This window comes from Papaver somniferum, chromosome 8, assembly GCF_003573695.1.
Source record: "Papaver somniferum cultivar HN1 chromosome 8, ASM357369v1, whole genome shotgun sequence".
Classification (NCBI taxonomy): Eukaryota; Viridiplantae; Streptophyta; class Magnoliopsida; order Ranunculales; family Papaveraceae; genus Papaver; species Papaver somniferum.
The window spans coordinates 74,243,657-74,315,745 of record NC_039365.1 but is presented as its reverse complement, the minus strand read 5'-3'; the positions used below and the strand labels follow the sequence as shown (position 1 = coordinate 74,315,745).

The following is a 72,089-nucleotide window of genomic DNA, read 5'->3' as shown; positions in this document are numbered from 1 at the left end:
TCTTCATGTTCATCAGCAGCAGCAGAAACCGAGTTTGGGAAAACTCGAATTTCTTCTTCTCTGGCTCTCCTCATCCCCCCAGACTCTCGACAACCTTTCTTTGACCTACAAGGACTCTATTTAAACCCGAATCATGCATCGAATCTCCTCAATAACTCCACAAATCCTCGGCAGTGAAAGAAAATATTTTCGGATATTTTCTTTCCTGTTTTAGCTTTTCACGCGTTTTCTCTGGTCCAGCACGCTCCAATTCGACTTATTCGCGCCTTAACACTCTTCCAACGCCAGCAGAACTCCCCCATGCACACAAGAACTTCAATTTTGCTCGTGTTACAGTCCACGTGATCTGTTTTGGGTGTGTGAATCATACCGAAAATTCCAGCCAAATTTGATCGATCATGTCACCCATACTATGTTCCTTAACCTATATCACATCTCTATACCAAATTTCAGCCATTGAATCGACCCATAACCCCTTCATTTTGACGATTGAAATTCTGCCAGAACTGTTTAGAAATTTCCCGCCAAAATCGTTTCAAATGGGGAAGAAACTGGTATCCCCCTATCCAGAGTAGGGGTGCGAATAACAGCTGCCTTGGGGGTGACCTGGGGGTGCCCCTTAGTAATTAGGTTACCCCTTATCCAAAAGCGAGAGTCCGAATAACACTTGTCCCCCGGGTGCCAAAATCAACTTTTCGAGCCGAATTTTCCAAAAATGTTTATTTCCTAAAAATACATAAAAACACAATATTAGTACAAAAATAGAGTTCCAACAATACGGACATTGAGGACAAATTAGACACAAAAATGTGTCTATCAAATACCCCCAAACTTATTATTTGCTAGTCCTCGAGCAAAACTAATAAAAAAATAAAAAAAAATAAAACCGAGTTAATCTCGGGAGGGTTTACCAGAGGTGTGCCCACAAAACCATTACTCCAGACCCTAGATTATCTATGCAGAACCTTGGAAGGCACTAAAGAATCTCCTTGGTTGGCATACTTATTGACTATAGGAGGAAGTACCCTGATGCGAAATTCCAATTGTTGTACACGAGTTTGCACTCAAGCATACTAAAATTCATATAAAGTGACAGAGCTCTACTCAGATAGTTGCACTATGGACATCATATTCGGAGTCAAACTAATATGGATAGAAAAAGGAGATGGAAATAGAAAAATGTAGATGGTTTTGATGTTAACCAAATGATCGATGTTTCACATATCTGTCTGAAGGCTACTGCCAGAATGAACCTATCCTAATGGACTGAGATACAGGTCTGACTAATATCAGCACAACTGGCATATACAAGGGAACCAGTGGTTAATAACTTAAATCTAGATCAACAAACTGGAAAATACAAGGGAACCAGCAGTTGACTACACGGAACAATAACCATTTCTTTTTTAACTTAACGGCATGAATAGATCTTTTTGATCCAAGCGCATGCTCCTTGTCAGCAGATTACACGATAGTGATAGACGCATTTATGTGTCTAATATAACCCAATTGTATATTGTGTTAGTACCCATTTTTGTACTTATTATGGTGTTTTATTTATTTGTAGGTGTTTTTGGAAAAATAAGGTTTTGCGGCAAAATTGGTTAAAAATGTGGCGTTTGGAGCTCCGTTGACAGTATACCGGAAGTAGCCCAGAAGTACCCCGGAAAAGTCCGAAAACATCCAAGAAAAATTACTAAAGGCACCCAAGATTTGGTTATTTCCACCCCCAAGAATTTTATTTCAACCCCACTTGATATTCACACCCCATCAGAGGATAGGGGGCATTCCTTCTCAAAATTCAAAAATGGATTTTTGGCGGGAAGACTTGTTACAGCACTAACAGATTTGGTGATCGAATTTTGGACGTGATTTTTGGAGATTCAATTGCTGTATTTGCTACTAATGGGCTATAATTGAGTAAACAAGTCTGTTACGATCGATTGGACCCAACCAAATGGAATGACCGGGAGAATGGATCAAAGTCCAACCAGGACACGTACTCTCTGTTTAACTTTCAAAGCTATTTTCAAGAGATTCTGGGAGAGTTTTGCGCTGAAGTAAACTATACTTGGTCCTGTTCAAGTCTTGATAAGAGTTTGGTGGAAAATTTATAGCTAACAAACGCGTACAGGGAGATCACAAGAGAGATATTTTCTCAACAGCGCAGAGAATGGAGAAAAAAAGAAGAAGTCGGATCCACTCGAGATTTTTGGGGGTTTGATAGCTATATAAGTGTTGGTTCGAGTCATAAGAAGGGTTGGAAACCCTTAGGAGAGAGTTTAGAGTCGAGGAGAGCCGAGGAGAAGCGATTACAGAGAGTTACAGTGCTGCTGCTGCTGCTGTTCGAGGAGGAAGAAGAAGAGGAAGAACAGACCTGCTAAGGCAGTCGTTCTTCAATAGTCTTAAAACCAGAAACGTGTGTCGTAGTTCAACAGCGTTATATATGTATCGTTTATAAACGACAGTACTCATCTTTGTAACAGTGACGCTGTAACGTTTATACAGCGTTGCAAACTTCTCTTTATCACCATATTCATCAATAAAAACACCTATTAAGCAATTTTGAGCAAGTTTTTGATATGAGGAGCTAAACCCCTTAGCCAAGGCGACGGAGGAAGCCATTGGTCCTTATTTATGGTATAATTCTAACTTTATTATTTATTTGCAATATTATTACATGATTATTTGCATGGAATTTTTATTGGAAAATTGATTTTTATTGAATAATTGTGATTCATTTTGATGGATCATGCTTAGTTTAAGACTCTTGATGTTTGATGCTTGGTGTTTACATTTATTACTTCAAAAATCTACAAAAGGCATAATATTAGAATCACTCTAAAAGAAAAATTGCATGAATATTAATTATTAGAATTTATCAAATAATGGGTCAATGGTGGAATCCAAGTCTTGGTGTTTTTCCCTAAAGTTTTCAAACAAAATTTATTTGCCTGTTTAAATTTAAATCTAAGAAATTATTTCCTTCACAAGTCTGAAAAGAACCCAGTTTTTACCACAACTACAACATCATTTGAAAATCCATCAAATTTTTGGCGCCGCCGACGCGGATTTGTGTTTAGGTAGCAATTTTTTTTTTTAGATTTATTTTTTATTTATCATTTTTATTATTTTTATTTGTTCCTTTTTACGTTTCTTTTTGTGTCTTTGATTTACAGGTTCGAAGTGGAATACTAAGGACTTGGGAACAAAAAGCTTAAAGCTAAAAGCTAAAAGAGAAGAAAAAAAAAGACATAATTTTTTTTTATTATTATTTTTTTTGTATATAGCTTTTATTTATTTTTTTTTAGAATTTGTAAATAGGCTTTATTTTTCATAATTTTTGTAATTTTTGGACTTTTTATTTGGACTTTATTCTGGACTTTTGGACATTTTTTTTTATTTTTTTTCAACCCTACGGAAGGGTATCCTTAAATAAAAACTGTTTGCAGGGAAGGAAGATGATTACGATATCGTCTCGGCCCCTCGGGTTCGCACACGGCATAGGAGTCGTGGCCCGAGTCGACTTCAACGGTTCATCCCCCGTCTGGTACGGGAGGTAAGTCCAATCGAAACACTCGCGAATCCCCTGCAAGCGAGTTACTGTACTCCTTAAGGTGCTAATTGTTTGAGGACGAACCGGTCTGTCTTTATTTTCCTAGTAAAGGGCAAGGCCTGGCCTAAACAAGATAAGGGTTCGGATTTCATCACCGTTCTCTTCTTGCCCGCCTTAGGAAAACAAAACCTAACGCGAACGTAAGCTTTAAAAATCTGATTAGAAAGAGACCTATAGGGTATCGACCTTGTTAGGAAAATTTTTCGAAGGATATTGGTTACCTTTTAAGCAATCTCGAAGTTCATAATGGTTTCTGTGAGTTGAATGCGTGACTGCGCTGCCTTGTGATAGCGGTGAGGCCTTGGGTATCAAAGCTCCACTGAGCTTCCCTCGCCTCAATTCAACTTACTTTAACTCGGATTGATTCCAGAGGGGTTTACTTAAACTGTAACGAATTCCCCTTCGAGAGATAGAAGTTGGTCTAGAAACAATCTAAGTGGAGCCATCATGCTTTTTGTTTGCTAGAAATCTTTAGGTTTGCTTTGGTGGAGTCGAGTCGGCCTTGTTTGTGATTGTATAGAATCCTTCTGTAGTTTATATTTCTTCGGTGATGAATCCTTTTGAGGAGACGCCACCTGCGATGACGTTGCAAGAATATATGTCTAGAAATTCTCGTTATCAAGAGACGTCTTCGGAAATGACTCTTGGTGAATATATGCGTGGGAAGCGATATATGGGTCCTCCAACTTTTATTGAGGAATCAACTCTAACGATCTATGAGAAATATTATAAACATAGACCATGTAGTTGGGAACAAAGCTTGAGAATTCGTGAATATAAAAAATTATATTGTGATGATGATGAGGAGGAGGATGGTGATGATGATTATAATGATATTTCTAGTTCAAATCCAAATAATTTTAATAATTATTTACCTATTCAAAAGGACGAGGATTTGACTAGAAATACCCACGTTTTAGACGATGATTACGAAACTGATGATGGTTTAGAGGAACCAGTTTATCTTGAGAGTACTGTTTTCGAGTCAAACGATTTAGAAACAATAGTCTTAGATGAACTCGTACAGATTAGCGGGGATGAACCTGACTTAGAAAAATCAATCGCCCACTTTCAGGAATCTGATGACCTAGAAATTAGGGAGATTATGACCAGTCTACCTAGAGACGCCGAAAACTCTAAGTTTGGGGGTGATTATCATTCTCCATGTTCTTTAACTCTTACAAAAATCCCTCACGTGGGACTTGACTTCAATGCCTCAACCATCTTACAAGACTATCTTCGTACTCGTTTTCCCGAACTTAATAATATTCAACACGAGTCTCAACTGTTAGAAACCCATCCTCTGGTTGATGAGGTTAGCCCAGGAAATAATACCAAGATTGACTTTGTTTTCCCACCAAAAACTTTTCTACCAATTGTGGGAACTTTTGATTTTAAGATGTGTCAGTTATTAAGTTTTGAGACTAAACCTAATAACTTTAGGATATTAGGGTCGACACATTTTCTTAAGGAAGACCATCTCTTTCATTGTGGTCAGCTGTGTGAGTCAAATATGATTGACTTAGAGGATCCCCAGTTATTCAGGTTGTTGTTATGTGCTTATAAGTTCTTAGTTGAGTTTTTCCATACTCTAATACCTGAACCGGATCTTAGCTTTGAGGAAATCCAACCGATGAAAACCTTTTATTTAGACCCTTTAATAGAGCCTGAACCTGAACCACAACTATATGTAGTTGTCTTAAGCAAGGGTATGTTCGGTATCTTCTTGGTCTGTTGCAGTTTCCTCTTCTTGTGGGTAACACTTTTTGATCCAGATGAGCCACAGTTATTCCGGCTACTACTATATGATTCTACGTGGTGACTAATACCTTTCCTACGTCTGGCTGAAGACTTTAAACTTAGCACTTCTTGGGAGGTAACCCAATATTCTTGCGACACGGTAATATCTTTCCTTATCTCTTTTTCTTTAAGTGGTAACAGTTTCTCCTTGTTCATGCTTTTAATTTTATCTTTAGAACATTGAGGACGATGTTAGATTTAAGTTTGGGGGTATGGGAGAAACATTTTAGTCGCATTTTTGAAACTTCTAGCGTCACATGGTATCCGGTTAGCTAAGTTTACATACTGTTTCTCACCGAAAAGATAGAAATTGGAATGCTACAGATAACAACTTATTGAGACATTAGAGAAAAAGACATTGAGATCCTTGAAATTCAGGAGAGAACTTGTTCTTTTTAGAGGGTAACCGTGATGGACCTAACCATACATGATGGAAAGGCAAGTAGGTCAGGAAATGCCAGAAAGACAAAGCAACCTCACAATGTAGTCTTAGTTACTGGATTGCGACTCTCTCTCAGTAGAAACTTATCATCATCAACAAGCGGAGCGACATCAAAATCTATGAAGAAAGTGAAGACGTTTTAGGTTTAGAAGCAAAAATAGAAGAGAATAATTCAAAAATCAAAGTTGAAGTTATAAGAGCAAATGATATAAGTTGTTAGAATCCATGATACCATGACATCACAAGTTGCGAAGATCCAAGTTTTGAAAGTCCTTCTCTCATGGCCATGTAAATTTTTGTCTTGTATTTTTTTTCTATTTTAGCCAAAAAAACAAATGAAAAAAAATGAAAGAATGAAAAAAAAAAAATGAAAAATGAAAGAATGAAAAAAAAAATGAAACATCATTACGTTCTTTTTGTTCAATAACGCCATAGGGAAGAAGAAATTTATAAGTCAAGCAAGAAATTGAAGAGAAAAGTTAATTGTCAAGGTTCTATGAGGTTCGAGAGTTTATCATCAACAGTTGAATACCGAAGAAGGCGTTGTTTCTACTGGGCACTGTGAGAGAGTCGAAGAAAGATGCATTTTGGTTGCTTTGTTAGTCTGCTTTCAATCTGACACAAGATCTTTCTAGCACTGGTTTAACTCATCACACGTAATTAGTCCAACTATATAGCAGATGTCCCTCTCATTTTTATCTCTCTCTTAATCTTATCCAGCTGTAAAGCAGCGGACACATCTTACAATGTTTATCTAGCTGTATAGCGGATATCTCTTTATCTAGCAGTCGTGTGGATGTGTCTCCCCTTTTCTTCAGTTAGATTTAGAGCTGACACCTTTAATTTCTCTGGCATTCTAGTTACTTGGAGATAGGTTGAGAATATGTATGTCCTCATAGCTCTTTGGATACTTGTGACCAATTAGGAGTACAGGTTTTGTGGGTATATCTCTGGTAAGCCCTCCCGAGACTATTACTCGGCCACTAGGGCCACCTAGGGGTTTAAAGGCTTACTGCATACGCTAAATGCAATCGACGATGCCTGCGACAGTGAGTTAGGATTTTATTTTGTAGTTTTGATTTGCTCGGGACTAGCAAATAATAAGTTTGGGGGTATTTGATAGACGCATTTATGTGTCTAATATATCCCAATTGTATATTGTGTTAGTACCCATTTTTGTACTTATTATGGTGTTTTATTTATTTGTAGGTGTTTTTGGAAAAATAAGGTTTTGCGGCAAAATTGGTTAAAAATGTGGCGTTTGGAGCTCCGTTGACAGTATACCGGAAGTAGCCCAGAAGTACCCCGGAAAAGTCCGAAAACATCCAAGAAAAATTACTAAAGGCACCCAAGATTTGGTTATTTCCACCCCAAGAATTTTATTTCAACCCCACTTGCTATTCGCACCCCATCAGAGGATAGGGGGCATCCCTTCTCAAAATTCAAAAATGGATTTTTGGCGGGAAGACTTGTTACATCACTGGCAGATTTGGTGATTGAATTTTGGACGTGATTTTTGGAGATTCAATTGCTGTATTTGCTACTAATGGGCTATAATTGAGTAAACAAGTCTGTTACGATCGATTGGACCCAACCAATTGGGATGGAATGACCGGGAGAATGGATCAAAGTCCAACCAGGACACGTACTCTCTGTTTAACTTTCAAAGCTATTTTCAAGAGATTCTGGGAGAGTTTTGCGCTGAAGTAAACTATACTTGGTCCTGTTCAAGTCTTGATAAGAGTTTGGTGGCAAATTTATAGCTAACAAACGCGTACAGGGAGATCACAAGAGAGATATTTTCTCAACAGCGCAGAGAAGGGAGAAAAAAAGAAGAAGTCGGATCCACTCGATATTTTTGGGGGTTTGATAGCTATATAAGTGTTGGTTCGAGTCATAAGAAGGGTTGGAAACCCTTAGGAGAGAGTTTAGAGTCGAGGAGAGCCGAGGAGAAGCGATTACAGAGAGTTACAGTGCTGCTGCTGCTGCTGTTCGAGGAGGAAGAAGAAGAGGAAGAACAGACCTGCTAAGGCAGTCGTTCTTCAACAGTCTTAAAACCAGAAACGTGTGTCGTAGTTCAACAGCGTTATATATGTATCGTTTATAAACGACAGTACTCATCTTTGTAACAGTGACGCTGTAACGTTTATACAGCGTTGCAAACTTCTCTTTATCACCATATTCATCAATAAAAACACCTATTAAGCAATTTTGAGCAAGTTTTTGATATGAGGAGCTAAACCCCTTAGCCAAGGCGACCGAGGAAGCCATTGGTCCTTATTTATGGTATAATTCTAACTTTATTATTTATTCGCTATATTATTACATGATTATTTGCATGGAATTTTTATTGGAAAATTGATTTTTATTGAATAATTGTGATTCATTTTGATGGATCATGCTTAGTTTAAGACTCTTGATGTTTCATGCTTAGTGTTTACATTTATTACTTCAAAAATCTACAAAAGGCATAATATTAGAATCACTCTAAAAGAAAAATTGCATGAATATTAATTATTAGAATTTATCAAATAATGGGTCAATCGTGGAATCCAAGTCTTGGTGTTTTTCCCTAAAGTTTTCAAACAAAATTTATTTGCCTGTTTAAATTTAAATCTAAGAAATTATTTCTTTCACAAGTATGAAAAGAACCAAGTTTTTACCACAACTACAACATCATTTGAAAATCCATCAGATAGTTCCCACGGGTCCTGCATTCCACGCTTGCTTAGGCGACGAAAACAGGGAGAACACACGCATACTGCTATCCAAGTGTTAATACTTATTCCGATTGGTCTAACTGGTCCGGTCTTTTTTTTTTTTTTAGTCACTCTAATTCACCCTAGCAGTGGTAACAACTTGAATCGTGTGCCCCACCTAATCACTTAGAGAAACATAGTTAAAAATAAAATGAAAAAAAAGAAATGAAAAGGACTCAACGAGATATGGTGCAACTATCATGTTATTTCTAACACCTGAGCTCTGTGCTTTTATGAATAGACTCTATAGATGTTTCCATCTAATCAGATTGGTTCCTCAACTCCTACAACCAAGATGTTTCCATCCACTTAGATTGGTTAGTGAAAACCTTAATAGGCATAAATTTCTAGGCTCTGGAGTTTACTAATTGCAACTAAAAAGTTTCTCCCATACCCCCAAACTTAAATCTAACATTGTCCTCAATGTTCTAAAGATGAAACTAAAAGCATGAATAAGGAGAAACTGTTACCATTTGAAGCGAAAGAGTTAAGGAAAGATATTACCGTGTTGCATGAGCATGGGATACCTCCCAAGAAGTGCTAAGTTTAAAGTCTTCAGCCAGACTTAGGAAAGGATTAGTCAACTCGAACCATAAAGTAACAGTCGAAATAACTGTGGGTCTTCAAAACTAAATAGAGATGACCAAAGGAAACTGCAATGAACCAAGAAAGTGGACAAGAATAGCATGCCCTTACCTAGTTTCCTGAAAACTATCGCTGATTGCGGTTCAGGTTCAGGTTCTATGAAATGGTCTAAATAGAATATTTTCATTGGCTGCGTTTCTTCATAGATGGGATCCGAATCACTAGGTCTTAGAGTCTGTAAAAACTAAAATACGAACTTAGAATCACGAAGTAATAACCTAAATAATTGCGGATCCTCTAAGTCAATCAGATATGACTTACATAGTTGACCACAGTGAGAGTAGTGGTCATTCTTAGGAAAATGTGTCGATTCTATTAACCTAAAGTACTTAGGCTTAGTCTCAGAACTTAATATTCGACTCATTTGAAACGTTCCCACAGTTGGAAGAAAACTATTTGGTGGGAAAACAAAGTTAATCTGGGTATCATAGCCTGGGCAAACCACATCAACCAGAGGATGGGTTTCTAATAACTGAACTCCTTCATGGACATCATTAGGCTCGGGAAAACGAGTATGAAGGTAATCTTGTAAAATGGTCGAGGCACAGATATCAAGTCCTAAGTGTGGGGACTTTCTGAGAGTTAAAGGTAAGGCACTAGGGAAGTGATAATCACCCCCAAACTTAGAGTTTTCAGTGTCTCTAGATAGACCTCTAATTATTTCTTGAATTTCCGTATCTTCAGAGTCCTTAAAATATTCAAGAGATTCTTCTAAGTTATTATCAGGTAGTGCATATTTACTCATCTCTACGGGTCTATCTTATTCTTCCAAGACTATTGTTTCTAAGTCGCTAGACTCTAAAACAGTATTTTCGAAATGAACCCGTTCCTCTAAACCACTATCGGCTTCGTAATCAAAAGGAAAATCTACATCGTTTAAAACGGTGGTATCCCTAATAAAATCCTCGTCCTTTTGAATAGGTGAATAATCATAAAAATTATTTGGATTTGAATTAGAAATAATATAATCACTATACAACTCAATTGGATTACTAGACTCCTGATCACTATGCCTACATATTTCAGATTCTTCATCAATACTATCCTCATCACAGTCCTTATTATAATAACATGAAAAAGGTCGAACCTCATCAAAACAAGTAGTGTTACCAATTCTAACCTCGTCATCTTGATTATTTGAATAACTATCTTCATTCTCAAGGGTATTATTGGATACACTATATTGGCAATTCAAGTAATTTCGAGCAATTCTTTCGTTCGTCTCAGCTATCCGCTTGAGGTGGTCTTCTAAAGAAGGTTCACTCATTATTGTAGTTCTTTCGTCTATAATTATACTATTCATCTCAGCTAACTTACGCGTCGACTCAGCTAACTTCCTGAGGGACTCTTCTAAAGGAGGAATAGGAACAGAGAGATCATAAAAAGGACTACTTTTCAATAGTTTGATTGTATCCTCTAGAGAAGAAGAACTCGTACTATAATCTTCTTGCTCGTAAGACTGATGCATGTGTGGATAGTAATTGGGCTCACCAGGGTATGACCCATATCCTTCCAAAGGATGGCGTTCCCAACCACTATTCCCAACATGGTCATAAAAAGGATGATGTCCATATTCAAATTCAGGTCGATACTCATTGTATTGGCTTCTATCATACCAGTTCGACATTCTTAATTGCAAGGGAATTCTACACAATCACAAATAAGGCTGACTCGACCAAATCAAACCTATAAAATCTAGCAAACAAAAAGCATGATGGCTCCACTTAGATTGTTTCTAGACCAGCTTCTATCTTTCGAAAGGGAATTCGTTGCAATTTGATCAAACCCCTCTGGAATCAATCCGAGCTAATGTAAGTTGAATCGAGGCGAGGGAATCTTAGTAGAGCTTTGATACCCAAGGCCTCACCGCATTAGAAGGAGGCGTAGTCACGCATTCAACTCACAGAAACCATCATGAACTTTGAAGTGTGCTTAAAGAGCAACCAATATTTTTCGAACGAGTTTTCTATTAAGTTCGTTACCCTATCGGTCTCGTTCTATTCCAAATTTTAAATCTTGGGTTCGCGTTAGGTTTCGTTTTCCTAAGGCGGGCAAGAAGGGAGCAGTGATGAAATCCGAACCCTTATCTTGTATTGGCCAGGCCTTGCCCTTTACTAGGAATTTAAAAACAGTCCAAATTCGTCCTCAATCAATGAATCACCTTAAGGAATACAGTAAACCCGCTGACAGGAGATTCGCGAGTGTTTCGATGGACTTACCTCCCATACCATACGGGGGATGAACCGTTGAAGTCGACTCGGGCCACGACTCCTATGTCATGTACGAACCCGAGGGGCCGAGACGATATAGTAATCGTCGTCCTTCCCTGCACACAGTTTATATAAAATTTTTTTTTAATAATAATACCCTTCCGTAGGGTTAAAAAAAAGAATAAAGTCCAATTGTCCAGAATAAAGTCCAAATAAAAAGTCCAAAAATTACAAAAATTATGAAAAATAAAGCCTATTTACAAATCCTAAAAAAAAAAATTGTGTCTTTTTTTTCTTCTCTTTTAGCTTTTAGCTTTAAGCTTTTTGTTCCCAAGTCCTTAGTATTCCACTTCGAACCTGTAAATCAAAGACACAAAAAGAAACGTAAAAAAGGAACAAATAATAGTAAAAAAATAATAAAAACCTAAAAATTCTACCTAAGCACAAATCCGCGTCGGCGGCGCCAAAATGATTAATGATTTTTTTGTGGGTTGTTGTAGTAATGAGGTTCAAACTCTCGGACTTGTGAAGATTAAATTTAAAGATTTGATAAAATTATATAAAAAAATATTAACAATGGTGAGAGGTACTGGGACTAATGATTCGGCCAATCTTCATAACATAGGGCTCAATGATTTATTCTCAACAATAATCGTTCAAAACATATATGGACTCTTATTTTGCCAAAGTAGATTCTCAAAACATTGATAGTAAATGTTAAGCGTGGAACATCAAATCACCTAATCTAAGCATGACCCATCTAATCAAATAACACCCAATTTAATCAAATCATATTTCAATTAATTTTTAATGTAAAAGTCTTAAAAAGAATTAATAAAATTACCCATGTATGAAGCTCGGCCTCCTCCGTCGTCCCAGTGTTGGGGTTTAACTCATCATAGTAAAAATGCTCTCAAAATAATTTATTATGGCTCAAAAATGGTTTACAAATGATGAGATTATGAGAAATACAATAAAACCAGAGAACTACGACCCTCAGTGACAAAATAAGACTGTTGAAGCCCTGTCGCAAACGCTGTGGAAAATAAGACTGCCTGATTACGACCCACAGGTGTTAGTCGTTACTACTGTAGAAAAACGACTGCTGTTGTAGGTCCGTTCTTCGCGTTCTTCATGTTCATCAGCAGCAGCAACAACAGAAACCGAGTTTGGGAAAACTCGAATTTCTTCTTCTCTGGCTCTCCTCATCCCCCCAGACTCTCGACAACCTTTCTCTGACCTACAAGGACTCTATTTAAACTCGAAGCATGCATAGAATCTCCTCCATAACTCCACAAATCCTCGGCAGTGAAAGAAAATATTTTCGGATATTTTCTTTCCTGTTTTAGATTTTCACGCGTTTTCTCTGGTCCAACACTCTCCAATTCGACTTATTCACGCCTCAACACTCTTCCAACGCCAGCAGAACTCCCCCATGCACACAAGAATTTCAATTTTGCTCGTGTTACAGTCCACGTGCTCTGTTTTGGGTGTGTGAATCATACCGAAAATTCCAGCCAAATTGGATCGATCATGTCACCCATACTATGTTCCTTAACCTATATCACATCTCTATACCAAATTTCAGCCATTGAATCGACCCATAACCCCTTCATTTTGACGATCCGAAATTTTGCCAGAACTGTTTAGAAATTTCCCGGCAAAATCATTTCAAATGGGGAAGAAATTGGTATCCCCCTATCCAGAGTAGGGGTGCGAATAGCAGCTGCCTTGGGGGTGACATGGGGGTGCCCCTTAGTAATTAGGTTACCCCTTATCCAAAAGCGAGAGTCCGAATAACACTTGTCCTCCGGGTGCCAAAATCAACCTTTCGAGCCGAATTTTCCAAAAATGTTTATTTCCTAAAAATACATAAAAACCCAATATTAGTACAAAAATAGAGTTCCAACAATACGGACATTGAGGACAAATTAGACACAAAAATGTGTCTATCACCTACTAACAATTAACTTCGGACTGGACTGTAGTTGAACCCTAATCAATCTCACACTGATTCAAGGTATAATTGCGCTCTTTACATCTCTGATCCCAGCAGGATACTACGCACTTGATTCCTTTAGATGATCTCACCCACAACTAAGAGTTGCTACGACCCAAAGTTGGAGACTTGATAAACAAATCTGTCTCACACTGAAAAGTTTATATGATTGAATAAATCTGTCTCCCGCATATTTACCCAAGAGTTTTTGTTCCGTCTTTTGATAAATCAAGGTGAACAGGGACCAATTGATAAACCATACTTATATTCCCGAAGAACAGCCTAGTATTATCAATCACCTCACAATAAAGTTAATCGACTAGCGAAGCAAGTAATTGTGGAATCACAAACGATGAGACGAAGGTGTTTGTGACTACTTTTCTATCTTTCCTATCAGAGATATAAATCTAAAGCCAATTTTACAATTGCACTCAATCACGATAGAAACAGCAAGATCAGATCACGCAACTATAAAGAGAATAGTTGGGTCTGGCTTCACAATCCCAATGAAGTCTTCAAGTCGTTAACCTATTGGGTCTCGAGAAGAAACCTAAGGTTAAAGGAGAGTCGACTCTAGTTATGCAACTAGTAACACACACGAGGTGTGGGGATTAGGTTTCCCAGTTTCTAGAGTTCTCCTTTATATAGTTTTCAAATCAGGGTTTGCAATCCAAGTTACCTTGGTAACAAAGCATTCAATATTCATCGTTAGATGAAAAACCTGATTCAACCAAGCTAATATCTTTCAACTGTTAGATCGAACTTAGCTTGTTACACACAAATGAAATGTACCCTCATTTAGGTTTATGTAATCGTACCCAAACATGTACACCATGTTGGTTCAGAAATAGTTAACCGAGGTTATCCATATGATTACTCTCATATAAACCTTATTCATCTTAACCATAACTAGTTCAAATGACTCAAATGAAACTTAGTTAAATAGTTTTTCAATTGCTATATTCCCATGGATTTATACAAGAACACAATCGAAGCAAAATCGGTTTGATTCACTCGAATCAATACATGATTATTATAGCCACAGTTTGCAAAGATTTTATTCCTAATTGATAAATGTTTTTAGGTTCATGTATAACCGATTTTAGAAAGTAACCTACTTAAGTATGCGTACGGGTATGCGTACTTAAGTAACCGGATTTGAGTTTGTTTTAGTTTTTAAACTCAGCAGAAATTCACGGACGTGAACTTTCCGCCAGTATGCGTACGTGAAATTTGATGATGATAGTGTTATTTGTGAAGTTAATGCCTTATTAGACTCCACACCACTGCTAGACACTAATAAATGGAAGCCCAAACTAGAACCTCTAGTTCTGTCCGAGTCTCGACTAGTTCAATCAGTCGAGAATGCTCCTACCTTGACCCATAAGCCATTAAGTTCTGAATTTTTTCGTCTTGATGATATTCATAATTAAACCGTTTTAGATTATAATGGGTATAAGAGTCGTGATATTATTGCTCCATTGAGGTCTTGTTCAGCGAGTGAATTTGAAAAAATATCAGTCGTGGAAGTTATTTCCGCTGACTTAGAACCAGATTTAGGGAGTAAAATAATTGTTCAATTCTTTAGACAATCTTTAGTAATCATTTGCGAACCTGATTTACATCATATTCAAGGTTCGAATTATGTTTTAAATAAGATTGAATTCAGTTTTATCTCTCTGGGTACTAATCTTTATTACTGTAGGTTCATGTTTTTGACTAATCAGATTAGTTGGGTTGATCCTCAACTCTTCAGGATTTATATATATGATTCGCAGCTTACCTTGGGGTACCAACCCCACATTGTTTGAGAACGTGCTACTGGCAAGTCGGGAAACAAATACATTTCTCTTCATGGGAGTCAACACATCAGATTTGTTCCCTGCACTCTATCTTTTATTTTTAGTTCTTTAGTTTTTGCATATGTATTTTAGAATTTCCCACCTTAATTTCTACGTTGGATGACTCAATTACATTGAGGACAATGTAATGTTTAAGTGTGGGGGAGTGGCGCTTTTGTTAGGATTTTGCTTTAAAAAAAAAATCTATTGCATAATATCTCTGTTTTGCTCGAGGACTAGCAAAATATAAGTGTGGGGGTGTTGATAAGCATGTAAATGCTACATTTTATACCCATATTTATATTAGCTAGGATACAATATTTTAATTGCTAATACTATTTTAGTGCTTTTGTAGAAAGTACAAGTGAATTCGATCATCCGGCGAATAAACAGCAAAATGTGAGACTTAATGGTGTTTGCGACGAAAATGATGAAATGGGGTTGGCCTGGTATTTCCATGTATCAACAACCACAATGATCAAATATGTTGGCCTGGTATTTCTATATATCAGCAACACTTATTATGCTGGCCTGGTATTTCTATATATCAGCAACACTTATTATGTTGGCCTGGTATTTCTATATATCAGAGCGCTTATTATACTGGCCTGGTATTTCTATATATCAGCAGCCACAGTGATGAAATGGGGTTGGCCTGGTATCTCCATGTATCAGCAACCACAATCATGAAATAGGATTAGCCTGGTATTTCCATGTACCAGCAACCACAATGATAAAATGAGATTGGTCTTGTATCTCCATATATCAGCAACCATAATGATGAAATTGGATTGGCCAGGTATTTCCATATATCAGCAACCAGTCTAGTTACAGAAGGGAGTCAAAATGGTGTCGTGAGCTAAAAAGGTTAAATGGGTGACATGGCTTATTCTCTAAGCGACAACTTGCCTGTGTTTCTACGTAAGTGATTTCATTTCATAATGAAGCAGTCAGGTGGCGTCCATTCTCATCTAGCAAAAGAACGTCTGAGCACAAACTTCAATAGAGTGTTATATATTTCTCCAAGCAGCTGCAGTATAACTATTATTCATGGTGCGATTGAAATGTTACAGAGACGTTTTAAAAGGCAAGAAACAGATGGGTATGTGCTGCCATCCATTCACGGCTGTAGAAGATGGATTTTCTGTAGCTCGAACTGGAAGACATTAGTGGCGTGGACGATATCTCAGGAAGGAATATAAAGGAATGGTTTGCTGTGAACTGAAAACTGGGTATACATGGACAGAAGACGAAGACGAGTTCCGTAAGTAGACTGAGATTAAGTTGCTCTGATAGGTGCCGTGACTGAAGTTTACACGGACAGATTTTAAGAAGAATTCGAAGGTGCTGGAGCTTAGCAAGAAGTGGAGTTGAAACCAAATGAAGAAGAATGGAAAATACAAATGCTGCTGGCAGAGTTCAAAGAATGGTCAGCTATGTACGGTGATAGTTTCAGGGATTTAGGAGCTCGTAATGGAGAAGCCTGTGGTGTTGACGAAGACGCGGTTGAGTAGAACTGATGGGTAATGGCTGCTCTAAACTTGCAGCCGGTGGTTCACGAGTTCTTCTGAAAGAACACAAATAGAGAGATCGAGGTGGAGAAATCATGGGGTTCCTGTGTGTTGCCGAAGTTGATTGTGTTTGCTGTAGCTGAGATGAAGAAAATGGCGATGTAGTCAACATGGTGTGGTGATCGACTGAGATGATTGGTGGAGCTGTTGTGATCGGAGGATGAAGGCTCGACAAGACATACGAAAGGTGCTGGATGAGTCTTGAGCGAAAACCAGGAGAGGATTTGCACGAATGTTGGCAGCCGGTAGTTCATGAGGTATAGACGGAAGCAATTGGAGTGAGACTTGGTAGACCTTGGTCCGAATGGTGTGTGGACTGGGCCGGGAGATTATGCTAGGTTTAGAATTTTACGAAACAACTATTTATGAATCAGAGAAAAATACAGATGGAGAGGCCGTTTTGGGAGTTCTACCTTTTGGGGTTGCCGCTACAGAGCCAAAACCAGAGGAGAAAGGAGGCGGCTACACTGCCGTTTGGTGAGAGCGGAGCAAGAGGAAGACGACGACGATCCTTAGGGTTTAATCTCTCTATCTTGTCTTATTTGTTTTGATGGATTTTGAGAAATCCATTGTGATGTTTTGCTAGATGTTTTGTATCTAGGGTTTATTGTTAAAACTACTTGGGTATTATGCCATTTTTGATGAATTGAATTATGAAGCAATGGAACATTGTGATTTGAATAAATTAATTCTTGATATTGTTTATCGATTTATTGAAAACGAGTTGCTGCATTGCCAGTTCTAGAAACCTATGTACTTAATTGATAATCTTACAAATATTTTTGGTCTCATTATTTGATAATTCATACTTGGGTTAAATTCTTTGATGGGTTATGCTTAGAATAGTCAAACAATATTTGTGAATTAATATTTAGTTTCGTATAAATTTCTCGCTGATGCGTTTTGATGGTGCATGCTTGGATTTATTCTTTTGATGCGCTATACTTAGGGTATACCAGTGACGTTTACGACTCTAAGCTTATAATAGGTGATGCCAATAGAACAAAAGATAAATACATATTCAGAATTATGTTTCTTATCAGTAATTGAATAGAAATAGTAGTTGATTCCATAAAACCCTAGTTACTGACTCTCACATCCTTGGTTACATTTTTATTATTTTTCTTTCATTGTTTCAAAAACTTCTGATATATTGAATTTGATTGGTTACTTTTTGGTATTAGTTAGTAGCAGTATTTTCACACTCCTCGTGGGAACGACCTGTACTTTCCATTGTCTACTAGTTAGACACTGTGCACTTGCAGTATTATTATTGTAGGTTTGCGATCCTAGCAAGTTTTTGGCGCCGCTGCCGGGGAGTGGTAGCAAAATACTCACTGGTTGATTTCAACGTATATAGCTTATTTTTAATTTTTGTACATAATTTATTTTATTTTTCTTTTAGATTTCTTTTAGTTCTTTTTACGCAGTTTGTTTGATTTTTTTAGGTACTTTAGTTTGAAGTGTGGGAGATAAGAAAGTATGCACTCGCAAGATATTTGCAAGAGACACTTGGAAGATCCATTAGAGGTTTGCTTAGCTCATTTTGGGTATGATTTTGATGATGATAGTGTTATTTGTGAAGTCAATGCTTTATTAGACTACACACCACTGCTAGACACTAATAAATGGAAGCCCAAACTAGAACCTCTAGTTCTGTCCGAGTCTCGACTAGTTCAATCAGTATAGAATGCTCCTACCTTGACCCATAAGCCATTAAGTTCTGAATTTTTTTGTCTTGATGATATTCATAATGAAACCGTTTTAGATAATAATGGGTCTAAGAGTCGTGATATTATTGCTCCATTGAGGCCTTGTTCAGCTAGTGGATTTGAACAAATATCAGTCGCAGAAGTTATTTCCGCTGACTTAGAACCGGATTTAGCGAGTACAATAATTGTTCAATTCTTTAGACAATCTTTGGTAATCATCTGCGAACCTGATTTACTTCATATTCAAGGTTGGAATTATGTTTTAAATAAGATTGAATTCAGTTTTATCTCTTTGGGTACTAATCTTTCTTACTGTAGGTTCATGTTTTCGACTAATCAGATTAGTTGGGTTGATCCCCAACTCTTCAGGATTTATATATATGATTCGCAACTTACCTTGGGGTACCAACCCCACATTGTTTGAGAACGTTCTACTGGAAAGTCGGGAAACAAATACATTTCGCTTCATGAGAGTCAACCCATCAGATTTGTTCCCTGCACTCTATCTTTTATATTTAGTTATTTAGATTTTGCATATGTATTTTAGAATTTCTCACCTTAATTTCTACGTTGGATGACTCAATTACATTGAGGACAATGTATTGTTTAAGTATGGGGGAGTGGCACTTTTCTTAGGATTTTTCTTTAAAAAATAAAATAAAAATCTATTGCATAATATCTTTGTTTTGCTCGAGGACTAGCAAAATATAAGTGTGGGTGTTGATAAGCATGTAAATGCTACATTTTATGCCCATATTTATATTAGCTAGGATACAATATTTTAGTTGCTAATAATATTTCAGTGCTTTGTAGAAAGTACAAGTGAATTCGATCATCCGGTGAATAAACAGCAAAATGTGAGACTTAATGGTGTTTGCGACGAAAATGATGAAATGGGGTTGGCCTAGTATTTCCATGTATCAGCAACCACAATGGTCAAATATGTTGGCCTGGTATTTCTATATATCAGCAACACTTATTATACTGGCCTGGTATTTCTATATATCAGCAGCACTTATTATGTTGGCCTGGTATTTCTATATATCAGCAGCGCTTATTATACTTGCCTGGTATTTCTATATATCAGCAGCCACAGTGATGAAATGGGGTTGGCCTGGTATCTCCATGTATCAGCAACCACAATCATGAAATGAGGTTAGCCTGGTATTTCCATGTATCAGCAACCACAATGATAAAATGGAGTTGGTCTGGTATCTCCATATATCAGCAACCATGATGATGAAATTGGATTGGCCTGGTATTTCCATATATCACCATTCAGTCTAGTTACAGAAGGGAATCGAAATGGTGTCGTGAGCTAAAAGGTTTAAATGGGTGACATGACTTATTCTCTAAGCGGCAACTTGCCTGTGTTTCTACGTAAGTGATTTCATTTCATAATGAAGCAGGCAGGTGGCGTCCATTCTCATCCGGCAAAAGAGTATGAGCACAAACTTTAATAGAGTGTTATATATTTCTCCAAGCAGCTGCAGTATAACTATTATTCATGGTGCGATTGAAATGTTACAGAGACGTTTTAAAAGGCAAGAAACAGATGGGTATGTGCTGCCATCCATTCATGGCTGTAGAAGATGGATTTTCTGTAGCTCGAACTGGAAGACATTAGTGGCATGGAAAGATATCTCATGAAGGAATATAAAGGAATGGTTTGCTGTGAACTGAAAACTGGGTATACATGGACAGAAGACGAAGACGAGTTCCGTAAGTAGACTGAGATTAAGCTGCTCTGATAGGTGCCGTGACTGAAGTTTACACGGACAGATTTTGAGAAGAATTCGAAGGTGCTGGAGCTTAGCAAGAAGTGGATTTGAAACCGAATGAAGAAGAATGGAAGATACAAACGCTGCTGGCAGAGTTCAAAGAATGGTCAGCTATGTACGGTGATAGTTTCAGGGATTTAGAAGCTCGTAATGGAGAAGCCTGTGGTGTTGATGAAGACGCAGTTGAGTAGAACTGATGGGTAATGGCTGCTCTAAACTTGCAGCCGGTGGTTCACAAGTTCTTCTGAAAGAACACAAATAGAGAGCTCGAGGTGGAGAAATCATGGGGTTCCTGTGTGTTGCCGAAGTTGATTGTGTTTGTTGTAGCTGAGATGAAGAAAATGACGATGCAGTCAACATGGTGTGGTGATCGACTGAGATGATTGGTGGAGTTGTTGTGATCGGAGGATGAAGGCTCGACAAGACATACGAAAGGTGCTGGCTGAGTCTTGAGTTGAATCGAAAACCAGGAGAGGATTTGCACGAATATTGGCAGCCGGTAGTTCATGAGGTATAGATGGAAGCAATTGGAGTGGGAGTTGGTAGACCTTGGTCCGAATGGTGTGTAGACTGGGCCGGGAGATTATGCTAGGTTTAGACTTTTACGACACAACTATTTATGAATCAGAGAAAAATACAGATGGAGAGGCCGTTTTGGGAGTTCTACCTTTTGGGGTTGCGGCTACAGAGCCAAAACCAGAGGAGAAAGGAGGCGGCTACACTGCCGTTTGGTGAGAGCGGAGCAAGAGGAAGACGACGGTGATTCTTTGGGTTTAATCTCTCTATCTTGTCTTATTTGTTTTGATGGATTTTGAGAAATCCATTGTGATGTTTTGCTAGATGTTTTGTTTTTAGGGTTTATGGTTAAAACTACTTGGATATTAGGCCATTTTTGATTGAATTGAATTATGAAGCAATAGACCATTATGATTTGAATAAATTAATTCTTGATATTGTTTATCGATTTATTGAAAACGAGTTGTTGCATTGTCGGTTCTAGAAACCTATGTACTTAATTGATAATTTTACAAATATTTTTGGTCTCATTATTTGATAATTCATATTTGGGTTAAATTCTTTGATGGGTTATGCTTACAATAGTCAAACAATATTTGTGAATTAATATTTAGTTTCGTATAACTTTCTCGCTGATGCATTTTGATGGTGTATGCTTGGATTTATTCTTTTGATGCACTATACTTAGGGTATACCAGTGACGTTTACGACTCTATGTTTATAATAGGTGATGCCAATAGAACAAAAGATAAATACATATTCAGAATTATGTTTTTTATCTGTAATTGAATAGAAATAGTAGTTGATTCCATAAAACCCTAGTTACCGACTCTCACATCCTTGGTTACATTTTTATTATTTTTCTTTCATTGTTTCAAAAACTTCTGAAATATTGAATTTGATTGGTTACTTTTTGGGATTAGTTAGTAGCAGTATTTTCACACTTCTCTTGGGAACGACCTGTACTTTCCATTGTCTACTAGTTAGACACTGTGCACTTGCAGTATTATTATTGTAGGTTTCCGATCCTAGCACCAAGTACTCCATGATCCTAAAGGTTGTAAGTTCAGCATCATAGTTGTTGAAGATCCGTAGCGATAACAATGAGAAAACAAATGCTCTCAATCATTGTTATACAATGGCATGGTATTATTACACAGCATCAAAGTTCAATTGTATCACAACTTTGACAATAATACTATGGTGATATGTATCACTCCCTCTTAGTCAATACTTCATCTCGACATGAAAACCACTCCCCCTTACATAATGATCCGTAAACCATATGTATTTATAGTTTCACACTACACATTAATTCTCCCCCTTTTTGTCAATATAAATTGGCAAAGGTACGTAAACTAGTGGGATCCTCATGAAATTTTCATAGAGATACTTCATGACCAAAAAAGAATACCATATCAACTTATTTAGATGCCATCATAAAGTCGAAGCTAAGTGCATTCATCAAGGAGTTTATAAAGATACAAGATAACCCCTATAGTATTCCACAGCTGCGCTCCCCACAAATATTTGGCAATTAAGCACAAGTTCAAAAAGAACTCCCCCCCATAAAATGTCATTCCCGAAAGAACAACAAAGGCGACCTTACTTTCACAAGAAAAGAAGGATTTCAAACAAACACTAGGATACTTGACATAATCACATCTACTAGAAAAAAAATGCAAACAAGACTCAACACTATTCTGGAATTCCAAACTCAATTTCCCAAAAGATCGAGATAAAAGCAGGGGCAAGAGTTATGAGGAGCTAATGAACCAGAACAACACCAAGACTGTCGTAGGTGCTGAAACGTGGCAGTGTCTAATGGTTTAGTGAGAATGTCATCCAACTGTTGTTCGGAAGGAACAAATTCCATAGTGATAATACCATCTTCGTAAAGATCTCGAATAAAATGGTACCTGATGTCTATGTGCTTAGTTCTCGAGTGCTCAACAGGATTCTCAGTGATGCGAATCGCACTTGAGTTATCACAAAAGATCTTCGTTATTCCATAATCAATTCCATAATCAACAAGCATTTGTTTCATCCATAGGAGTTGAGTACAACATGAACCAGCAGCAATATATTTTGCTTCACATGTTGAAAGAGATTGTGAATTTTGTTTCTTGCTATGCCAAGCTACAAGATTCATCCCTAGATAGTAGAATCCCCCTGATGTACTATTTATGTCTTCCACACACCCTGCCCAATCGACATATGAATAGGCAGTAAGATCAGTGTTAGTATCAAAAGTGTAAGAAAGACCATACCTGGCAGTGTGACTGATATAACGTATGGTCCTCTTTGTGGCGGCAAGATGAGATTCCTTTGGATTTGCCTGAAACCTAGCACAACAACCAACACTAAAAGCAATGTCAGGTCTCGTGGCAGTGAGATACAAAAGACTTACAATAATAGATTGATAAAGTTTTTGATCCACATTTACACCTTTCTCATCTCTATGTAGTTTACCCGTGGTAGGCATAGGAGTAAGTTTTGGAGTTGACTTATCAAGACTGAATCTTGAAACAAGATTTTTTGCATATTTTTCTTGAGATAAGTAAATTCCATCCTTGTGTTGTTGAATTTGTAAACCCAAAAAGAATTTTAATTCACCAATGTTGCTCATTTCAAGCTCCTTACCAAGAGAGACTTGAAAATCTTTTGCAAGTTTCTCCGATGTTGATCCATAGATGATATCATCTACATAAACTTGAGCAATTACAACATATTTCCCACTCCATTTGGTAAACAATGTTTTATCAGCTCCACCTCTTGAAAAACCTTTCCTAAGAAGAGAAGTAGTTGGTTTTTCAAACCAGGCACGAGGTGCTTGTTTTAACCCGTACAATGCCTTGTTAAGTTTAAGAACATGATCGGGAAAATCAAGGTTTTCAAAACCCTTAAGTTGAGCGACATATACTTATTCCTTTAAGTTTCCATTTAGGAAGGCGGATTTAATATCCATCTGAAACAGCTTAACCTTAAGAAAACAAGCATGAGCTAATAATAATCGAATGGACTCAAGACGTGCCACGGGAGCAAACCTTCAATATGAGAATATCCTTGAGCGACAAGTATATCTTTGTTTCTAACAATAGTTCCAAATTCATCAGACTTGTTCTTAAATATTCATTTTGTACCAACAATATTTATATTTGGGGGACAATGTACGAGTTTCCATATATCTTGTCTTTGAAACTGATTTAACTCTTCATGCATTGCATTTACCCAAAAAGGATCACTAAGAGCTTCATCAATATTCCTAGGCTCTACTTGCGATAGATAACAACCAAAATTGCAAATATTTTGAAGTTGACCTCTCGTCTTAGCAGTAGAATCCCTACCTGCAATAATATTGTTAGTTTCATGAATACTTTGAACCCAAAGATGTCGTGTGGTGACACATTCTTGTTCAAGAGGAACATCCTGACTAGAGCTTTTCTCCTCATCACTAGAGACATCAGGATCAACAACCGTTGGAACAACTTCTTCTGATTCTTATGTTTCTTTGATTTTCTCAATTGTCTCGGTTGGAGGAAATTCAGCGGGAGAGTCATCATGATGAAAATTACTTAGATCATCAATGATAACATTAGCTGATTACATCATGACTTGGGTTCTGAGATTAAATACTTGGAAACCACTGCTGTCAGATGCATAGCTGAGAAAAATACCCTTATCGCTTTTTGAATCAAACTTCCCTTTCTGTTCTCGATCCTTTAGAATGTATCACTTACTGCCGAACACTCTGAGATAGTGTAAGTTAGGTTTCTTTCTGTATCACAACTCATAGGGAGTGTTTAAGGTCTTTGACCGTAAGTAAACACGATTGATCAAATAGCAAGCCTTAAAAATAGCCTCACCCCAAATCCTTGACGGTAAGTTTTTGTTATGGAGCATTACCCTAGCCATTTCCTGAATATTTCTATTCTTCCTTTCTACAACTCCATTTTCTTACGGTGTGATAGGTGGTGAGTATTGTTGAATAATTCCCAGAGAGTCACAATATTCAAATACCTTGGTGTCTTTGAATTATGTGCCAAGATCGCTTTTAATTTTCTTTAGTTTGCGACCTTGTTCATTCTGGATTCTATTAACAATAGTCTTGAACTCACTGAGAGTTTCATTCTTGTGAGCCAAAAATGCCACCCAGGTGAATCTAGTGTAATTATCTACCATAACCAAAGCATACTTCTTCCCAACCATTGTAGATTGTTGAATTGGGCCAAAAAGATCCATATGAATTAAATCAAGTGGAGCTTTGGTGAGAATATTTCGGGATGATTTGTGTGGAACTTTCGTTTGTTTACCCTTTTGACAGGCACCACATACACCTTCAACCTTAGCATTAATTTTGGGAACGCCTCTAACAAGTTCTTTGTTAATGATGTTAGTTAGAAGACGATAATTGATGTGACCAAAACGCTCATGCCAAAGGTGTGTAGATTCAACCTTAGTCAAATTGCAACAATTACTGAACTGAGTGTCTAGAAGATAACAATTATTTTTGCCACGTGATCCTTGAAAAGTCACTTTTCCAGACTTGTCGACAATGTCACATCCTTTATTATTGAAGACAACCTTATGGCCCTTGTCACAGATTTGACTAATATAAAGAAGATTAGCAGTCATACCTTTAACATATACGACATCATGAATTTCAGGAACGCCAGGCAATTTGATCGTCCCTTTCTTGCTTATGTAACAGCAGTTTCCACCTCCAAAAGTTATAGGTCCACCATCAAAATCGCTTGAGTTGATAAACCATGAGAGATCTCCAGTGATGTGCCTGTTACACCCACTATCAAGGAACCATTGAAAGGGTGATGTTTACTTCAGATAAAAGGCTCTCGTACTAGCACTACTAACCACTTTAGGCTTTCTTGTTACTATTGAATGTCTTTTAAGAGATGACAAAAGTTGAATAGCTTTTTTATTAAAATCACTGGCGACCTTTAGTCTTCTCTTGAAGGACAAACACACATGTTAAAAGTGATTGTGGGAACCACAAAACAAACATGTACCAACATCATAAACCTTGTTCGAAGAGTTCTGAGCCCTGTCAGGTTTCACATGAAAAAGCGGGGGTACAATAGCCTCACTCAATATTTCGATTAGAAATCTGTATGGAAAATCTCTAATATACTTTTAAGAGAACCAACTAGACAATCAGACTCAATCTTAATAAAAATTATATCAAGGAGTTAATATCTCGATCTCTCGATTTGATCTATACTCAAGCAAATAGAAATCTGCGAGTCTTTATCAAATACTAGAGAGATAACTTGGATGGTACCAAAAACCAATATCCAAGTGTCAATCAATTTAAATCAACAACCAAAGGTTGGATATTCTAATTGATTGATCCTAACGCACAACCTGTGATATTTCAATTATATAACAAAATATAATGCGGAACTAGAAATAACACAGACACCAGAAATTTTGTTAACAAGGAAACCGCAAATGCAGAAAAACCCCGGGACCTAGTCCAAATTGAACACCACACTGTATTAAGCCGCTACAGACACTAGCCTACTATAAACTAACTTCGGTCTGGACTGTAGTTGAACCCTAATCAATCTCACACTTATTCAAGGTACAGTTGCGCTTCTTACGTATCTGATCCCATCAAGATACTACGCACTTGATTCCCTTAGATGATGCTACGACCCAAAGTCGGATACTTGATAAACAAATATGTCTCACACAGAAAAGTCTATAGAATTGAATAAATCTGTCTCCCACAGAAATACCCAAGAGTTTTTGTTTCATCTTTTGATAAATCAAGGTGAACAGGAACTAATTGATAAACCGGACTTATATTCCCGTAGAACAGCCTAGTATTATCAATCACCTCACAATAATCTAAATCGTATGGTCGCGAAACTAGATATCATGGAATCACAAACGATGAGACGAAGATGTTTGTGATTTCTTTTTATCTTGCCCTATCGGAGATATAATCTCAAGCCAATTATTCAATTGAACTCGTACGATAGAAAATGGCAAGATCATATCGCTGAACTACAAGAAAAGTAGTTTCGTCTGGCTTCACAATCCCAATGAAGTCTTTCACTCGTTAACCTACAGGGTCTCGAGAAGAAACCTAAGGTTAAAGGAGAATCGACTCTAGCAAACCAACTAGTATCACCCAGGAGGTGTGGGGATTAGTTTTTCCAGATGCTAGATATGTCCTTTATATAGTTTTCAAATCAGGGTTTGCAATCTAAGTTACCTTGGTAACGAGGCATTCAATATTCACCGTTAGATGAAAAACCTGATTCAACCAAGCTAATATCTTTCAACTGTTATATCGAAATTAACTTGTCACACACACAAATGAAATGTCTTTATTTAGGTTTGAGTAACCGTACCTAAACGTGTACACTTAGTTGGTTCACAAATAGTTAACCAATGGTTAGCCATATGAGCACTTTCATATTAACCGTATTCATCTTTCTCATAACTAGTTCAAATGACTCATAAGAACTAGTTGAAGAGTTGTTGAATTGCTTAGGTCTTTATTCATAAACACAATTTAAACAAAATCGGTTTGATCCACTTGAATAATTCATGAACAATATAGCCACGGTTTGCAAAGATTACATTCTTTATAATTTATTTTTTTAAGTTCATGAACTACCGATTTGAGATATCACCAGCTTGAGTACGCGTACATGTATGCGTACCTTAGCTACCGGATTTGAGTTTACAAACTCAGCAGAAATAAACAGTTCGAAAACTTCCGTGGGTACGCGTACTTAAGGTGACTGGTTTACTAGTTTGCAAACTTATAAATTTTAGTAGAAATTTTCGGTATGAAAACTTCCGTGGGTACGCGTACTCAACCTGTTCCCTTCACCAATACCGCATGCACACATATGCACACACTTGGCTTCTGGCACATGGACTTATACACTAATATGCGAACACACTATATATGTTTATATTCATAGATGGTAATCTCAACTCTATATTTAAATCATTGAAACATTCTTCTATAATGTTATAACAATCGTTATTTACGACTATCGTCATCAAAGCTATTTTCAAGATTGAAACGTCATCATGACTTTCGTCACGGGTAAAGATGAAAATGGTTAAAGCGAAAGCTTACCAACACATATTTCGAGAAAATTATAGACGAGTAAACTCGGCTAGAAATAGCAAATGTGTATGTATGAAAACTATCATACTTATACAACTTTGTCTCAAAAGTAGGAGATAGAATAGACTTTTGAGTGATAGATAAGTTCAAGTCTCCACATATCTTTTAGTCGGATGAAGTTCCACCAGTTCCTCGAGTAGTTCTTCGTCTTCGTAAGATGATCGCCATGGAGTCTGGAGCTTCAACTACACTTGACTATCCTAGACCGAAACTTAGTCATAATTAATCCAGAAATCAAGACATATAGTTTTGATCATTAATATTGACAAACATGCTTGAGATAGCAATGCATGCGAGTTCGACCGAGCAATGCTCTAACATCACAAAGTCTAGATCTTGCTTATCACCTGACATACGACAATTCTTCAAAGAAAAATTAGAGTTGTCAACATTTTCGATGGTTTCTAGAACAGACTCGATGTTGAGTTTATCCATTTCTGGTGAAGCATTTTCAAAGACAATATTGTCCATCATCAGATCGCTACAAACACAGACTTGTAAGGTCTTTAAAGTGTTTTCCTGCTCTGATACCAATTGAAAATGCGGGAGTCTAACAACCACACCTAACAATTCGTTTGACAATCTGAGAGGACTTACTCCAATACACTTTCCACAGAATCAACCAGACAGTAAGACTCAATCTAGAATAAAGTATATCAAAGTATTTTATATCTCTAACTCTTAATTCAATTCGCAATCAGCAAATAGAAATCTGCGATCCCGATTAAATATAAGAGAATTACTTGAACGGTACCAAAGACCAATGTTCAAGTGTCAATCAATGTAAATCAACAACCAAAGGTCGGCTATTCTAATTGATTAATCTTAATGCAAAACCTGTGATATTTCAATTATATAACAAAATATAATGCGGAAAAGAAATAACACAGACACCAGAATTTTGTTAACGAGGAAACCGCAAATGCAGAATAACCCCGGGACCTAGTCCAGATTGAAAACCACATTGTATTAAGCCGCTACAGACACTAGCCTACTACTAACTAACTTCGGACTAGATTGTAGTTGAAACCTAATCAATCTCACACTGATTCAAGGTACAGTTGCGCTCCTTACGTCTCTGATCCCAGCAGGATACTACACACTTGATTCCCTTAGCTGATCTCACCAATAATTAAGAGTTGCTATGACCCAAAGTCGGATACTTGATAAACAAATCTGTCTCACAAAGAAAAGTCTATAGGATTGAATAAATCTGTCTCCCACAGAAATACCCAAGAGTTTTTGTTTCATCTTTTGATAAATCAAGGTGAACATGAACTAATTGATAAACCGGACTTATATTTCCGTAGAACAGCCTAGTATTATCAATCACCTCACAATAATTTAAATCGTATGGTATCTAAACTAGATATCGTGGAATCACAAACGATGAGACGAAGATGTTTGTGATTTCTTTTTATCTTGCCCTATCGGAGATATAATCTCAAGCCAATTATTCAAATGAACTCGTACGATAGAAAATGGCAAGATCAGATCGCTGAACTACAAGAAAAGTAGTTTCGTCTGGCTTCACAATCCCAATGAAGTCTTTCACTCGTTAACCTACAGGGTCTCGAGAAGAAACCTAAGGTTAAAGGAGAATCGACTCTAGCAAACCAACTAATATCACCCAGGAGGTGTGGGGATTAGTTTTTCCATATGCTAGATGTCTCCTTTATATAGTTTTCAAATCAGGGTTTGCAATTTAAGTTACCTTGGTAATGAAGCATTCAATATTCACCGTTAAATGAAAAACCTGATTCAACCAAGCTAATATCTTTCAACCGTTAGATCGAAACTTAGCTTGTCAAACACACAAATGAAATGTCTTCATTTAGGTTTGAGTAACCGTACCTAAACGTGTACACTTAGTTGGTTCACAAATAGTTAACCAATGGTTATCCATATGAACACTTTCATATTAATCGTATTCATCTTTTTCATAACTAGTTCAAATGACTCATAAGAACTAGTTGAAGAGTTGTTTAATTGCTTAGGTTTTTATTCATAGACACAATTGAAACAAAATCGGTTTGATCCACTTAAATAAATTCATGAACAATACGGTTTGCAAAGATTGCATTCCTTATAATCTATTGTTTTAAGTTCATGAACTACCGATTTGAGATATCACCAACTTGAGTACGCGTACGGGTATGCATACCTTAGCTACCAGATTTGAGTTTACAAACTCAGCAGAAATTTTCGGTTCTAAACCTTCCGTGGGTACGCGTACCTAAGGTGACTGGTTTACTAGTTTGAAAACTTACAAACTCTAGTAGAAATTTTCGGTATGAAAACTTTCGTGGATACGCGTACTCAACCTGTCTCCTTCACCAATACCGCATGCACACATATGCACGCACTTGGCTTCCGGCACATGGATTTATACACTAGTGTGCGAACACACTATATATGCTTATATCCATAGATGGTAATCTCAACTCTACATTTAAATCATTGAAACATTCTTCTATAATTTTATAACAATCGTTATTCACGACTATCATCATCAAAGCTATTTTCAAGATTGAAACGTCATCATGACTTTTGTCACGGGTAAAGATGAAAATGGTTAAAGCGAAATCTTACCAACATATATTTCGAGAAAAATATAGACGAGTAAACTCGGCTCGAAATAACAAATGTGTATGTATGAAAACTATCATACTTATACGACTTTGTCTCAAGAGTAGGAGATAGAATAGACTTTTGAGTGATAGATAAGTTCAAGTCTCCACATATCTTTTAGTCGGATGAATTTCCACCAGTTCCTCGAGTAGTTCTTCGTCTTCGTAAGATGATCGTCATGGAGTCTGGAGCTTCAACTACACTTGACTATCCTAGACCGAGACTTAGTCATAAGTAAACTAGAAATCAAGACATATTGTTTTGATCACTAATATTGCCAAACATGCTTAAGATAGCAACGCATGCGAGTTCGACCGAGAAATGCTCTAACATCACAAAGTCTAGATCTTGCTTATCACCTAACATACGACAATTCTTCAAAGAAGAATTAGAGTTGTCATTTAAAATCTTTGAAAAAGACTTCAAATCCTTAAGCTTTGCAATTTCTGCAGCAAGATCAGAATTGATCTGGATTTGTTTGTCTAACTTTTTCTGAAGATCAACAACTTTATCAGAGCAATCTCGAGGTTTAGGTTTTTTGATATAACCTATGCAATGAGATTTATCAATTTCCCTTATCCATCGAAATTCTTCGAGACACGAGAACTTGATGATTTTTTTTAAATCAGGATTCTCAACCTTTTCAATGGTTTCTAGAACAGACTTGATGTTGAGTTTATCCATTTCTGGTGAAGCATTTTCAAAGACAATATTGTCCATCATCATATCGCTACAAACATAGACTTGTAAGGTCTTTAAAGTGTTTGCCTGCTCTGATACCAATTGAAAATGCGAGGGTCTAACAACCACACCTAACAATTCGCTTGGCAATCTGAGAGGAATTACTCCAATACACTTTCCAGAGAATCAACTAGACAGTCAGACTCAATCTAGAATAAAGTATATAAAAGTGTTTTATATCTCTAACTCTTAATTCAATCCGCAATCAGCAAATAGAAATTTGCGAGCCCGATTGAATATAAGAGAATTACTTGAACGGTACCAAAGACCAATGTTCAAGTGTCAATCAATTTAAGTCAACAACCAAAGGTTGGATATTCTAATTGATTAATCTTAATGCACAACCTGTGATATTTCAATTATATAAAAAAATATAATGCGGAAAAGAAATAACACAGACACCAGAATTTTGTTAACGAGGAAACCGCAAATGCAGAATAACCCCGGGACCTAGTCCAGATTGGAAACCACATTGTATTAAGCCGCTACAGACACTAGCCTACTGCCAACTAACTTCGGACTAGACTGTATTTGAACCCTAATCAATCTCACACTGATTCAAGGTACAGTTGTGCTCCTTACGTCTCTGATCCCAGCAGGATACTACACACTTAATTCCCTTAGCTGATCTCACCCATAATTAAGAGTTGCTACGACCCAAAGTAGAAGACTTGATAAACAAATCTGTCTCACAAAGAAAAGTCTATAGGATTGAATAAATCTGTTTTTGTTTCATCTTTTGATAAATCAAGGTGAACAGGAACTAATTGATAAACCGAACTTATATTCCCGTAGAACAGCCTAGTATTATCAATCAACTCACAATAATATAAATCGTATGGTAGCGAAACTAGATATCATGGAATCACAAACGATGAGACGAAGATGTTTGTGATTTCTTTTTATCTTGCCCTATCGGAGATATAATCTCAAGCCAATTATTCAATTGAACTCGTACGATAGAAAATGGCAATATCATATCGTTGAATTACAAGAAAAGTAGTTTCATCTGGCATCACAATCCCAATGAAGTCTTTCACTCGTTAACCTACGGGGTCTCGAGAAGAAACCTAAGGTTAAAGGAGAATCGACTCTAGCAAACCAACTAGTATCACACAGGAGGTGTGGGGATTAGTTTTTCCAGATGCTAGTTGTCTCTTTTATATAGTTTTCAAATCAGGGTTTGCAATCTAAGTTACCTTGGTAACGAAGCATTCAATATTCACCGTTAGATGAAAAACCTGATTCAACCAAGCTAATATCTTTCAACCGTTAGATCGAAACTTAGCTTGTCACACACACAAATGAAATGTCTTCATTTAGGTTTGAGTAACCGTACCTAAACGTGTACACTTAGTTGGTTCACAAATAGTTAACCAATGGTTAGCCATATGAGCACTTTCATATTAATCGTATTCATATTTTTCATAACTAGTTCAAATGACTCATAAGAACTAGTTGAAGAGTTGTTTAATTACTTAGGTTTTTATTTATAGACACAATTGAAACAAAATCGGTTTGATCCACTTGAATAAATTCATGAACAATATAGCCACGGTTTGCAAAGATTGTATTCCTTATAATTTATTGTTTTAAGTTCATGAACTACCGATTTGAGATATCACCAGCTTGAGTGCGCGTACGGGTATGCATACCTTAGCTACCGGATTTGAGTTTACAAACTCAGCAGAAATTTTCGGTTCTAAAACTTCCGTGGGTACACGTACCTAAGGTGACTGGTTTACTAGTTTGAAAACTTACAAACTCCAGTAGAAATTTTCGGTATGAAAACTTTCGTGGGTACGCGTACTCAACCTGTCTCCTTCACCAATACTGCATGCACACATATGCACACACTTGGCTTCCGGCACATGGATTTATACACTAATGTGCGAACACACTATATATGCTTATACCCATAGATGGTAATCTCAACTCTACATTTAAATCATTGAAACATTCTTCTATAATGTTATAATAATCGTTATTCACGACTATCATCATCAAAGCTATTTTCAAGATTGAAACGTCATCATGACTTTCGTCACGGGTAAAGATGAAAATGGTTAAAGCGAAATCTTACCAACACATATTTCGAGAAAAATATAGACGAGTAAACTCGGCTCGAAATAACAAATGTGTATGTATGAAAACTATCATACTTATACGACTTTATCTCAAGAGTAGGAGATAGAATAGACTTTTGAGTGATAGATAGGTTCAAGTCTCCACATATCTTTTAGTCGATGAAGTTCCACCGATTCCTCGAGTAGTTCTTCGTCTTCGTAAAATGATCGTCATGGAGTCTGGAGCTTCAACTACACTTGACTATCCTAGACCGAGACTTAGTCATAAGTAAACTATAAATCAAGACATATAGTTTTGATCACTAATATTGCCAAACATGCTTAAGATAGAAACGTATGCGAGTTCGACCGAGCAATGCTCTAACATCACAAAGTCTAGATCTTGCTTATCATCTGACGTACGAAAAAGATTTCAAATCCTTAAGCTTTGCAATTTCTGCAGCAAGATCAGAATTGATCTGGATTTGTTTGTCTAATTTTTTCTGAAGATCAACAACTTCATCAGAGAAATCTCGAGGTTTAGGTTTTTTGATATAACCTATGCAATGAGATTTATCAATTTCCCTTATCCATCGAAATTCTTCGAGACACGAGAACTTGATGATTTTTTTAAAATCATGATTCTCAATCTTTTCGATAGTTTCTTGAACAGACTCGATGTTGAGTTTATCCATTTCTGGTGAAGCATTTTCAAAGACAATATTGTCCATCATCAGATCGCTACAAACACAGACTTGTAAGGTCTTTAAAGTGTTTGTCTGCTCTGATACCAATTGAAAATGCGGGGGTCTAACAACCACACCTAACAATTCGTTTGGCAATCTGAGAGGACTTACTCCAATACACTCTCCAAAGAATCAACTAGATAGTCAGACTCAATATAGAGTAAAGTATATCAAAGTGTTTTATATCTCTAACTCTTAATTTAAGCCGCAATCATCAAATAGAAATCTGCGAGCCCGATTGAATATAAGAGAATTACTTGAACAGTACCAATGACCAATGTTCAAGTGTCAATCAATGTAAATCAACAACCAAAGGTTCGATATTCTAATTGATTAATCTTAATGCACAACCTGTGATTTTTCAATTATATAACAAAATATAATGCGGAAAAGAAATAACACAGACACCATAATTTTGTTAACGAGGAAACCGCAAATGTAGAATAACCCCGGGACCTAGTCCAGATTGAAAACCACATTGTATTAATCCGCTACAGACACTAGCCTACTACCAACTAACTTCGGACTAGACTGTAGTTGAACCCTAATCAATCTCACACTGATTCAAGGTACAGTTGCGCTCCTTACGTCTCTGATCCCAGCAGGATACTACACACTTGATTCCCTTAGCTGATCTCACCCATAATTAAGAGTTGCTACGACCCAAAGTAGAAGACTTGATAAACAAATCTGTCTCACAAAGAAAAATCTATAGGATTGAATAAATCTATCTCCTATAGAAATACCCAAGAGTTTTTGTTCTGTAGTTTGATAAATCAAGGTGAACATGAACTAATTGATAAACCAGACTTATATTCCTGAAGAACATCCTAGTATTATCAATCACCTCACAATAAACTTAATCGACTAGCGAAACAAGTTATTGTGGAATCACAAACGACGATACGAAGGTGTTTGTGACTACTTTTCTATCTTGCCTGTCGGAGATATAAATCTCAAGCCAATTTTACAATTGCACTCAATCACGATAGAAACAGCAAGATCAGATCACGCAACTATAAAGAGAATAGTTGGGTCTGGCTTCACAATCCCAATGAAGTCTTCAAGTCGTTAACCTGCAGGGTCTCGAGAAGAAACCTAAGGTTCAAGGAGAATCGACTCTAGTTATGCAACTAGTAACACAAAGGAGGTGTGGGGATTAGGTTTCCCAATTGCTAGAGTTCACCTTTATATAGTTTTCAAATAAGGGTTTTCAATCCAAGTTACCTTGGTAAAAAAGCATTTAATATTCACCGTTAGATGAAAAACCTTATTCAACCAAGCTAATATCTTTCAAACGTTAGACCGAACTTAGCTTGTTACACACAAATGAAATGTACCCTCATTTAGGTTATGTAATCGTAACCAAATAAAATTTAGAATTTAAATAAATAAATAAATCTAAACTAGGTATCCTTCTTAAAACACAAGAATAAATTTTTATAACAAGTTTCCTAGACAAAATAAAACTTTGAAAATAATCAGCAACCAGGGTTGGAAAAAAAAGCAAGTTCATCAGTTGCTTTCTTCAGTTCAGTCTTCAGAAATTCAAGATTTTTTGTTGTAATTTCAAGTTGACCATGAACAACCTCAAAATCTCGAAGAAGATTTCCAACCAATTGAGATGACATCTGAACTGGAAGATCGTTTTCATGATCGACTACATGGTAGCAGGTTATGAAAACAGGGTTCTCATGAAACTCAATGACTTTGCCCTCTTCAACTTTTTCATCCTTTTTGCCTCCATCCATTGTGCACACCATAAAATCTCAAGAAATATTGATGTTAAGGAACGAGTATATATCAGAAGGAGTCCATGATATATATGTACGATATTTTCATAGGGAAACCTAAGGGTTACTCGTTTACATTCGGTAAGGGTCAGGTGAACGAACGTTCGTGGTTATGAACCAGGTTCAAAACCAAGGAACCAAATGGAGCCTATTTTTAGAAGAATGTTTTTGATAAAAAACAAATTTGAAAGACAGAATAACTTAGCTCATAAATAGTGTAGATGGGGAAAAATGAATTGCTGGCTTTTACGGGATTGAGGAGACGACCGTGCGGAGGAGACTCCTTGAACCGAGCGAAATGTTTAACCTCACACATATGCACTCCAAGAAGGGAGTGCTTTAAGTTCGAGAGATCAATCTGTAGGACTCCGTCCTAAACCAAGATGATGGTCGTTCCAGAGTCAATTCGGTCATAAGAGAGGATGGGATGATCTGTAGGAGGGAAGCTGAGAAATGTATGAAATCAATGGTGATCGATATTATAGGTGTGTTATGTATTCTGCGTAACAAAGTTCTGAATGATTGAATTTTACTCAGTTGAGAGTGATTGCTCAGACGATGAGTTCGTGTAGACGAAAGATTGTCTGTGTGAACTTGTTGAGAAATTCTTGTCTGTTTCAATTAGGATTCAGAGACTTTTTATATTGCTGAATTGAAAACACCATGATCCCATGAAGTGTGACAGTTGCTGGAGTCAAAGAGTGGGGAAATGGAAAATCGTGTTGAAACCAGTTACTCATCGTGCGGAGACTTGGTTAACTTTCCACCCACTACTTTGCTAACTCCTCCAACTGGTTGCATGACTTGCTCACATTATCATCGTGTGTATGAACACACGTGTCGTAGACCGCCAGACCAAAACCCTAGTTAATATCCCCCCATGTGACGTGATTGACATATCGTTATTGTGGAGTCTGCAAGACAGACATGTATTTAGTTAGTCAGTTGCTGAGTTGAACATAATTTTCAAATGTTCTGAGACTCATGAATTGAATGTGTCTGCTGAGACAAAAAAAAATCATTGTCGAATAAATGTTGATAACCTGAGCAAACTGTACTGCTGAATCGTTGAATATTAATTGTTGAAATAATATTCCTTAGTCTGAGCAAATATTGCTAGTTTGAGAAAATATTGCTCATCTGAGCAAATGTTGCTCTGATGAACTATTGAATATTGATAGTCGAACCAATATTCATGATTTGAACAAATATTGCTCGTATGAGCAAAAATGTTGCTCGAATTATCGAATATTGACAGTTGAACCAATATTCTTAGCGTGAACATATATTGTTCATTTGAGCGAATGTTGCTCATTTGAGGAATCATTGGTGACGAGACCAAGATAATTATTAATTGAAATACTGGCAGTTGAGCCTAGTATAATTAATTAGGGTGTTGATCATGGGATCAACATAAAAATTATTGGCATTTGAATTTACTCAGAATTACGTTTTGCAGAGTTCTGGATTCGAAAGCCTAATTTTGATCAACTGCTGAATTGATGATAAATTGATGATTTGTTAAAAATCATTCATGAAATGGATAAGGAACCAACTAGATGGGATGATGAACCGACCATGTAGAGCCCAGATGCTCCAGTGAGCAAAATTCCATAGTCTCTTGAAGACCAGTTGGTGAAAGGATGATTAAATGCTGGTTTAATCATTTTTCGAATAGTGCTCCTGTGAGCGTCAGGTAGTAGAACCTGATTATGGAGAGATGAGGGACTGACCAAGAGATCATGAGACCGGCCCTTGGTGGTCATGGGACCAGCTGATGGATGTTTTAACAAACTCCCAGCTGTTTGAGAAGGGTTTGGACCCAGTATGAGCAATTGAGCAAATTAGGTCAAAATTATTAAAACACGTGGGACCGGCTATTTGCAAGCCTCGGGGACAATATTGGTCGGTCAAGGAGACATTCCCACGTCACCATAATGTTTGTGTCTCAGTCCTGAGAGTTTCGATATTTTCCGGTGCGCGTTTGAGCAACATTTTGAGAAAATATGAAGAAATCAGGGACTTTGCTGAAACCGTGAAACTTCATGGGATGAAGGAATAAAATTATAAAATAATAAAGGAATCATGAGGTGTGGGACCGGCTATGCCAAGGCATGGTCGTCCGGCCAAGGAGCCGGTCCCAAGGCACTTTTTCCTAATTTATAATATTTTCATGATTTTAGGGACATATCATGAACTCAAGAAGTTTGTTGAAACCAAGGAATTTGTTGAAATCAAGGAGTTTCCATGAGATTAGGGAAACATAAAAAATAATAATGATACAATAAGGGGCGTTTGGGACCGGTTAGGGCGTGAGCGGCCAGCTATGGCCCGGTCCCACAGGTTTTCCTAATTTTATATTATTTTTCATGAACTTGAGTGAAATTTCATGAATCCAAGGAGTTTGCTGAAACTAGGGAATTTTCTTGAAGTGAAGGAGTTTCCATAAGACATGGGCGTGTGGGACCGGCCATGGCTAGGGCATGGCCGGCCGGCCAATGAGCCCGGGTCCCGTGCGTTTTCTCCCTTATTTATCATATTTCATGAATTTAGGGAAATATCATGAAATCAGGGAATTTTCATGGGATGAGGGAAATAATAAAATTGTAAGGAGTCATGAGGTGTGGGACCGGCCACGGCTCGGGCATGGCCGACCGGCTAGTGGACCCGGTCCCGCGACACCTTTCATAAATTTTATTATTTCTTTGATACGGGGAAACACCATGAGACTGGGGAGTTTCCTTGAGACGAAGGATATTTGTTCAAATGAAGGGATTTTCATGAGATCAGGGAAAATAATAAAAAATATGATGAAATATAAAATTGGACGTGGGACTGGCCACGGCACGACCGTCCGGCCGGTGGGCCCAGTCCCCAGCGCCTTGATTAATATTTTATTATTTATTATTTTCTTCTTATTTTGTATAGGTTTATCGCTCCTTCATGTTTTGGAATGCTCGTTTGCGCATTCAGGTGCTCGTTCGTGCATTATTGCTGAGTACACTAACACCATTTTGGTCGGGGCTTACTCGATAGTTGCTCAGATGCTTGCACGTTGAATATTTATCACTAACCCGTGGAATTCTGCTGGGAAGAACCACAAATTGAAGTGACGAAATATTACTAAGAATCGTAGAATATTGTTGAATATTCAGTTAACGATTATAGATAATTAACTGACGGCTCTATACTAGCAGGCATGCTGTCTAGGAGCATTAATTATCTGAGAATTGAGAAACATGATCTTGTTGAAACGTCATATTTCCTTTATATAGTCTGGGAAAACCTTGTTGTATCCTGAAGATGTTGTCGCTCTATACTAGAAGGCACATTGTCTAAGAGCCGTCCAATCTTTCAATTCTATATAGAAATAATTACTGATATTTTTCAGTATTCATGAGATGTTTCGTTGCATCAGCTGGAAGACTACACATCTACATATACTCTGAGAGACATCCTTCTCAGTTAGAGATTTTATGGCATGAGCTTTCATGCTTCAATGAGAGACATGAGCCTCAATACTCATCTGATTGCCGGATCAGGAGCATGTATAATTATGGTTTTACGAGTTTAACCCTTGTCGAAAATCCACCATCTACATTAAGTCCCCTGCTTAGTGAGGGACAGTCATGTTCCTCAGTCATCACTGAATGGTGATTTTCTACAAACAAAATAAGTAATTGAACTTAGTCGTAAGATAAGATTGTAAGGACCCTCAATCTCGTCAACGCTATTAGACTAGTCAAGAGACGATTTATCCGCTAATTACTCGATTAGTGTGACTCGAACGTGTCAATCGGATACTGGACGAAGAAGATATCATTGGATAAATATGAAACAGACCTGGCTGCCCTTAACATTTGGGTGGGTGCCTTTATCATGGGTCGTTGGTCTTGTCACCAGATACGTGTCGAAGAGAAATCAATTTCTCTTATTCTTTCTTCTTTATCTTTTTCTTCTTTCTAGTTCTTTTTCATTCTTCTTCTTCTTCTGCCTTCCTCTCTTTTCTTCTGTTCGATTTCTGCAGAGTGATTGTGAGTTGCGTGTGATGATATCAAAGTAAATCAGATGAAGAAGAGATGGATTAGGAAGTAACTGTTGGTGGCGGTGTTGTTGTTGTTTGAGATCGAGAGAACAATAAGTGGATGATGTTGTAAATAGAATTAGGGCTTTCTGTAAGTTGAATTGGAAATCGAGTTAGGTGGTGATAAAGAAGAAACTAGAGTAGGGTTGTAGTTGAATTGAAATTCTGAAGTCGTATTGGAGATGAACTGAGCTAGGGTTTCTGAATCTGGTCTCGAGATTCAATTGAAGATGAAATCTATGTTCTAAGATGTTGTTATGAGATGGGTTTGAGACGAATTCATAGTTGAGTTGAAGAATTGATTAAAATTGATAGTTAGGGTTTTCTTTCTGTTGGATTGAAGAAATTGGGAATTGGCTGTGATGAACTGTGGAAGGGTTAGATGATGATGTGCTGAGTCGAATCAGTCTAAAGAAGGGGTTGATTTCAATTGGTGGAGAGAGTCTTTTTGAGGTAATTTACTTCTTAATATCTCAGTAAAGCTTTTTGATGTCTTTTAATGAATTATGAGTTATGGATTGATGAGGATGTAATAAACTGAGATTAAGATGATTATAAAATGGAACTGTAATTGTGGATATGAAGATGTTGTTGAATTGTGAACAACTGCAGGGAATGGTTGTTCTTTGTGGTGGTATGTGTGTGGTATGAGCTGTGGTTGTAGTTTAGGTCAAGATATAGTGAACTGATGGTGTTGTTTGTTTGAATGGGTTGAGTTGATGATGTTGAGATGCAACTACAGGTGGTGGTGGTTTATGAGTTACAAGGCTTTGTATTGAAGTTGTGTTAAATTACAGGGAATGGAGTTTTGAACTAGCATTGATGTGAAATCTCAGATATGAGCGACGGAGTGAGCTGATAATAGGATTACAATTATGTTTGGTTGTTGTAGATGGTGAATGAGTTAGGTTATGCATGAACTTATCTGGGAAGAAGTTTGGTTAACGAATGAGTTAATCAGGGTAATGGTTCTGCAGCTGTTAGTGTATGATTGTGCAGCTAAGAAGGATAAGCATGATCTGTGGGGAAGATATTTGGTAGTGGTGGTTTCGTATGTTGAACTGAAGCTGAATTGAGTATTCATAGATGCAGGGCTAGCTGGTATTGCAGTTGCAGATGTTTGAGTTTAATTGATACAATGGGGATCTATTTGGGGGTTCAATAGTTGTCGGTGGTGTTTAGAGGATATATGTATTGTTGTGTGGGTTGGTGGTTGACTGGATATGTAACTGAAGTATTGGAATGATGGATTAGATGTTTGTATGGAGTTGAAATTCTCTTGTAGAAGCTTGGAAAAGCTGCAATTGCAGGTAGGATTGAATTACAGTTGTAATGAAATTGTATAATTCTTTTAGAATGAATTGTTTGTGTATAGATCAATTGAAGGATTAGTGTTAGAGTTGTATTTGTATCAGTGGCTTGTGCCATGGATTTGCCTATTAGTCATCCCGTCAGTGTCTGACTTAGCTGACTCAGTTAATCTGACTGAGTTGAATCGTATTGACCCATTGGGTTACCTGTCTTGACCCGAGTTGACTCAGTTGACCGATTTAGACTTGACCATTGTACCAGGACTTAATTGACCCTGTTGACTGTTAGAGACCGTTAGTTGACCCTAGTGGACCAGGCCTTGTGTACTGGGCTTGTTTAGTTGGACTTGGGTTTAGGTTTAATGTTCCCATTTTGATGTATCGGACCCTTATGGTCTGATTTAGCCTTTGTTTTCTTCTACAAAGTTGTAGATATTCATAAGACTTAGCTATGGACTCTAGAATCAATCTAATTGGAATAGTAAACTCTTAGTTATGTTAAAGATAGAGAATAAAATATCTTAACGGGATTAAAACCATTTGATAGACTTGTATGATTCTTGTATGAGCCATTCTGGCTAGTTTCTTAAAGTTCTTGTGTGATTAACAATTAGTCTATTAACAACGATTGATTCAGAGGATGAACCAGTGGATCATGGATCTCGAGGTAGGCGTGGCTTGTCATCAAAAGAGGTGGGAAAACTTTTAACTCTTTTGTGATTATTGTTGTTTTCTTTTACCAAAGTTTATGTTTAACAAATTCATGCATTGTCTGGTTGTGCTTTCCCTGCATTGTTTAACTTTGATTTACGAAAGTTCTGCTATTTCTTTTAATCGTTCCATTGCTTGGGAAGGAATTGTAATACTCTGTTTGTCTTTGTGAATTGTTTGGGAAATGAGAATTTCCATCTGTGGTATATAGGATACTGCTCCTTCATTTATATCTACATGAATTCGAGCTTTTATGCAATCACTAGGTGCGGGACGAGTCACCATATAGCTATCTAGGTGCGGGACGAGTCATCATTATTATATATTGTTTGGAAGGAGTTAGTTCCATATACATGATTGTTTACCAATGTGAATTTGATTGCGCTTTAACGTTTAGGGAAAACATAAATTGTTTTCAAATCATTTTCAATGATTACATGAAAGTTGAATGTTAATTCATGCGGGGCACTCCTTTTAGGGATGATGTGCTCACCCATTCCCACTTTCAGTTTCAGAGACAGATTAGAGTTGCGCAGCGGAAGCTTCAAAGAGTTGATTTCATTAGTTGGGTAACTTCTACTATGTTTATCATATTGCATATTGTATCCGTAAACCTAATGACTATTGTATATATCATTTGAGAGGACTTCTTGTATATATATGTTTCAGAGCGGGTTAGTTTTGGGTTAAGTTTTGTAGCACATTTATTAGTTGAATGATTAAGTATATGATTTAGATTTCTAGTGCCTCTACTTTTAGTTAATCTCTTGGATTAATCAGCTGCTAGCTTTGGGGGCGTTACAAAGATGTTACTGGATTTTCGACTGAATGAGCAAACCATGGCTTGAATAAAAACCCAGTGGAATAATAGAGCGTCATCCAACGAGCATAAATTGGTGTACAACCGCTGATATGATGGTGAAACCTTGGTTGGTTTAGGATTCACGGGCCGGGTCCGAAAAGGAAATCCTTATGGAATTAGGTTTTGGAAATAAAATTGATATAAAAAGGAATTAATCTCTTTTCTTATTTATTTCACCTAGACACAGCCACCACCTTTATCACCTTTTCATCTTCACGTTTGAGCACAAGGGATAGCAGGAGAAAACCTCGCCGGAGCCGCCAGCATCGACCGGCGTCGGCACCGACCAGGTAAGCGCGTTTTTTTTTTTCCAGAAGTCTAATATCTTATTCACAAGTTGTTCATGCCTGGATCATGCTAAAATTTTATACATGTGTATATATGAGGGTGAGTTTTGTAGAAAACTCTTATTTTTAGAAAACGTATGTTCGTTCGATCGTTAGTTCAAGAGACTAGCAATAATCCCTAACTTGAGAGAGATTTTTCTTTTGAAATAAACTTGTGTCCAGTGATAAAATTTTGTTTATGAGCTTTTATGAAAACCAAAATTTTATCTTAAAAAATGTGAACTTTTCACAAAACTGAAATAAACCTTCGTTTTCAAAGAAAGAATGCTCGTACGAAGGAAAAAATTATTATTTCCTTTTTTTTTGTAAAACCATGACCTGGTCACGAGTTTTTTTTATTTTTTACGTGAGTTTTGCTCACGTGAAATATATTTTCATGAAAAATATATATGAATAGTTCTCGCATATATATATAACATGCATATATATATTTATGTTGACAAATAAAATATGATTTTGAGCAATCGTTAAAGAAAACAATTATTTTTGATGAAATGTTTTTTTCATGTAAATTTTCATAACCTGGTCGTGACTGTTCACATGATGAAAATTATGTTCATGATTTTATGAAAAATCAGGGGCTAAAGTTTTTGTTCGTTTTTTGCAGATTCAAGCAAATTTTAGAGTGTTAACTCTTGCACTACCGTCACTATTGTTAGTGGATTGTAAAAAGGTAAGAGTTAAGGATTACGATTTTTGTACTGGATTTATTATCAGCATGTCCATAATTTTATGCTCCTGGTTCCAGAAAATGGTGACTTCCAGTAGCAGCGATTATGATTATATTTATTCCTCCAGCTCTTCCGATGAGGATTTCAAAGCTTCTGCAGCCAAATCGAAAACTAAGAAAAATCACGATGAGGGGGCAAAGCCTAATATTCCCTTTAATGACCGGAGAGTCACTTATGCTGAGCTTATGAAGAGAAAAGCCGATGATGATGAGGCGGACGACCGTCGAAGTAGAAAGGATTGAACCCGGCGCCGAATACTAACAGCTGAGGAAAGACGTCGATTTGATGACGGTGTACCTTCCGACTCTGATGCTTCAGAAGATGAACCGGTGTGGGTGCCACGGGATCGCAAGATTAAGCCAGATCGTCGTACCAAAGAACTCAGATAAATTGCGAAACGAGTCGAGGATGAAGCGGAAGAGGACTCAGACGATCCTAATATCCATCCAGAATTCATCAATGGCCCTGACAGTGACTCTGACGAAGAAGAGGATTCTGAGAAGGATAATGAGGATGAATCTGATAAATCCGACAACTCGGATGAATATGATGAGTAGCTTTACTCCTGATCTTACTTAGACATTTGAATATTTTCTTAGCCTTCGTACTAGACATCTTCTTTATTTGAATAGCTTCACTTCAGTATTAAGATTTTCCTTTTGAACTAATAATGGCGGTTCTTCTTGATTGAATCAAACAGAGCCAATGCTCATGCACCAAAACCCATCATGATCCTTTTGGACTTGTCTTGGCGGTTTCCGTCTGCAAATTATTATGGTACGCCGCATATGCTGAAAAAACATGTGACATACACAAGGTCGTGTGGCTTTGTGACTATATCCAGCTTTGGTCAGTCCCCAGTACGTTATTTTCCTCCGCGTATCCAGTATTGATCTTGTTTGAAACTTAGGGTTTCAGTAAAACTCGCAACTGAATTGACTACTCACAGAAGATAAGCACCTACCGTATCTCATATATATCTCCAAGACTTAGGGTTTAGCATTTACGCAAATACTTCTTCCGTTCCTGAGTTAGTTTCATCGCACAAAGAAAATTTTGATTATCATACCTTTCGTCACTATGTCTAGCAGTAGTACGTCTTCTCGAAACGAACCTCGGTCGAAGCATGAAGTGGAAGCGTCCGTCTCAGTAAGTTGTATATTTTCTTCAACTCCATTTGATCAGAGTTATTTATCATAGGAAAATAATTTGTTGCGGGATAATCAGAAGAATCCATCTTCTTCTCATAATTCGAGACCAAAGCGAACTGTTAAAGCCCCTTCCCAGTATAGGTCAGCTCATATTGAAGCCGTCACATATGTGAGTAATTCTATGACTTCTTAATTGAAGTTCTACTCAACAGTTTATCCAATCTTCATCTGAAATTGCAAACTTCTTTACCACGGGTTGATGTGCACGTTGTTGTTGATGCTAAAAAGAGGAGGAACGGGGAGTCAGTTGTCGTGGTTGACGATAGTAACGACCGTGTTGACGAAGACTCTACTGATTCCGTGGAGGCTGTGATTAGAGCTCGCGTTCATGAATATCCAACAGCTGGACTCCCCTTTGAATCTCCCATGATTAATACTTTCCCAAATAATGAAGTCGTCGGTGGAATCGTCATTCCCAAATGTCACGCACCTCTGTATACTAAAATTTGGAGACGGTACGGGTATATTGCTACGACGGAAATATGGAGAGGCTTTCTCCCGACCCTTTTGACTACGGTGGTCGGACTGTTACCGATCATTGAAGAGATGAACGAGATGAATCTGCGAGATGTCAAGAATCATGAACTTCATAGGTGGGATGACATGATCTCGAATTGTGAGACCCTGCGGTTCAACGTGAGTTGGCTCCGCCGTCGACTTGAGATCATTAAAATCGACAAGGCAGCGGCTGTTGCTGATACAATTTCTACCACAACTGCTTTCTTTGAAGATGATAAGGCACTCGCCTTAGAATCAGCAAGAGTTGAGAAAGCTGTCCAGGACTTGAAGGTGAAGACTCAAAACTTTCAAAAGAATCTTGACATGGCTTTCTATAAAAATTAATCTTTGCTGGATGGTTTACTCTAAGTGAGAGCATTTTGCATACTCTTTGGAGGAATATAAATTACATTTTTAGGAATGCTTGAAATGATGAAAATATAAGGGTTTTTTATGGATCAGGCATAATACGCTTTGAGCCATTTACCGTTGATGATATTTCCTTCCACTCCTCCATCAATAGCTAGGATATTGTAATATCCACTGGACACTGCCTTGATGATGACATATGGTCCTTCCCATTTCGGGGAGAACTTAGGAGCATACATAACTTGTTGAATGTGTTTTGCTGTCTTTAGCCCCAAATCTCCTACTTGGAATGTTCGAGGTCTTACCATTTTGTTGTAAGCTCTGAGATCCTTTGTTTGTATGCTTCCACATATTTTTCTACCTTAGCCCTTCTTGACTCGATCATGTCTAGTCCAGCGATTATTGAATTGGACACTTCGGATTCATCCAATTGTACTCCACTGGATATTGCGATCCTTGCTGAAGAATTTTGATTTCTGTTGGAAGTACAGCGTCAGATCCGTAGACGAGGGAATATGGTGAAGTCCCGATCGAGATTCTTGCCGCAGTTCGATAAGCCCACAAATCCATAGGAAATTGTTCACGCCACGTTCGAGGATTATCATGAATTGTTCGGCTGAGAATCCGGATAAAAGTTTTGTTGGTGCTCTCTGCTTGCCGTTTCCTTGGGGATAATACGGTATGGATAAAACTTGTTTGATGTCGTATTCCTCAAGCAATTTTGTCACATGTTTTTTGGCAAAAGGAGTTCCATTGTCGGTGACTATGTGTTTGGGAATACCGAATCTGCATATTATGTATTCTTTGATGAAGACTGCAATTGTGACTCCAGTAGTACTTCGAAGAGGAATAGCTTCAACCTACTTGGTGAAATACTCAGTCGCGGTGATGATGTATTCGTGCTGCTTCAAAGATGCTGGATTGATTTTCCCGATGATATCCAGTCCCCAGCTATAGAAAGGCCATAGGCTGTTCACAGAATTAAATGGAAGACAAGGAGTGTGGATGAGATTACCATGGACTTGGTATTGATGACATCTCTGAACGTGTGCATCTGCATCATCTTCCATGGTCGGCCAATAATATTTCTCATGAACTTGGAGAAATAATTTCTTCTTTCCTTGATGTTTTCCATCGTGCATTTCATTCAGAGTTGTTGGGACTTTATTCCCATATAAACATCTTAGTAAAGTCCCGCCAAAACTTTTGCGGTATAAGATTCCGTCAAGAAAGACAAATCTTTTGGCTCTCTGGATGAGCTTACTCATTTCTTTCTTTTCCGACGGTAACTCATTGTCGCAAAGGTACTTGATGTAAGGCTCCCTCCAGTACCCAGTGTGATGGACTGTCAAAGCTTCTAAATGATGAGGAAGCATCTGACAATTGGGACAAGATCTTTGCAAATCTCTTGACTAAGCCTCCATAGAAGGCCAATAGTATCCCATCCGTTGCATCTTTCTGTAAAGTTTCATCACCAATGTATGTCCGCAGATCTCTTCATATATGCATTTGAGTTTCTCGCTTGCTTCGTCGTTCCCGAGGCATCGTGATAAATACCCATCAGGATTACGATAGTATAATGCTCCATGAAGCAAGAAATAATTCTGTAGTTCCTTGAGGCCGACTTTCCCTTCTGAAAGAGAATTGTTCAATTCATGAATAATAGGTGCCCGCCAATCGTTTGCTTGAATATCTTTGACTTGAGCAAGCTAGGTGGATGACACAGTACACATTTGTACCGTGATTGTTTTCTCTGCTCCTTCGAATTGCAGTTTAGAAGCGAGGGTTGCTAGGCAGTCAGCATGCCTGTTGTTAGTTCGTCCAGTATGGACGATTGTTGCATCAGCAAAATGAGCTAACATCCGCTGAGCTTCAGCTCTGAATGGGGCGAGTGTGATTTCTTTGAGAGAGTACGCTTCATTCATTTGATTAACCAGTAGTTTCAAATCTCCTCTTATCTCGAGATGTGTTGCTCCTGCTTGCTTGGCCAAGGAAAAACCTTATAAGAAAGCCTCGTATTCTGCTGAATTGTTGGTGCAGTGAAAATCCAGTTTGAATGAATGTGAGAAGACTTCACCATATGGAGACACTAGCACCACGCCCGCTCCTCCAGTGTTGTTGCTAGGAATAGCGGACCCGTCAAAGTATAAGAGCCACGTCTCTTATTTGATAACTAAGATTTCTGGAAACTCACCAGGTACATCTTTATGTAACGTTGTCGTGTCTTCGCCTGGGAAAGCAGCAAGTAAGTCGGAAACTGCTTGGCCTTTGATTTCTCTAGGTGGTACACAAGCTACGTCAAATTCTGACATCTGAAGTAACCACTTTGCTGGTCTCCATATCAAGGCTGGCTTTGATAGTAAAAACTTTATAGGGTCAGCTTTGGAAACAAGCATGACTCTGTTGGATAACAAATAGTGTCTTAATTTCTGGATTGTATGCACTAATGCTATACATGCTCTCTCGGCTTTCGAGTATCTAAGTTGAGCATCTCTTATCGTACGGCTGAAGTAGTAGATCGGTCGTTCGATCCCTTCTTCGTCTTCTTGATCAAGAAGTGCTCTAATAGCGACATCACTGGAAGCTTTGTAACGTATCAGTGGTCGTCCTTGCACTGGATATTTCATGACATCAGGTGATAACAGTACTTGCTGTATTTTCTGGAACGCTTCTTGTTAGACAGTTGTCCATACAAAACTTGCCCCTTTCTTCAACAGGGGGGTAAATGAAGCTATGAGTTGAGCCAGTCCAGGAATGAAGCAAATTAAAACTGAGCCAGTCCAGGTGATGTAATTTCAAAGTTGTTGTAGTAATAAATAATAGAGTTCGTTCAAGACTTGTGAAGGTTGTGCTTTTAGATTTAAATTTTAAAACTAATGAAAATAAAGCAAATTAAAACTGATTATATTAGAGAGACTGGGGTTCATGATTTCACCATTCACCAAAATTCATGTAATTTAAAGTTAATTTTTATCATGCAATTCTAGACAATATAACTCCAATCAAAAGAAATTGTGATTCTAATCATTGCCTAAATTAGATTTTCAAAACATCAATTGTTAGTCACAAGAATGAAGTATCAAAAGCCCTAAACTAAGCATACTTCATCAAGAGAAAACACAACTAATTAATAAAAATCATTACTCAATTTTCATTCGGTGCAAATAATCATAAAAGAATTGCATAAATAAATTCAAATAAATTTTACCACATAACTTTTGGAAGAATGGCTTCCTCCATCGCCCCGGAAGATTGGGTTTAGCTCATCATGTTGGAAACACACTCAAAATATGTATTCATGGCTCAAAAAGTGTTTACAAGAAGAGAAAATAGTGAAACAGGAACTCTGCAACAGCACATGCGCGTTGCAGACCGACTGTTTCAACTCTCAATTGTTATGATGAAGATAACCGTTACAAATACGAAGATAAATGTTGCAGAAGAGGTTGAAGAAACTGTTACAATGAAGATAAATGTTGCAGAAGAGGATGAAGAAACTGTTACAATGAAGATAAATGTTGCAAACCAGTTGAAGAAACTGTGACAAGAATTTGAAGAAACCATTACGACGGATGAAGAAACCGTCGTTGTTTCCCTGTTCTTCACGAGAAGCAGCAACAGACTTCTGAAAACGCTTGATTCATGCTTCCTGAGCTCTACTCTCGACCCCAAACTCTCCCCCAATCCTTCTATGTGATCCTAGGAACCTATTTATACATCATTGCGACATTGAATCTCCCAAAATCTCTTTATTTAATTCCATTATTTCTTTTATTCTCGAAAATATATTGTTTCCAAAAATCGTTTTCCTACGCGTCTGCAGTTGTATTTCTTTCCTTTTATACCTTCTTCATGCTCCATAATATCGATCAACTCTTCCAAGCACGTGCAGTACACGTTTAAATTCCTCACAACTCATGCAAGCTCATGTTTTTCCTCCAACTCCCTGTTTGGATTAAACCAAGTTATCCAGCCAAATTTGATCGAAACAAACACCCATACTAGCTCTGTTAGGACATATCACAACTACCCATGAAGTTTCAGCGATTGAATCACACAAAAACTCCTCCAAACATTCGATCGAAATTCTTCCAGTGAAGTGAAATGTTTTCCCGCCAAAATTGGTTTGGAATTTGAGAAGAAGATGTCCTCCCCCTAATCCTGTACGGGTTTCCATTTAGCACTTGCCTTATGGGGTGCAAATAGTAATTTTTGGGCGTAAATAGTAATTTTTCTGGGATTTCTCCGGCACATTTTTTGGGTGCCTTTAGTACTTTATCCTGGGGTGTAAAACACCACTTTTCGAGCCAATTTTGCTGCAAGAGCTTATTTTTCTATAAATACCTACAAAGACATAAAATAACAAAATAAATACAAAATCGAGCACTAACAATACATACAATTGAGACATATTAGACACATAAATGCGTCTATCAACACCCCCAAACTTATTATTTGCTAGTCCTCGAGCAAATCAAAACTACAAAATAAAAATGACTACACTTAGCACGTGCAACAAGCCGTTAAACCGCTAGGTGGCCCTAGCGGCGGAGTGTTGTCTCTGGAGGGTTTACCAGAGGTGTACCCACAAAACCTTTACTCCAGACCCTAGATATATACGCAGAACCTTGGAAGGCACTAAATAATCTCCTTGGTTGGCATACTCTCATTGACTACAGGAGGAAGTACCCTGATGCGAAATTCCAATTGTTGTACACGAGTTTGGACTCAGCATACTAAAATTCATATATAAGTGACAGAGCTCTACTCAGATAGTTTCTGTACATCATAACCGGAGTCAACCAATCACATGTAAAGATTAAGAAGATGGATAAAGAGATGGTTAGAAGTGAACGGTGTTTCCCATATCTGTCTGAAGGCATCTGCCAAGGTGAACCTATCTTAATGGACTGAGATACCGGTCTGACTAATATCAACACATATGGCATATACAAGGGGACCAGTAGTCGATAAACCTAACTCTAGGTCAACACAACTGGCATATACAAGGGCACCAGTGGTCGACTTTATTGAATTTATTCTGGTTGGTCTAATGGTCTGGTCTCTTTTTTTTCATTTTTTTTTTAGTATCTCAATCACTCTATTCCACCCTAGAAAAGGTAACAACTTGAATCGTGTGCCCCACCAAATCACTTAAAAAATAAAAACAGAAGGATTAGGATTCAACGAGATATGGCGAAACTACCATGTTTTTTTTTAATTCAAACACCTGAGCTCTGTGCTTTTATAAATAGACTCTTTAGATGTTTCTATCTAATCAGATTGGTTCCTCAACTCCTACAACCAAGATGTTCCCATCCACTTAGATTGGTTAGTGCCAACCTTAATAAGCATAAATTTCTAGGCTCTGGAGTTTATTTGTTGCAGCTAAGAGCTAACAAAAAGTTTCTTCCCCACCCCCAAACTTAAATCTAACATTGTCCTCAATGTTCTAAAGATGAAATTAAAAGCATGAACAATAAGAAACTGTTACCACTTGATGGATGGAAAAAGAAATAAGGAAGGATATTACCGTAAGCATGAGTACCTCCCAGGAAATGCTAAATTTAAAGTCTTTAGCTAGACATCAAATACCTCAAAAAGGATTGTCACCTTCCAAAGTCATATATCAATAGTCGAAACAATTGTGGGTCCATAAGACCAAATAGAGCTGACACCAGTATGAGACAACTGCACTGATTCAGAAAAATGAAAAGAAGGAGCACGTCCTCATCTAAGGTTTCTGTCAAGAAAACTGGGTTTATCTGCAGCGTGTAACTGAACTTCATATGTGTGTCTCGGTAAATAGATTCATCCGAAAGAAGGGTCTCTAATACCTGGGTTACCTCCTGGACAGTATCAGGAGGATCGGTTTGCGGAGTCTGAAAAGACTCAAGTAATATCTCATATGTACAAGGCTCGAGTCCCAAGTTAGGGACTCTAATTAGGGATACGATACAATCACAAGAACCATCACTACCCCTGAACTTAGGGTTCACAGACAAACCTCTAATTATTTCTTGAATTTCCGGATCTTCAGAGTCCTTAAAATACTCAAGAGATTCTTCTAGTTCTCTACCCCCAAACTTAGGGTCATCATTATTCTCAGAAAAACCTAAAACTATTGCCTGAATTTATGGTTCCATAGAATCTTTAAAATACTCAAGAGCTTCTTCTAAAGATTGATCACATATCTGATCTAAGAGAATGATTTCCTCAAAATCATCTAAAGAATCTACCAGTAAAGTGTCAAGCCAATTATCTTGAACCAAATCCTGAACTAAAGTGTTAATCATATTCACTTCTTCTAAATCATCGTTCTCAGAAGGTTGTCTAGTAACATTAAAGGCATTTAGTTCAGTGGTCATATTACCAAAGGATATATTCATAAGCCCAGTCCTACAGTTGATGACAGCGTTAGCTGTGACTAAAAATGGGCGACCTAAAATCACTGGGATTTGACGACTTGGGTCCTGAACAGGTTGGGTGTCTAGAACAACGAAATCCACAGGATAAATAAACTTATCAACCTCAATCAGAACATCCTCTATGACACCACGAGGTACTTTGACAGACCTATCAGCTAATTGTAGTGTCATTTTAGTCGGTTTCAACTTACCAAGACCTAGCTGGGTGTACACATGATACGGGAGTAAGTTAACACTAGCTCCTAAGTCAAGTAAAGCTTTATCGACCATGTGATTACCAATCGCACAAAATATGGTGGGGCATCCAGGATCCTTATACTTAGGGGGTGTTTGGTTCAGAAGAATGGAACTTACCTGCCTAGCTAAAAAAGATTTCTTATGGACATTAAGCTTACGATTTCGTGTACCAAGATCTTTAAGGAACTTGGCATAAGCAGGCATCTGCCTAATTGCTTCTAATAGCGGAATGTTGATGTTCACCTGCTTAAATATTTTCATTATCTCGTTTAAAGTCGACTCTTTCTTTGTTGGGGAAAACAAATGTGGATATGGGGCTCTAGGCACAAAGGTAGACCTATCAGGAATTTTTTGGGAATCCTTAGAGACTGTTTCAGTTTCCTCGTCTACGGGCTCCTCTTGGGAAGTAGAAGGTGGAACTACAGTATGCCCACTAGGCATGGCTACCTTATTGTCTACCGTTTTACCACTCCTAAGCGTTGTTATCGAGTTCACATGGTTTGATGATTTCTCACCAGCTAAAGCTATTTGATGGACTCCCCTAGGGTTGGGTTGTGGTTTACTAGGAAACTTTCATTTTTCTCTCAATGTCTCATATATCTGACTAACCTGGGTTTTCAACTCGGAAATAGCCTGAGAGTTAGCCTGACCTATTCTCATATTTTTTTCTAAACCTTGAGCAACAGATTGCTGAAACTGCACAGTGTTACGAGTTAACAAAGCAAGAGACTCTTCTAAACTCATAATCTTCTTATCCGAAGGGTTCTGAAACTGTGCCGGAGCTGAAGGCTTCTTAGTATAGCCAAAACCTGGGGGAACCTGAGCATTACTAGACTGACCTTGATTCTGGCCCTTGGACCAAGAAAGGTTTGGATGGTTTCTCCAGCCAGGGTTATAGGTTTCCGAATATGGGTCAAACTTCTGTTGGTTATCAAACCTAGTGTTGTTATAAAGAGCATTGGCTTGCTCTTCAACAACATGGCCTTCCCAAAAAGGCTCATTTCTTCCACTACTACCACTAGAATGACCTAATTCTAAGGCTTCTAACCTTTTGGCTATAGCTGCTATTTTGGCATTTGACTCATAAGATCCTTCTACCCTATTAACATTTCCTCTACTTAGAAGAATTGTTTTCTGGGGTTCCCTACTATTTTCCCATTGTTGGGTCTTATCGGAGATTTCATTCAAAAATGTCATCGCTTCATTAACAGTTTTATTTTCAAACCCACCTATGCATAAGGACTCAACCATGGTTGTTGTTGAATAATCTAAACCCTCGTAGAGGATCTGAACTAACCTAACCTTCTCCAAACCATGATGAGGACATTGAGATATCAAGTCATTGAACCTTTCTAAGTACCTATATAAAGATTCTCCCTCGTAGGGGGGTAAATGAAGCTATAAGTTGAGCCAGTCCAGGAATGAAGCGTAGAAAATAATTTACCTTGCCTATAAAACTCTGAAGTTCTTTCAGAGTGCGTGGAGGAGGCGTGGTAGTAATGGCCTTCGTTTTGTCTGGATCGACTTTGATTCCTTCTGCAGTGACCAGGAATCATAGAAACTTTCCGTAGGAGACACCAAAGGCACATTTCATAGGATTCATCTTTAACTTGTATTCTCTGCATCTTTCGAAAACTTGTCTCAGAACTTCTAAGTGGGATGCTCGAGTCTTCGACTTCACTACCACATCATCAACATAATCTTTCACTTGCTTGTGAATCATGTCGTGGAATATAGCAGTCATAGCCCGTTGATAAGTGGCGCCTGCATTCTTTAATAAAAAGGGAATCACAGTGTAATGAAAATTCCCAATGGGAGTACGAAACGCAGTTTTGTTGGCGTCATGTTCGTACATCTTGATTTGGTTGTATCCGCTGTAACCATCCATAAATGAGAACATACCGTGACCACTGGTTTCATCAACGAGCATGTTAATGTTGGGTAGAGGAAAATCATTTTTAAGACAACATTTATTCAGGTTCCTGAAAGCAACACAGCATCTGATTTGACCATTTTTCTTCTTGACATGGACAACATTCGCCAACCATGTTGGATGCTGAATAGGCTTGATAAACCCTGCTGCTAGTAGTTTCTGAATTTCGACTTTGATTTGCTCCTCAACTTCGTGTCTGAACTGCCTAGGTGACTATTTGACAGCTTTGGATCCTGGAGTGATGTGCAGATGATGAGTGACTAATTTTTCGTCAAGACCAGGCATCTCTTTGTATGTCCAAGCAAAGATATCCTGATATTTTTTTAACAGACTTATCAGTCCCGCCCGCTCTTCTGGCGATAATGCAGAACTAATCAAGATTATCCTTGGATCCTTATTCGTACCGGTGTTGATCGTTTCGAGATCGTCAGTAGTATAATCCATTCCATCTTGCATTTGTCGTGGAGCGTCTTTAATTTCTTCATCAGGTGATTGTTCACTCTGATGTGATTCTTCAGGGTGGGGAGACTTTTCATCGTTCTCCCATGTTAATTGCTAATCTCTGCACCGGCGGTATGTGATCCTCCCCTCTGCTTCGTGACTGACTATGAAGCGAGATCCCGGTATTGTGATCTGACCTTTACAGCGCTTGACCGGTATAACAGATGACTGGATCGGTTTAGTGCCTGAAGACGATGGTTTGCCAGCAACTTTTTCAATGGATTCCCATCTCGGGAGTGGAGTGTTGTAAATCTTCCTGGGAGGTTCAGGGATGTCCTTTTGAGATTCAAGTAATTCAGCGTCATAGACCGGAGCGTAAGGATATGAGGAAGCCGCAATACGAACAATATTGTTATTGAGCAGAGATTTCATGCATTGATGATACGTTGAAGGAATCACTTTATTGTCATGAAGCCACAGTCTTCCAAGTATCATGTGGTAATCAGGCTCTTGTTCGATCACGTGAAATTTGGCCTCTGATTGAATAGGCCCTACTCTTAGGTCTATGTATGCATATCCATACGTATGGATCTGGCTTCCTTCAAAGCCCGTCATCAAGATGGGATGACGAACAATTTTACTCTGTGGGAACTTGGCTGCTTTGAGAGCCTTCATGGTAATAATATATGTAGAAGCGCCTGTATCGACAAGAGCCCTCTTGAATTCAGAGTATTTGATAAAACCTGTCACGTACAAGGCTCGGTTATGGCCTTCATCTGCCATGCGGTCTTCTTCTCCAAAGATGATATTGTTGATCGAGTGGTCAGACGTTATGGAAATTTCTTCGACTGCCGGAGACAATGAAGATACATGGACATCAGACGATATCTGGTTAAGTGCGGCAATCGTGTCTTTACGCTGCTCCCTCGAAAAGTGTAAGAGTTCGCAAAAGTTCTCGACTAACTGTGAAACCTCTTGGTCCACCTTCTTCTCATAAGTAGTGAAGATGTGGGTTTGAGGGTTACCATGTGACGAGTCAGTCCCCAGCGCTGGGACTTATGAAGCGGAGGTACTGCCTAACTCGGATGTCAGTCTAATGAGAAAATTGAGTATGTGGTTAATTGTATTTTTCATCAGATCCATGTTCCTGGTGTGGATCTCCAGGACCCGCGCCAACTCAGTCAGAGTCGGGATCTCTCCGCCTCCCGTGCCGTCAGATGTAGTTGATTTAGTCCTAAGACCAACCATCTTGTGAAAGTGTGAGATTGCAACCGAGAGATTAATCTCCCACTGTGGTCGCCAATCTGTATATGGGGAAAAACGATTTGCTAGTTTTTAAGGGATTGAGGAGCCGACCGTGCGGAAAAGACTCCTTGAACCGAGCAAAATTTTTAACCTCACACAGATGCACTGCAAGAAGGGAGTGATTTAAGTTCGAGAGATCAATCTGTAGGACTCCGGCCTAAACCAAGACAATGGTCGTTCCAGAGTCAATTCTGTCACAAGAGAGGATGGGCTGATCTGTAGGAGGGAAGCTGAGAAATGTGTGAGATCAACGGTGATCGAGATTGTAGGTGTGTTGTGTATTCTGCGTAAGAAAGTTCTGAATGATTGAAGTTTACTCAGTTGAGAGTGATTTCTCAGACGATGAGTTCGTGTAGACGAAAGATTGTCTGTGTGAACTTGTTGAGAAATTCTTTTCTGTTTCAATCAGGATTCAGAGACTTTTTATATTTCTGAACTGAAAACACCATGATCCCATGAAGTGTGGCAGTTGCTGGAGTCAAAGAGTGGGGAAATGGAAAATAGTGTTGAAACCAGTTACTCATCATGCGGAGACTTGGTTAACTTTCCACCCAGTACTTTGCTAACTCCTCCAACTGATTGCACGACTTTCTCACATTCTCATCGTGTGTATGAATACACGTGCCGTAGACCGCCAGACCAAAACCCTAGTTAATATCCCCCCATGTGACGTGATTGAAATCTCGTGATTGTGGAGTCTACAAGACAGACATGTATTTAGTTAGTCAGTTGCTGACTTTATGGGACGATGAGTCCTTGTATTGCTGAGTTGAACATAATTTGAAAATATTCTGAGACTCATGAGTTGAACATGTCTGCTGAGACAAAAAAATATCATTGTCGAATAAATGTTGATAACCTGAGCAAACTGTGTTGCTGAATCGTTGAATATTAATTGTTGAAATAATATTCCTTAGTCTGAGCAAATATTGCTAGTTTGAGCAAAAATTGCTCATCTGAGCAAATGTTACTCTGATGAACTATTGAATATTTATAGTCGAACCAATATTCATGATTTGAACAAATATTGCTCGTATGAGCAAATGCTGCTCGTATGAGCAAATGCTGCTTGTATGAGCAAAAATGCTGCTCGAATTACCGAATATTGACAGTTGAACCAGTATTCTTAGCGTGAACAGATGTTGTTCATTTGATCGAATATTGCTCATTTGAGGAATCATTGGTGACATGACCAATATAATTATTAATTAAAATACTGGCAGTTGAGCCTAGTATAATTAATTAGGGTGTTGATCATCAGATCAACATAAAAATTATTGGCGTTTGAATTTACTCAGAATTACGTTTTGCAGATCTCTGGATTCGAAACCCTAATTTTGATCAACTGCTGAATTGATGATAAATTGATGATTTGTTGAAAATCATTCATGAAATGGAGAAGGGACCGGCTACATGGGATGATGAACCGACCATGTAAATCCCAGATGCTCCAGTGAGAAAAATGTCAAAGTCTCTTGAAGACCAGTTGGTGAAAGGATGATTAAATGCTGGTTTAATCGTTTTTCGAATAGTGCTCCTGTGAGCGTCAGGTGGTAGAACCTGATTATGGATAGATGAGGGACTGACCAAGGGATCATGAGACCGGCCCTTGGTGGTCATGGGACCAGCTGATGGTCGTTTTAACAAACTCCCAGTTGTTTGATAAGGATTTGGACCCAGTATGAGCAATTGAGCAAATTAGGTCAAAATTATTAAAACATGTGGGACCGGCTATTTGCAAGCCTCAGGGCCAGCCTTGGTCGGTCAAGGAGACATGCCCTCTTTACCATAATGTTCGTGTCTCAGTCCTGAGAGTTTCGATATTTTCCGGTGCGCGTTTGAGCAACATTTTGAGAAAATATGAAGAAATCAGGGATTTTGCTGAAACCGTGAAACTTCATGAGATGAAGGAATAAATTATAAAATAATGAAGGAATCATGAAGTGTGGAACCGTCTAGGAAAAGGCATGGCCGGCCGTCCAAGGAGCCAATCCCAAGGCACTTTTTCCTAATTTTTAATATTTTCATGATATTAGGGAAATATCATAAAATCAAGAAGTTTGTTGAAACCAATGAATTTGTTGAAATCAAGGAGTTTCCATGAGATGAGGGAAACATAAAAAATAATAATGATAAAATAAGGGGTGTGTGCTAGGGCGTGACCGGACGGCTATGGCTCGGTCCCACGGGTTTTCCTAATTTTATATTATTATTCATGAACTTGAGTGAAATTTCATGAATGCGAGGAGTTTGCTGAAACTAGGGAATTTTCTTGAAGTGATGGAGTTTCCATAAGATGAGAAAACAAATATTATTAAAATAATAAGACATGGGCGTGGGACCGGCCACGGCTAGGGCATGGCCTTCCGGCCAATGAGCCTGGGTCCCGTGCATTTTCTCCCTTATTTATAATGTTTCATGAATTGAGGGAAATATCATGAAATCAGGGAACTTTCATGGGATGAGGGAAATAATAAAATAATAAGGAGTCATGAGGTGTGGGACCGGCCGCGGCTCGGACATGGCCGTCCGGCTAGTGGACCCGGTCCCGCGACACCTTTCCTAAATTTTATTATTTCTTTGATACGAGGAAACACCATGAGACTGGGGAGTTTCCTTGAGACGAAGGAGATTTGTTCAAATGAATGGATTTTCATGTCAGGAAAAATAATAAAAAATATGATAAAATATAAAATTGGACGTGGGACTGGCCATGGCACGACCGGCCGGCCGGTAGGCCCAGTCCCCAGCGCCTTGATTAATATTTTATTATTTATTATTTTCTTCCTATTTTGTATAGGTTTATCGCTCCTTCATGTTTTGGAATGATCATTTGCGCATTCAGGTGCTCGTTCGTGCATTATTGCTGAGTACACTAACACCATATTGGTCGGGGCTTACTCTATAGATGCTCAGATGCCCGCATGCTAAATATTTATCGCTAACCCGTGGAATTCTGCTGGGAAGAACCACAAATTGAAGTGAAGAAATATTACTAAGAATCGTAGAATATTGTTGAATATTCAGTTAACGATTATAGATAATTAATTGACGGCTCTATACTAGCAGGCATGCTGTCTAGAAGCATTAATTATCTGAGAATTGAGAAACATGAGCTTGTTGAAACGTCATATTTCCTTTATATAGTCAGGGAAAACCTTGTTGTATCCTGAAGACGTTGTCGCTCTATACTAGCAGGCACGCTGTCTAGGAGCCGTCCAATATTTCGATTCTATATAGAAATAATTACTGATATTGCTCAGTATTCATGAGATGTGTCGTTGCCTCAACTGGGAGAATACACATATACATATACTCTGAGAGACAGCCTTCTCAGTCATAGATTTTATGGCATGAGCTTTCATGTTTCAACGAGAGACATGAGCCTCAATACTCATCTAATTGTCGGATCAGGAGCATGTATAATTATGGTTTTACGATTTTAACCCTTGTCGAAAACCCACCATCTACAAATAGACCACAAGGTAATTGTTGAAATCAACAAATCAACAATCATTAAGAAGATAACGAAGAATTTTAAAGTGAGCAACAAAGAGAATTTTCACAAGAGTTATTGATCAATTATATTACATCATGTAATAATTAACTGGAGCAAGGCTCAAAAGTAAGATGATCATTTTTTTTTAAGAAATAATAATATTATTATTATTATAAAATATTTTTATTATTATTAGATAAAGAGTATTACATTAACTAGTTGGAAGCCTAACAAGCTAAGCTCCAACAACATACTACTACATTAATTGAACAGGTTGTTGTGCTAGCCAACCAGCGAGCCTCATGTGTAACCTATCCAAGGGAGCCGAAGTGGATGGGGGGGATGAGATTGTGTCACAAGGGGGGGAAACTAACTCTATCTTCCATGTTAATTTCTGCAATATTACGTCATTGGGGGCTTGAACCTGAGACCTCCTGGAACGCATGAAACTTTGGGGAACGGGGATGGCAAGCTGAGCTGAGTACCCGTTGTTATTATTATTACTATCATTTATTTATTTATTATTATTATTATTATTATTTATTTATTGTTAACAACAAAAAAAAAATAACGAAAAACAGATACAACAAAGATCACTTTGTCAAGAAGAAGAGCTTCTTGAGAATTATGACCATCCTCACACGGTCTCAAAGAGGATGCACATTTGTAAGCAATCAAGTTGTAATTTGACAAGCATATAGCTCATCAAAGGTATTGGCATTTTCCCTTTTTTTTTTCTTGGGTATCATCAGGAAAGTCTGTTGATGGGGAAAAATGATTTGCTGGTTTTTCAGGAAGTGGAGAGACGACCTTGCGGACGGAGACTCCTCAACCGAGCAGACTTCCTAACCTCAAACAGATGCACTGCACCGGAGTGCTTTGAGTTCCATAGATCAATCTGTAAGACTCTGGCCTAAACCAAGAAATGGCCATTCCAAAGTCAATTCGGTCACAAAGAGGGAAGAGGGTTGATCTGTAGGAGGGAAGCTGAGAAGTGTGTGAGATCAATGGTGATCAGAGATTGGGAATGTGTTGTAGCATTATGCAAATGAACTGATGGTTCGAATAAGTTTGAATTATGCTCAATTGAGAGAGATTGTTGCACACACGATGATTCTTGGTTAGATGATATATGTTGTTTGTCTTCAATCGTGGATTCAATGACTTATTTATATTGAAAGAATCTAGATACTTTTATCCCCAGTAAGTGTGACGGTTGCTCGAGTGAGAGAGTGGGGAAGTGGAAATCGTGATTAAACCATTTTCAGATCGTGCGAAGACTTGGTTGATTGTCTACCCACTACTTTGCTAACTTCCTCAACTGCTTGCACGACTTACTCACATTTCTCATCGTGGATGAAAACATGTGTCGTAGGCCGCCAGACAAAAAACCTAATTAATATCCCCAATGTGACATGATTGATATCTCATGATTTGTGGTGTTTGCATGACATACGTGTATTTAATTAGTCAATTGTTGACTTGATTAGACGATGAGTCTAAGTATTATTCAGTCGATCATGGTTGTCGAATGCTCTGTGATTTATGGATTGAACATGTCTGTTGGGACGTATAGTTCTCAAATAAATGTTGATAATTGGATCAACATGATGAACATTGATAGTCTGAGCAAATATTGCTCGTATGATGAATTGTTGAATATTGATTAATGAATCAATATTAATACTCTGAGCAGATATTTCTCGCCTGAGTAAAATTACTGTTGAATCAATATTCCTCGTCTGAGCAAATATTGCTCATTTGATAAATTACTGAATATTGATAGTTGAATCAATATTCCTCGTCTGAGCAAATATTTCTCATTTGATGAATTATTAGTAGCATGACCAAATAAAATGTTAATTAAAATATTGGTAATCGGACCGAATATTATATAATTAATTAAGATGTTGATTGCTGGATCAATCATAAAATTTGTTAGTGTTTAAACTTGTTCAGAATTAGCACTTGCAGAGCATTCAGTTCGTGAAAAAGCGGGGGGGTCTAACAACCTCAACCAATATTTCGCTTAACAATCTATATGGACCAACTCCAATATACTTACAAGAGAATCAACTAGACAGTTAGACTCAATCTTAAGAAAAGTATATTAAAGAGTTATATCTCAATTTCTCGACACCTGAAGTTTTCTTAACGAGGAAACCGCAAATGCAGAAAAACCCCGGGACCTAGTCCAGATTGAATAACACACTGTATTAAGCCGCTACAGACACTAGCCTACTACAAACTAACATCAGTCTGGACTGTATTTGAACCCTAATCAATCTCACACTGATTCAAGGTACACGTGTGTTCCTTACGTCTCTGATCCCAGCAGGATACTACGCACTTGAAGCTGATCTCACCCACAACTAAGAGTTGCTACGACCCAAAGTCGAAGACTTGATAAACAAATCTGTCTACACAGAAAAATCTATAGGGATAGATAAATCTGTCTCCCACAGAAATACCTACGAGTTTTGTTCCGTCTTTTGATAAATCAAGGTGAACAAGAACCAATTGATATACCGGACTTATATTCTCGAAGAACAGCCTAGAAATATCAATCACCTCACAATAATCTTAATCGATTAACGAAACAAGATATTGTGGAATCATAAATGATGAGACAACGGTGTTTGTGACTACTTTTCTATCTTGCCTATCAGAGATATAAATCTCAAGCCAATTTTACGATTTCACTCAAACATGATAGAAACAGAAAAATCAGATCACGCAACTATAAAGAAAATAGTTGGGTATGGCTTCACATTCCCAATGAAGTCTTCAAGTCGTTAACCTACATGATTTCGTGAAAAACCTAAGGTTAAAGGAGAATCGACTCTAGTTTATGCAACTAGTATCACGCAGGAGGCATGGAGATTAGGTTTTCAGTTGCTAGAGTTCTCCTTTATATAGTCTCCAAATCAGGGTTTGCAATCTAAGTTACCTTGGTAACAAAGCATTCAGTATTCACTGTTAGATGAAAACCTAATTATATTCAAGTTAATATCTTTCAACCGTTATATCGAACTTAGCTTGTTATACACAAATGAAATGTAACTTCATTTAGGTTTGAGTAACCGTACCTAAACGTGTACACTTAGTTGATTCAACAATAGTTAACCAATAGTTAGCCATATGAGCACTTTCATATCAACCTTATTCATCTTCACCATAACTAGTTCAAATGACTCAAATGAACTAGTTAGAGAGTTGTTCAATTGCTTAGATCTTATAGAAGTATACAAGACACAATTGAAGCAAAATCGGTCTTGATTCACTCAAATCGATTCATGAACATTATAGCCATTACATTCCTTATTATATAAATGTTTTAGTTCATGAACAAACCGATTTTAGAAAGTAACCTACCTAAGTATACAAACAGGTACGCATACTTAAGTAACCGTATTGAGTTTGTTTTTCCCTTTCAAACTCTAGCAGAAATTCACGGACGTGAACTTTCCGACAGTATGGGTACGGGTACACATACTCACCCGGATTTCCAACAACTACCAGTACGTGTACGGGTACGCATACTTTGGGTTCCCAGTTTTGGACTTTTACAAAAATGTGAGAACACATTATGTTTATATCCAAAGATGGTTACATGTTCTAAACTCTCATTTCAATCATTGAAACTTTCTTAGAGGATGTTATATAGTTTTTATTCACAAACTATTTTTCATCAAAGCAATTTTCAAGTTATCGAAATAATCAACATGACTTTTGTCCCGATCAAAGATGAACTTGGCCAAAGGGAAATCTTACCAACACATATGTCGAGAAATAGATAAGCGAGATAAACTCGGCTCGAAATAGCAAATGTGTATAATCGAAGTCTATATAGCAATACGAATTTTGTCTCAAAATAGGAGATATAATGGATAGACTTTTGAGTGATAGATAAGTTCAACTCTCCACATACCTTTTGTCGATGAAGTTCCACAAGTTCCTTGAGTAGTTTTTCGTCTTCAATTGATGAACGCAGTGGAGTCTAGAGTTCAACTACACTTACTATCCTAATCCGAGACTTAGCTATAAGTAGACTATAAATAAAGATTTATAGTTTTGGCAACTAAACTTAACAAACAAGCTTGAGATATCAACGCTTGCGAGTTCGATCGAGCAGTGCTCTAACAGTTCGAAACCCTAATTTTGATTGATTGCTGATCAATTGATGATTTACTGAAAGTTAATCGCTGAGTGAAGGAGGGACCGACTACACGGGATGATGGCCGACTATAATGCATCCAGATGCTCGAGTGAGCATGCACCAAAGTTCTTTTGTTGACCAGTTGGTGAAAGGATGATTAAATGATGGTTTAATCATTTATTAAAATAATGCTCGCTTGAGCATTAGGTAATAAAACCTAATTATGCAGAGATGAGGAACCGTCCAAGGGGTGTGAAACCGGCCCTTGGTGGTCGTGGGACCAGATGGTGGTCGATTGAGCAAAAATTCCAAATTAGTTGGAAAGAGTTTGAACCCAATATGAACTGTTGAAAGCTAATTAGGTCAAAATTGTGAAGGAGTGTGAGACCGGCTCCTTGCGAGCCTAAGAGCCGACCTTGGTCGGTCAAGATGGCATGCCCGTGTCACCATAGTGTCTGTGTCTCAGTCCTGAGAATTTAGGTATTTTCTGGTGCGCGTTTGAGCAATATTTTGGATTTTCCGAAGAGTTCGATCTTGACTGAAACTCTCGATTTTGCTCGAATGAGCAAGTAGGACTTTTCTCGTGCGACCAATATTTTGAGAATATTAAAATAATAATATTTTTCGTGAGAAGTCTACTCGCTCATGTGACCATTTGACTTTTTGGCTTTTTGACGGTTTGAGCAATATTTGAGAACATATGAAAATTTAGGGTTTTTGCTCAAACGAAGGAGTTTCATGAGATGAAGGAAATAATAATAAGAAGAAAAATATGGGATAACAGGATGTGGGACCTGCCACGGCTAGGGAATGGCCGGCCATCTAGGTAGCCCGGTCTCGTGGCTCCTTTCCTTATTTTTTATTATTTTTTCATCGTTTGAAGGAAAATATGGAGAAACTAAGAGTTTTGCTCAAACAAGGAAATTTGCTCGAATGAAAGAGCTTTCATGAGATTAGGAAAAATAATAAAATAATGGGAGAGGCGTGGGGCTGGCCACAGCGGCATGACCAGCCGATAGGCCCGGTCCCCTAGGCGCCTCTTTATTATTTTATTAATATCATTTTCTCCCATATTTTGCATAAGTTTCCTCGTTCGTCCATATTTTTGAATGCTCGTTTGTGCATTATTTGCTAAGTACACTCGCACCATTTTCTCGGGGCTTACTCGGTGGTGGCCCAGATGCCCGATTAGTAAATATTTATTACCAATTCATGGAATTCAGCTAAGAATCATCCACGAAACAAAGTAATAAAATAAAATGATTATCTATTACTAATCCATTGAATCCAGCTGAGGATCAGCCACGGGACAGAGTAATGAGATAAATAGATTATCTTCTAGGAATTCAACTGATGAATGACACGCTAGAATTAACCTATTTGCAGAATCGAGATATGAGAATTGAAGCATCATACTCATTCTGAGGGGGGTGTATAGTCAGGGAACAACGAATAGCGTGACGTCCTGAAGGCGTTAGGATATATACTAGCATAAAATATGTCTAGGAGCCGCCCAATCATTAAGATATTCTATACACGGTCTCTCTACGTAGTCAGGGAACAACGAGCAGTGTGACGTCCTGAAGGCGTTAGGCTCTATACCAGCATGCAATATGTCTAGGAGCCGCCCAATCATATTGATTCCATGTAGAGGTGATGATGAAATGTGTGAAGCATCGAAAGCTCAACTGAGAGATTTTCGAGAAACATATTCATCACAGCTCTGAGAGGAAATGGATCACGGATAATAAAATATGAATTGTCACATACATTCCTGAATCCGGGTCAGAAATATGTAGTATCATAATTATACGATTTTAACCTTTGTCAAAAATCCACCATCAACATTAAGTCCCCTGCTTAGTGAGGGACAGTCATGTTCCGCGGTAAGCACTAGATGGGGATTTTTCAGTAGACGAGATAAGTATTTGAACTTATTCGTACAAATGTATTTCCAGAATCCCCGATTTGCTTCAATGATGTCATGTACAAGCAAATGCCTGGATAAGGACTCTGGTAGTATGATAGAGTTTCATCCCGTGAGCACGGAGAGACGAAGCGCTGCTGATTTAGACGATCATACGTCCAGTTTTGGTCGGTTTAGCACTTACGGGCCCATGCCCAAAAGGGAAAAGAGTTTGATTAAGTTTTGGAAATAAAATTGTTATAAAAGGGAATAAACCCTAAAAAAAATTATTTTTTCTCCACCAACCAACCACTCTGCCCTTGACCTATTCATGTCCGAGCAGAGGAGGAGGAAAAAAATTTCGTCGGGATTCAGTCGTGACCAACCGTCACCGACCACCGTCTGGCCAAGTTCCGGTCGGCGCCGACCAGGTAAGTCCGATTTTTTTTTTTTGAAATTTGTAAATTGTTTGTTAAAACAAAATCTTATAAGTACACATGCATGCGTATACTTTTGATGAAAATTCGTTTATGAAACGGACGCCCGTCCGTTTGTTTAAGAAACGAATAATAATCCCTAACGCGAAAGAGATGTATATATTTTTTTGAATAGACATGATTCACTTTGCAATGAAGAAAATTTTGTCTATGAGCTTTCATGAAGACAAAAAATTTATTTGGAATATGCAGACTTTTATAAAAATAGAAAAAACTCTCGTTTGATAGACGAACGCTCGTTCGAGCGAAATAATTTATTTATTTTATACGTGAATTATTCACGGTTAAAGTTTTTTATAAAATCAAATTTCGATTTTCGAGCAATTGTTGAAAGCAAATAATTATTTTTAATGAAATAATATGAATTATATGATTTAATGGTGTATGCACACACAAATAAAACCAGTGAAAGTTCACATGGTGTAAATTGCTCACATGGTGAAAATTTCGTGAATTACTCACAGTTTTATGGAAAATAAAATATGATTTTGAATAATGAATTTTTTTTTCGTCTTTGCAGGTTTGAAGAAGCAAACAGATTCTCGAAATTTTTGCATCATAATCACTTCAGCTAGTGAAATTGTAAAGGTAAGAGTTAGATTGTTATCATTTTTGTTGCGTGTTTGTTATTGGTGTGTTCACAACTCCATATTTCTCGCCCAGATAATGGTGACTTCCAGTTGCGACCATTCCTCTGATTCTTCTGATGATCATTCCAATGTTACCAAGCCAATTTCTGCAGCAGAGGCGCGTGCCAAGGTGAATCAGTCCTTGAAAAGTGCTGGAAAGATGATAGATGGTATTCTCTTGATCATCTGAGAATCGTCAGTGATGTATTTTTAAAGAGAGAAGCCAAAAATTAAAAGTTTGCAACTTATCAGCAAAAACGGCGCCGACTTCAGTGGGCAAGGCTAGTGGATGAAGATGAAGTTCGGCCTCGTGTTGATGGCGTGGCTTCTGATTCAGACGCTGAGGAGATTGAATCTGCTTGGAAACCTCTTGAGAGCAAGAGTAAACCATATGCTCTTGGTATGAGAGCCGATTGGTTGACCAAATGTGACCTCCAAGCCGAGTATGAAGAAGATGAATATTTAGATGCAATGTATGATGATCCTGAAGATCGATTGGAAGGAGTTTCCAGTAAAGATTCTGATGATGACTCCGAGGAACAGCTTGGAAAAGATTCCATGGAGGATGATGATCGTGAAGACGATGATAAATCCGACGAATCTGATGATTAGTCTCACTTTCAATCTTCCTTAGTAATCGATCATTTTATTTCTTGTTGAAGTAGATGTTATTTTGACCCTTCAAGCAACCTTGCCTCATAGATATTGAATTAGGAATCATTTTTTAATGGCAATCCTTTATTATATCTTCTGCTTTATTTTCTTATGTCTTCAATTGAATGAGGTGGACCAATGTCCATGCATGCAAGAAATTGATCATGATTCTCCGAAGTGTGATTGTTCGAGTGATCCAGGAAAACATGTGATTTGCACGGATGATCAATTACAAGTCAAATTACTGAGACCGCGTCCATTCATGGTTATGGACTGTCAGCCCCCAGTATTATCACTTTTCTTCCGCGTCCGACATAATCTCGTTTGAGATTTAGGGCTTCAGTAGAAATCCCAACTGATTTGACCATTTGTAAAGAATAAGTATCCACCGTGTCTTATGTATACCTTCAAGACTTAGGGTTTTCCAATTGCACGAACGCATCTTCTTCCACTACTAAGTTTGACTCCACAGAAGAAATTTCGATCATAATCATGCCTTATAATGTCTGATAGCATTTCATCTTCCCGAATCTTATCTCCGTCGAAAGGAGGAAGCGAAACTCCCAATCTTGTATGAAATATTCTTTTTCTTTCTTTCCACTATGTGCTCAATAACTGACTATGAATATCTGCTGCAGATGAATCATGATGACCGATTTTCCTCCACCCCTTATAACTTAAGACCCAAACGGACTGTGAAAGCATCTTCCCCCTTCAAATCCACTCGTGTGGACGCCGCAACATCTGTAAGCTTGTTTTCAATCAGAGGTTTATTTGAGCGATTTTCCAAACCTTCATTGAACCTAGATGTCGTTTCAGGTTGACGTTCATGTTGTTGATGTTGAGAAAAGAAGGGGTGAAAAACCTGCGACTGCAGTTGATGATGACCATACTGGCAATGACTCGGCCTCTGTAGATGCTGATCTCAGAGCTTCTATTGGTGAGTACCCGATAGCTGGACTCCCGTTTGACATACCCATGGAGAATTGTTGCTCGGAGAATCAACTCGTTGGTGGCTTTATCATGCCCAAGTGTCACGTATCTCTCTATACCAAGATCTGAAGAAGTATGGACATATTGCTACCACTGAAGTATGGAGAAACTTCTTGCCAACTCTTTTGACTACTGTTGTTGGACTGTTGCCAATGATCGATGAGATGAACAAGAAAAACTTTCGTGATATCGAGAACAAAGAGATTTATCGATGGGATGACATGATCTCGAACTGTGAGACTTTGAGGTTCAACATAGGTTGGCTCCCTCGTCGGCTCGAGGTTATCAAGATTGATAGAGCGGCTATTGTTGCTAATATGATTTCTGCTACAACTTGTATCATGGAGGAGGAGAAAGCGCTCGCAGTGGAGACGATAAGGTTTGAGAAAGTTGTGCAGGACTTGAAAGTGAAAACTGAAAACTTTCAAAAGAGGTTTGAAATGGCCTTTAGTAAAAATTATTTATTGTTGGATGGTTTGCTCTAAGTGAGCATTTGAGAGCGTTTTTTGTGTAAGTTCAAGATTTGTTTTTTGAATAAAGTATAATGATTGATTGATGAAGGAAATTTTCTGTTAGAATAATGAAATCTATTTTGGATTTTGAACGAATGAGCATATTGCATACTCTTTGAAGGAATAGAGATTACATTTTGAAATTAAAATAATTGTTTACTGATCATTCAGGCATAATATGCTTTGAGCCACTTGCCATTGATTATGTTTCATTCCACTCCTCCATTAACAACCAAGATTTTGTAATATCCATTGGACACTTCCTTGATGATTACATACGGCCCTTCCCATTTCAGAGAGAACTTGGGAGCGGACATGTCTTGTTGAATATGCTTTGTTGTTTTTAGAACCAAATCTCCTACTTGGAATGTTTGAGGTCTTACCATTTAGTTGTATGCCCTGGAAATCCTTTGTTTGTAAGCTTCCCCATATTTTTCCACCTTGTCCCTCCTTGACTCGAGAATGTCCAATCCTTGAGTTAGACACTTCGGCTTCGTCCCATTACACTCCATTGGTTGTTGCAACCCTCGCAGAAGGGATCTTGATCTCGGCTAGGAGAATAACATCAGCACCTTAAACAAGGGAATAAGGTGAAGTTACAATTGAGCTCTTGGTGCGGTTCTGTAGGCCCACAGATCCATAGGTAGTTGTTCATGCCACGTTCGAGGGTTATCATGAACTGTTCGACTGAGAATCCGGATCAAAATCTTGTTGGTACTCTCCGTTTGTCCGTTTCCTTGAGGATAGTACGGTGTAGAGAAAATTTGTCTGATACCATATTCTTCAAGCAATTATCTCACATTTTTGTTGGCAAAAAGAGTTCCATTATATGTGATGAGATGTTTAGGGACACTGAATCTACATATGATGTATTCCCTGATAAAGGATGCAATAGTAACTCCAGTAGTGCTTCGAAGGGGAATGGCTTCAACCCATTTGGTGAAATACTCAATTGTTGTGATGATGTATTCATATTGCTTCGAAAAAGCTGGATTGATTTTTCCAATGATGTCCAGGCCCCAGCTGTAAAAAGGCCATGGACTACTCACAGAATGTAATGGGAGACAAGGAGTGTGAATGAAGGTTACCGTGAACTTGGCATTTCTGAGCATAGGCGGTTGCATCGTCTTCCATGGTCGTCCAATAATATTTCTCATTGATCTGGAGAAATAATTTCCTCTTTCCCTGGTGTTATCCTTCGTGCATTTCTTTCAAAATTGTTGGAATTTCAAGCTCGGCCAAGCATCTCAGTAGATTCCCACCAAAGCTTTTGCGATATAAAATCCCTTCCAGATAGACAAACCGCTTGGCCCTCTGGGTGAGTTTGATTACTTCTTTCTTCTCTGATGGTAAATCATTGTCGCGCAGGTACTTGATGCAAGGTTTTGTCCAGTCCCCAGTATGATGGACAGTTAGAGCTTCCAAATGATGAGGTGGTGTCTGACAATTGGACAAGATCCTTGCAACATTCTCGACTGAGCTTCCATGGAGGGCCAATAGTACCCAAGCCTTCGTAGCCTCCTGTAAAGTGTAACCACCAACTTTTGTCCGAATATTTCCTCATGTATGCGCTTGAGTTGCTGAAAAGGCGGGGATCTAACATCCACACCCAATATTTCGCTTAGCAATCTGTATGGACAACTCCAATATAATTCGAAGAGAATCAACTAGACCGTCAGACTCAATCAATGAAAATATATATCCAAGAGTTTGTATCTCGATTTCTCAATTCAATTTTCAATCAAACAAATAAGAATTTGCGAGCCCGATTGAATATATGAAATAACTTTGACGGTATCAGAAACCAATATCCAAGTGTCAATCAATTTAATCAACAACCAAAGGTTGGATTCGCAATTGATTGAACTTACGCACAACCTGTGATATTTCAATTATATAAACAAACATAATACGGAAAAGCAGAAATTTTGTTAACGAGGAAATCACAAATGCAGAAAAACCCCGTGACCTAGTCCAGATTTGAACACCACACTGTATTAAGCCGCTACAGAAACTAACCTACTCCAAGTTAACTTCAGAATGGAATGTAGTTGAGCCCTAACCAATATCACACTGATCAAGGTACAATTGCGCTCCTTACGTCTCTGAATCCTAGTAGGACTCTACGCACTTGATTCTCTTAGTTGATCTCACCCACAACTAAGAGTTACTACGACCCAAAGTCGAAGACTTGATAAACCAATATGTTTCACACAGAAAAGTCTATTGAATAGATAAATCTGTCTCCCACAGATAAACCTATAAGTTTTGTTCCGTCTTTTGATGAATCAAGGTGAACATGAACCAATTGAAATACCGAACTTATATTTCCAAAGAACAACCTAGAAATATCAATCCCCTCACAATAATCTTAATTGTATGGTAACGAAACAAGATATTGTGGAATCACAATCGATGAGATGAAGATGTTTGTGACTACTTTTTATCTTGCCTATCGGAAAATCAATCTGGAGCGAATCTTAGAGAAGATAGTACTCAATACGATAGAACAAGGAAAGATCAGAACAAGGAAAGTATGTATAGCCATACGACTTTTATCTCAATAGGAGATATAATAGAATAGACTTTTGAGTGATAGATGAGTTCAAGTATCCACATACCTTTTGTTGATGAAGTTCCACAGCCTCTCCTTAGTAGTTCTTCGTCTTCAATCGATGAACGCCGTGAAGTCTAATGCTCGACTACACTTTCTATTCTAATCCTAGACTT

At 37.9% G+C, this 72,089-nt stretch overlaps 1 long non-coding RNA gene across 1 annotated transcript; it reads left to right on the top strand.

The window, feature by feature from the left end:
* The first annotated feature begins 40,004 nt into the window (after nucleotides 1-40,004).
* Nucleotides 40,005-44,812, top strand: LOC113301589. Its single transcript, XR_003336381.1, has 5 exons — nucleotides 40,005-41,437; nucleotides 42,075-42,130; nucleotides 42,658-43,300; nucleotides 43,965-44,030; nucleotides 44,106-44,812. It is a non-coding gene; the product is annotated as an uncharacterized LOC113301589 (long non-coding RNA).
* The last annotated feature ends 27,277 nt before the right edge of the window (nucleotides 44,813-72,089 follow it).